We start from the raw sequence: 72,089 nt of genomic DNA, 5'->3' as shown, positions 1-72,089 counted from the left end.
CAATAAAACTTTCTTTTTCTTTTTTCTTTTTTTATATAGTTATTTTTTTTGTTTTTCATATAGTTTAACAATAAAAATAATGTTCTTGTTATATATATCTCTCGATGTAGGATGTCCAGCTTCAGTCTACTAGAGTAGAAATGGGTGAGGTAAGAGAAGAAAATCAAAGACTAAAGAAGTCTTTAGATCGGATAATGAAGGATTATCAGAACCTTCAAATGAAATTCTTTGACATTGTTCAAAAAGACAGGATAAAAACTACAAATAATACAAACAACCATCAAGAAATTGAAGAATCAGATCAGTTTGTTTCGCTTTGCCTTGGAAGAGTTACACATGATACAAAAGAGGACAAAAAAACTGTAGTCTCTAGCAAATTAAAAGAGGATGACCAAGCTAAAGAAACCAGCTTGACTCTTGGACTAGATCGCAGATTCGAATTGTCTGATCAATCGAAAGTAAATGCTAAAAGTTTTGAAGAACTGAAGAAAGAAGCTAGGGAGACTTGTTGGCAACACAGTAAAGTTTTGAAGACAAAACGGAGTGGAGATGATGAGGTTCAACAACAAAATCCCGTAAAGAAAGCTAGGGTATCTGTGCGGGCTAGATGTGATACCCCAACAGTAAGTATATATATATAATATATATATACACAAGATGGAAATTTTGTTTTAAAGTTTTTGCCTCCTCGGTAGTACTTTAATCTACTATTTTATGAATGGTATATTAATCCAATAAAGCTAAATTAATTATACTACGAGAAAAACGAGCATTTGTAACATATTATTTGCGATGAGAATGACTATTTATGATGAAAACAGACTCAATTTAGCAGAAAATATATATTTTCGTAGGAAATAGCTGACCACAAATAAGTAGTAATTTTCTTGTAGTGAAATCTATATTATTTATTTAAATTAAAATTACTTTCATATAGATGAATGATGGATGCCAATGGCGGAAATATGGACAAAAGATTTCGAAGAGTCACCCATGCCCTCGAGCATACTATCGTTGCACTGTTTCACCTTCATGCCCAGTAAGAAAACAGGTACGTAGTACTTATAATTATATTATAAGTAGTAATTGATCATCATCTCACATACATTAAATTAGTATTGCAATTAAATTTTTAACCATTATGACAAATGAACAATTTTAAAGTAATTTGTATCGGGAGAGCCCAGCTTATCATGATCATTAGTATAGTTATAAAATCTTATCATAATTTGAAGTTTAATTCTTGAAAATACTTCATCAAGGCATGTGAAATTAAAAATGTCTTTGCTTCCAAACTATTTCATTCTTGTATTTAGTAATCTCTTGTGTAAAGTGACCAATAATATTTGATTTATAAGATAATTAAAATTAATTTACAAACTAATGTGGCTTGAGGTCATATGCTAGAGCGAGTTATATTGCGTAGCATATCAAACTACGTTAGTTTATAAGCTTTCTTTTTTTAATTCTTTTTATAAACCAAGTACTTAACTAAGGCAACACACTTTCAACACTAAGAAAAAAAACATCGGCAACCAGCATGTGGGAGCAATTATATGACTAATTTAATCCCTTTCAATATATTTTATAGTACTTATTGATTAGGTTTTGATCTTGTTTGGCACATACAATAAAAAGTCACTATTAAGTTAATAAATTGTCTAAGAAAAAAAGGTGGAGAATTCAATATCATGTGATCAAGTAGTAGTACTACTAATCCAAGATAAAAGGTCTAAAATTGGATTAAAATGAAGTTTTTTAACAAATATCAAAAATCAAAAATCAAAATGATTTCTTAAGAACAAAATAGATAAATTTAGCCATGATTTTATCTCATTGTAAAAGTGTGATACCCCATATGATATAGATAAGGGTAGGTAGTGTATGGGATCCCACATTACTTGGGAATGAGAAATTCTTGCTCTTTATAAGATTCCAATGGGGCTTCAATTGTATTATTGACTAGTCATTTTGGAGTATAGGCCATGTGGTTTGGATCTTCTATTGAGGCGTTACAAAATTGTGATAGTCCATATGATATGGATAAGGGTAGGTGATGTATGGGATCTCACATTGCTTAGGAATGAGAAGTTCTTGCTCTTTATAAGGTTTCAATGGGGCTTCAATTGTATCATTGACTAGTCTTTTTGGAGTATAGGCCATATGGCTTACAAATGGTATCAGAACCTATATCAACTAGAAATGTGGGACTTGAGCCATGCCACCTACAATGGGCAGGCCCGACGAGGACGTCGAAAATTTAAGGGGGGTAGATTGTGATACCCCATATGATATGGATAAGGGTAAGTAGTGTATGGGAGATCTCACATTGCTTGTGAAGGTGAAGTTATTGCTCTTTATAAGGTTCTAATGGGACTCCAATTATATCATTGACTAGTCCTTTTGAAATATAGGTCATATTGTTTGGGTCTTCTATTGGGACGTTACAAAAAGTCCTCAAAATTTTCTATATTCAAAAGTTTTTTAGTACTGGTTCTAACAATGGTGAGAATTGTTTGCAATTTCAGGTACAAAGGTGTGCGGAGGACATATCCATATTGATCACCACCTATGAAGGAACACACAACCACCCACTTCCCATGTTAGCTACTACTATGGCTTCCACCACTTCAGCAGCTGCTTCCATGCTTTTGTCTGAATCGTCAAGCTCCCAATTACCTGCAGGCCACAGCTCATCAGTCACCACTGCTAATAGTACTGCTACAGCTAATCTTCATGGCCCGGACTTTTTTAAGTTGGATAGTTTAAAATCAAAGCATTTCTACTTATCCAAATCTTCTTTCTCATCTTCAGTACCTTCACATCCAACAATTACTCTTGACCTCACATCAAGCCCATCCTCTTCCTTACCTCGTTTTAATATAGTTTCTTCTGAATATCGTCCAAAGTATTCTTCCGCAACTCTCAACTTCAATTCTTCTGATCCCAATGCAATGTCTTGGGTTAATGGGTTCCTTAACTATGGACGTCAACCCTACAACAAGAACCAAATTGGAAACCTAAGTATGGGAAGACAACCAGTAGAAGACAATTATCAGTCATATATGCACAAGAAAGATCTTACTCCTCAACACTCTTTACTAGAGACCATTGATACTGCAACAAAGGCAATCACTGTTGACCAAAGATTCCAATCTGCTTTAGCAATTGCACTCACCTCAATCATTGACGCTGGGGATATTGCTGCTGGAGGTGCCCAAAGAAATTAGAGTACAGATACTGCTGTTCGAAAGTAGACCTTGGGTGAGCAATTTGCAACGTACGTTTTCTTAATTCCTTCCTTCCAGCTCTCAATGAGAGTGGACGTGCATCAAGCTTCTTAAACGAAAAACATTCCACCAATTCACAATTGGGAAGTTTGATATTTCTACCACCTTCCTTGTCTTTTTATTCTTCCAAGAGTCTAGTGGATTTGCCTCCTTCAACCGGAAATAATAAAGATTATACCCAGTTGATGGCTTTGGATATCCTTTAGAATGTTAATGTTTTTTGTGTTTTGACTATTATAAGAAGAAATTTGCGGTTGAAGATGATGATCATGACCGCAAGCATTAATAATTAATGGAACTTGAATAATATTTTTTTTTTCTTATATATCTGTATTTATATTGATGAAAATATCCTAATGATTTAGCATGTCATGCATATTTGTTAATATATCCGAATTGAAGACCTACATGCCTACAAAAATAATTCTGTATTTGACTTAACATGATGATACATATGCATGAACGTCATATTTTCTCTCATTTCAGTTACATTATTTTTTTCGATAACAGTTTATATTAATGGAATAAAAGTTAGAACAATACAAACATATTGTTTGCTCAAGTCAAATAAAAAGAACGGTCCAATGAAAGTATTTCTCGTACTAAATGAGAGCGATAACTGTAAGACTAGGCAACAATTTAGCAAAGCATAAGGACCGCTCAAGGCAATACGTTGAGCTGCTATCCATATCATTCGAGAGTTTTGCTTAAGAGAAATGTAACACCCCACTTAAAAGCACCTTAGGATTTAACCCTAGTAGCCATGATCCTAGCTTAGTAGAAGTTGTGATCCTTGAGAAAAAAGAAATTTTTGAAGCTTGAGTTAGCAAAAGAGCTTACACCTTTGGTTTAGTTAGAATTATTAGAAAGTTCTAGTGCTTTATTAATTTTGAGAAAAAGTACCAAGAGGCGAATGGATCGAAGAATGACTCATGGGCGCATATTGGACACTTGCCACATTGGTGGACTCAATGATTTGGTAAAAATATTAGATAGATTTGGAGAAGGCCCAAGAGGGGTTTAATAAGGACCCTAGCTTACTAAGATGAGATAATTTAAGGATAGATACTAAGACCTTAGGCCCAACTTAATAGACATAAGATTTTAGGCCCAACTTGATGGACATAAGATATTAGGCCCAACTTAGTGGATATAAGACTATGGGCTCAAAAGACTTTATACTATTGGCCCAATTTAGGAAAGACCCAAAGTTAGGACCAACTTAGTAAACTATTGACATGGGGCCAAGTAAAGGTCCACTCCTAGGCCTACACAAAAGGTTTGTTCATATGGCCCAATAAGAACCCAACACTTGAAGCCAAAGCCTTGTATTTCATATCACTCTTCCGTGTAGGACCCACATACACCATACCATTAGTTTTCATTCTACCCAAACCCATCCCACACGCCCCAATGGTTTCCTTTCAACCATGGTAAGGCTTCTAACTTGAATAAGGTTACTCATCACACCCAGGAATAGTAACTCAATATCATGACTTACATAGTTTTCTTCAAGCTCTTTTCTTCATAATTTTAGATCTGAAATTCTTATATTTTGCATCACTCTTAGACAACCCTTAAAGGTTAGAATTAACTCAACCCATGTCTCTTGAGGCAAAGGAATGTCAATGCTACAACAACCCTCCAATCAGCACCTAGGTGCTAAACCAAGCAACCAATAAGCCCCAACACCACGCCTCTTCCACAAGTTTTTCAAGAGGTTTTTTGCACCACTCAACTCTCATTATATCACCTAAAGTTAGACATAAAACGAGGCCAAAAACAATTGCAAAGACCAAGCCAAAATCACAACTATTCACCTAGGAAATGAAGTTTTGTCCAAACCGAGTACCTTTGTTCCTTCAAGGATTTTCTGCACCTAAATTACCCACCTCCACACTCCACCACCTTTGCCATTTCACTCTAAGAAAGTGCTTCAAAGCACTCCATTACAAGTGTTAACGTCGTGTTTCGTACGTCTTTGGGTCGAGTTCTAGAAACTCGGGTCAAAGCCTTTATACCTACGCCCTAAAAAATTAGATAAAGGGTGTGGCCCTTGGGGTGGCACCATTAATATGGCGTGGAGTCCGGAAAGTCATGCCATTAATACGACGTCGCTCCCTGACTAGACTTTAGCTTGCGAGTGATCATTGTTGAGTCTCTTCATGCATTCTATCAGGAGATCAAGGGTCCTCTGCATCTCTTGCCCACCTGCATGTACATGTCCTCAAGAGCTAGGTGTCTCTCGGGTGTGTCAGGGTGGCGAGTCTCGTCTGTCCCTATCGTTTGTCTTTCTCGCATGAGGGTTGTTTCACGGGTTGGTTTTACTTAGGGTCGAGTACTCTATGGAGGCCAAGCGATTTCTTTTAGAAGAGGGTCGTTGGGCCAAGTGCTTCCCCTCCCGAGGTCCCTCATGGGCTTGTTACTCTGTCCCATAGGAGGGAAATTTCTCTTACAACAAGTTTGGTCGATCCCCTTCCATGAGCATCAAATCCGATTGGCAATTGGGATGGTGAAGTAGATCATGTTGACCAAAACCCATGCGCATCCAAACTTCTTCTTCATTTTCTGCTCAAACCAAATCAATTGACCACCACTCATACTTCATTACAAACCTGGGAAGGCCACACAATGGTGGTAATTATGCCAACAAATCAGACCAAGAAGGTGGGACAAGTGAGGGATCAGAACTAGTCCACCAAAACCATCGGCCATGACTTGCTTTCCTTGTGATGTTTGTTCAAATTTTTGAAACCATGCAGCCCCTACACCTATGGACATCCTTTTTCACTTGACCATAAGGTAATCATGCATCTTTAGGCCACTATTCAATTGACCACACATTGGCACAATTGAAAATTACACTCAACACTCCACCGCCCCCATCCACCACTCACAACCCTCACCCTTCAGCCAAGTCATGCCCTTCATCACCCCTCACCCCTCCATTGAGTTCTATAAATACTCTCATTCACCTCTCACTTTCTCACACAACTTCCACGAGCATTCTCTTAGCGTTCTTGAGAGCAAAATACTCCTAATGTGAGAAAAGGGTGAAACCGAGTGGCTGAGAGTAAGTTCTTAGAGTGAGTTGATTTTAGAGCATCAACAGCCATAGTTTCGTAACCAACCCTACCCTAACCTTTTGTTGGGTGTTATATTTACATGTTAGGCTTTGAATCATGGCATGAGAATGAATATTTGATTGATTTATATGAAGTTTAACTTGAAGAAATGCATTTCACTTCAGATTTGGAGTTTTGCTTGAATAAATTGTTTTAGGATGAATTTTAGCCATGAAATGTCATGATATGATCTTATACGTTTTACTAATGTCTTGAATGATTGAGTGAAGGTTTAAATTTGAGGAAATAGCATGTCATGATAGGTTTATAAATCAATATCTTGTGTTGATCAACTAGCATGTTTCAGTTTCCACTTGGTTGAAGTTTATCTTGTGAAATCTTGGCCAAGTTTCCAAAGAATGAGTGTTAAACATATAGAAATGCTTTGTTATCAAGATGAGAGTAAGAATGCATGATTCATTTAGGTTTTAAGCCTCACATTGACAAAGAGAAACTAAAAACATCATGCATACACTCGGTTTGAAGATATTATGATGATTTGGTGTTAACCAATGCATAAGTGTTAAGATAAACTTGTGTGACCTGAACCTAAGTTATGAACTTGTCCTTAATATCAGATTTAGGTTTGCTACTTGATGAAACTTCATCACATATGCATCCAAAGAGGTTATAGGCTTGAAATCACAAAAAAAAAAAAAAAAAGGAAAGGCCCACATATGCATGCCACAGGTTGGATGGATTTGGCATGGTAGTTGATTTATTCTTGCAATTCTAAAGTCATATATGGATTTAGAACATGAAAAATATGAGATTTGTGCAATTTTATGAAATTTGGGACCAAAATACAAATAGTGAAAGTTTAGGGCCTAAGTGGCAATTTTGGAAAATTGTGGGGGCAGTTTTTTAAATATCATTTTTTTATCCTTTTTTATTATGAACATCTTCCTTAGTTTACAATTTTTAACTTATAATAACTCTTATTACAACCCCACCAAATTCCTAAGTATCCGAGAAGTTTGTAAGTTAACTTCTAACTTACTTTTAGATAATTTATTTATGATGTATAAACACCACATTCATATTAAATTCCATTTTGAACATGAAACATCATATGATACATCATTAAGCATTTGATTACTTGCTTACATGACATGTGAAATTCTCACCATTTTAGCATATTGGATATAAATGTCATTTTCACATGAAACTTGTTACATATGTACATGTCATAAAATATATTTTTCAAGCATAGCATGAAAATAAATATTTTCACGACCCCAAAGGCTAGGATGGAGAATTATACTAGTGGAACTCCTCTGTCCACTTTGGAGTGAGTAAAAATTGAGTGGTAACCCATTTTGCTCAATGTGTCCGTGGTAGTGATCGGTAAGAAGTGAGCACTCCTCAATCAGTCCACTACTGCCCATATCACATCTGTACTCGTAGAAGTTTGGGATAACCCAACAACAAAATCCATAGCGATGTCTTCCCATTTCCATTTGGGAATGGGTAAGGGTTGCAAGTTTCTCGTGGTTGTTGATGCTCCGCCTTTACCCTCCTACACGTATCACATTTTTCAATGAAGTGGTCAATGTCCCTCTTCATCCCTTCCCACCAATATTCCTTTTCTGATATCTTGATACATTCTCGTTCCTCTCGAATGCATGGCATATGGTGAGGAATGGGTTTCTCCCAGAATTCCTTGTATAACTTCTAGGTTGGTTGAGATCACCTTCTGCCTTTTGAACATCAAGATTACGCCCTCACCCAAGCTACAATGGGCAAGTCCTTCACCTCTATCAATCTTCCTTCAAATTTCCTATAACTTCCGATCCTTTTCTTCTTGCTCTCGTAATTCATCTAAACCGTTTATCCTTAACTGCAGTAGGGCGGTGAGAACCTCTCTTGGTGACTTGTCCTTCACTAGTAGTTGTCTCATTTCTTCCAACAACGAATCTACATCCAAATTTTTCCCTTCGTCCCTCATCTTTAACTTGTGACTCAGGGCATCGACAACCAAGTTAGTCTTGCCTGGGTAGTACTTAATCTTGTACTAGTAATCACATATGGTCTCCAACCATCTTCGTTGTCTTATGTTAAAGTTCTTCTACTTAAATAAATGTTTCAAACTCTCAAGGTCTGTGCAAACCTCGCGCTTTTCCCCATATCGATAGTGCTGCCATATCTTCAATGCAAACACTACTACATCTAATTCCATGTTGTGGGTAGGGTGATTCTTCTCATGATCCTTCAATTGTCTAGATGCATAGGCTACCACCTTACCTTATTGCATTAGAAAACAACCTAAGCCATACTTCGACATGTCATTGAATACCACAAATGGCTTATTAAGTTTGGGTAGAGATAAAAAAAGGGTTCGTGGTTAGCCTTCTCTTCAATTCTTCAAAGCTTCATTCACATCGGTTGGTCTAGACAAAGTTAACGTCTTTCCTAGCAGTGTTGTGTGAGGACTCGATAATTTAGAAAATCCATCCACAAACCTATGATAATAACCGGCTAATGCCAAGAAACTCCTAATTTCTTGTATCAAGATGGGTCGTCTCTAATCCATCACTGCTTCCACCTTGGTTGGGTCAACCATTACGAGAACTTTGATGGTTGCCGCAATAGCCCTCCATCACGTAGACTCCTCTCGGTGCTAGAATTCTATGCATGCACGAGCTTCATCCGTTTTCCTCCACATTCACGTTTCTCTTCCTAGGGTTTTTCTCTTGGCTCTCATTTGGCTAGGTTTATAAATAGGTTAGGCCCTCCTCTGCATGAAGGAGATAGCCGCTGCCACCAACGTCTAGAGACACTCACGCACACAGAGCACTTTCTGCAATCCTCCTCCCCTCAAAACCGCAACACACGTCCGAGAAGACAAGCTCCACCACCTCCCTCAAGTTCGTCCAGCAGACCACCTCTCCCTCCACCGTAAATCCCAGAAAAATAACTTCACTGCCGTGTTGGTCCACGTTTTTCCTCCACGCACAGAACCACTGCACGCCACCGGGAAACCGCAGCACCACCTTGCCGAAGCCAAGCAAACCACGTCTCAGCTCCTCCCTCTGGCCACCCCGTAGCCAGCTAGTAGAACTACTGCACGGCCTGCCCTCGAAAAAGCCATAAACCCACTGCCATCCTCCCCTATTTTAGCCCTCAAAAACAGAGCACTGAGCTCTTCGACCGTAAGCCACAGCCCGGCCACCCTCAGCCACAGAACTCGCCGACCAGCACAACCCTGAGGCACCCACTCCATCCCGGTAAGCCCACGACCGTCGTCGTCCCCCTCTTTCTCTCGGTTTGTTTGCGGCTTGACTGAACTCCCGCCCTCCTCCTCTCGGCGTCAACTCCCGCTCTCCTCCTCTCGGCATCTTACCACCACTGCCCAGAGAACCCAGTCGCGTCTCCGGTCCTTCCCCAGCCACCCAGAGCCGCCGCGCATCAGCTTCCTCTCTCGGTGAGCATCGCACCCCAACCCGATTGCATGCATTTCCTTTCCCGCGTAATGCCAAACTGAATCCATGCAACCCGTAAATCAATATTTGTTTTTGGTTAGTTAAATTACAAAAATGCCCCTCTATTTTATTTTCCCAAAATGCCCATGTACAGTATGTTATTTTCCAAAAATCTCCTTGCTTATTTAAGACTAACGGGTAAGGCTATTTTAGTGTCAGGAAGTGTTTAGGTTTAGAAAATATAGACTATTTTAGTAGTTAGGTTTTTAAATAGAATCACTTGTTTAATTAGAAATTTATGCAAAATACGTGTTTATTTTTTTAGGCGACCGATTTCGTGCCGAAAATAGTGGATTAGCATTGCAAGGTAAGTAGCATGATCATATCCTTACGCGTATGTACAGTGAGCTGTTTGTCTTTTTATAAAAGATATTATGCATGTATGCCCTTTATTGGAAATCCCTTTTTACGTATCCAAAACATGATAAAATTATGAAAAAGTCATGATTTTATGTGAAAGATTATTCATGAAATTATTTATGAAATGCATGATTTTATGTGAAGATTATTCATAAAATTATTTATAAAATGCATGATTTTATGTGAAAGATTATTCATAAAATTATTTAAGAAATGCATGATTTTATGAGAGAGTTATTTCGTAAAATATTTATGAAAAATCATGATTTTATGTGATGAAACATGTATCACGACATTTATGAAAGAATGCGATTTCGTTTGAAATCTATGATACGATATGACAAGTATGTATGTGATTTCTTTTGAAATCTATGATATGATATGATATGTATGTGATTTCTTTTGAAATCTATGAAATGACAAGTATGCAAGTATGATTTGATAAAATATGTAACGGCCTATGTTATGATATGAAAACGGTACCTATGTTATGGGCATATTGCATTGCCAGGTCGTGCATGCTGGTAGTGCACCCAGTATTGTCTTCCTTATGTATGGATTCCACAACCCGCGGCCACGGGCGGAATCGGAATCTTTTTAGATTCGCTAACCCTAACTCACGGGGGTCAACAGTGGGTAACGGCCTATGATAAGTGAAAGATAAGTTAATGTTCATGCTCATGTTATTTATGCATGTATTTATGAATATGCACGCTTTTCAAGACACCTTATGTTTATTATGTTTACTGTATGATGTGTTGCTTATTGAGTATTCGACTCATTTTAGTTTGTTTTCATGTTTTTAAACCCCCCAGGTGATGACATTTATGAAGATGAGACTGCAGGACAGGACTTGACCCAGGGAGGCGAGGCAGAGGCCTAGACAGATTATGCTATAATTACTTTTATGGTTTAAAGTTTAAATAAATTATTTTGATAAGCACTCGAGACTTCCGTATTTTTTAATAAGTGCTTCCACAGATTTATTTTGGATTTTCAGTATTTATTGAAGTTTGTTATTTTATGGAATTCTTTCGTATCTGGCGCGTCATTAAAAAGGAAAAGCTTTTATATTTAAGTTTAGTAGTAGCACACTGGCTCCTTGAAAATTCTAAAATGTCTTTTCGGGAACGGGGTGTTACAAAAGGGATTGGTGCACTACAACCAAATTCCATAGAAAGTTTTGAAGAACTGGGTCGATAGTTCTTGACCCAGTTAGGCACAGAAGATCAATTGCGTACTTGCTAACAATTAAACAGAGAGAGGATGAAAGTTTGAAAGCATATTTAACACGCTTCAATAAAGAAAAGATGACAGACGATTAAGACGAAAAAATCATGCTAGCAGCATTGCTGTGAGGTATTTGGCCTAGGAGCCCCTTTATGGCCAAACTGGTCAGGAAAACCTTTTCCACTTTACAAGAGTTCATGGACAGGACCAACGACTTTGCCAACTCTGAAGACACCCTTATCGCCTTGACCACCCAACCGGAAAGAAGGAATGAACGGGAACTTAAAAGAGGAAAGACCGAGATGGGGGCCAAAAGGCTAAGAAAGACCAACAAAAGGTGATGAGAGAGAGTAATTTAAGAAGACACAATGGAGGTTATGTGCACTACTCCAGTACACAAAACTAGGACAAAACAAAGGAAGAAGAACCAACCAATGAGCAATAGATCAAGAAGTACCGTGCTTATCACAAAACAAGAGGGCACAAACTGAGGATTGTTACAACTTGAAACGAAAAGTAGAAGAAATAATGGGTAGTGGCGAGTTGAAACGCTTGATCACCCAGAACATTACCCCCCCATGACGCACAAACGATCGAAAGCTTGAGTATAAGAGAAGGAGTGAAAGCCTTAAGTGGTGGGAATCACTAGGAAGAGGGAGGAGGTCACATGAACCTCGTGACCAGAAATCAAGAGCAGATGATGCCCGCAAAAATCCACCCCTGGGCAAAATACATACGATCGCCGGTAGGTATACGGGAGGTGGCCCAACTTCTTTAGAAAAAAAGGCGTATGCTAGGTGTGTGAAATATGAAGAAGATTTTAATGTGGAGAGACCCATCAAGCAACCTCGAGTGCATATATCCCCCACAATATCCTTTGGTGACAAGGATTGCCGAAGGGTCATGTATCCACATGATGATGTCTTGGTGGTAACAATGTTGTAGCAAATTTTACCACAATGAGGATATTAATTGACAACGGAAGTTCGGTGGACATCCTATTCAGGGATGCTTTCAAAAGGATGTGAATAGACGAAGATCAATTGAAACCAGCACCAACTACGTTGAAAGAGTTCACTGGAGATGCGGTACAACCAATGGAGTCCATTACATTGCCAATATCTGTAGGCACAGACCCTTATGTCGTCACGGATTTGATTGTGTTTTTAGCAGTGAGAACTCAGTCAGCATATAATGCGATTATTGTGAGACCCACATTGAATGCTTTAAAGGCTATCACCTCGACCTATCATCTAAAGATGAAGTTCCCAACGAGGGCTGGGAACTGAAGAACTCAGACAGGGGTAAGGAGAGGTCAGTATTATGGATACTGAAGAACACGCGGTCCTGCCGCTAGGACCCCGGGTAATGATGATGAAGCTAGAGACTGGAGATGAAGATGCTATGAAGCATGGGGAGACAGATGAGCTCCTGGAGTTGGTCACTCTTGAGCAAAATCATCCCGAAAGCCATGTGAAGATCGAGACTAAATTGGCATAGGAAAGAGACAACAAGTAGATTTCCTTCTAGACCATAAAGATGTATTCGCATAGAGTCATAAAGACATGCCTGGAATAGGCGAGGAGGTCATCGAACACATGTTGAACGTAGACCCAAATGTGAGTCCAGTAAAGCAAAAGAAGAGAAACTTCAGCATCAAGAAGTACGAAGCAATCGCGGAGGAGGTGGATCGGTTATTAGTAGTTGGATTCATCAAAGAAGCATAGTATCCAGAGTGGCTGTCCAATGTGGTATTGGTGAAAAAGTCCAACGAGAAGTGGCAAATGTGCTTAGATTTCACCGATCTCAACAAGTCTTGCCCAAAAGACAGTTTTCCATTACTGAGGATAGATAGGATAGTAGACGCAACAGCAGGACATAAAATGTTAAGTTTTATGGATACCTATTCAGGATACAACAAAATCAAGATAAATGAGGTTGATCAAGAGAAAATCGCTTTTATAACTGACTGAGGATTATACTGCTATAAGGTGATGCCCTTCGGCTTGAAGAACACTGGGGCAACTTACTAGAGGTTGGTGAACAAAATGTTTAAAGACCAAATCGAAATAAACATGGAAGCGTATGTCGATGATCTACTAGTAAAAAGCATGGAGTTTGACCAACATGTGGAAGACTTTAGGGAGGCTTTTTAGGTTTTACGTCGGTACCAAATGAAGCTAACCCAACGAAGTGTGCATTCGGAGTGCAATCGGGAAAATTCCTTGATTTAGAAAGAGGAATCGAAGCAAATCCCGAGAAACTCAAAGCAATAATAGAAATGAAGTCACACACAAACTTGAACAAGGTACAGAAGCTGGCAGGCAAGATAGCAGCTCTTAACAGGTTTGTATCCCAATCAACAGATAAACGTCTTCCCTTCTTTCAGGTGCTTAAGAAGCACGAGATTGGGATGTCAAGTGCAAGGAAGCATTTATCCAGTTAAAGGAATATTTGGTTAAGCCGTCATTGCTCAGTCACACCAAGCCAGGGGAGCCATTATTGTTATACCTAGCAGTGACTCCGAAAGCAGTGTCAGCTGCATTGGTACGAGAGGAGAGGAATGAACAAAAATCGGTGTATTATGTAAGCAGGGCCCTAAGAGGAGCCGAGGCCAAATATCCAAAGGTTGAGTTAGTCGCCTTTACCTTGGTGGTAGCAGCAAGGCGATTACGGCCTTATTTCAAGCCCATCTGATAAAGGTGATCACCTAATCGCCTCTACAGAAAGTGTTGTAGAAACCAGACACCTCGGGACAGTTGGTCAAATGATCAATTGAGCCAAGTGAGTATGACATCAGTTACATACCAAAAAGTGCCATAAAGGGACATATCTTGGCCAATTTTGTAGCAAAATTTTTAAATTTCAGAGACGAAGTCCATTAACCACCTGAGAAGAATCCATGGCAAGTATATGTGAATGTATCAGCCTGCCAAGCAGGGGGAGGAGTTGGTGTGTACGTAGTAACAAGTGAAGGGGAAGAGTCGTACCATGCAGTACGATTGGAGTTCAAAGTAACAAACAACAAAGCTGAATATGAAGCAGTACTCGCTGGTGTAGCAATAATGAGGGTATTAGGAGGCGAGGAAGTCGAGATGAAAGCCGATTCACAGGTAGTAGTCGGGCAAATCATCGGGAAGTATTTGGCGAGGGGAACCAAGGTAATAAAATACCTTCACCAAGTCCAGGAGCAATGCAAAGGCCTCAAATACTTTCAAGTCGAGAAGATACTTCGGGGAGACAATTTCAAAGCTAACCGATTGGCGCGTGCGACCCTCAACAAAGCAAGAAAAAGCGCTGCCATGGAAGATTTAAGAACGATGCCTAGTCCAACAGTAGGAGAGGAAAGTTTGCAGATCGGGGAAAAATATGCCAAGATGGGCTAATGATATAAAAAAGTATTTGTAGACGGGTGATTTTCCCCCATCTCGAGAAGAGGCAAGAAAGTTAAAAAGTAGGGCGACCAAGTTTACTATAGTTGACGGAGTGCTTTACAGGCGGGATTTTTCAAACCCATTATTGCGATGTATAATAAAGGAGGAAGCAGAGTACGTGATGAAGGAAGTACACGAAGGGATTTGCGGGAGTCATTCAGGAGGACGATCACTCATCGCAAAGATTGTAAGGGTATGGCACTATTGGCCAAATGCACTCAAAAATGCGAAGGAGTTCGCGAAAAAGTGTGTCCAGTGTCAGATTCATGCACCAGTCCTAGGTGCACCTCCTGAAGAGGAGCAGTCCATAACGTCCCCACGGCCATTTGCCCAATGGGGAATAGACTTGGTAGGCCCTATGCCCCCAGCAAAGGAGGAACCAAGTTTATCATCGTAGTCGTCGACTACTTTATAAAGTGGGTAGAGGTTGAGGCGATGGCTATAATAACTGCCTAAAGTATGACAAAGTTCCTATGGAAGGCAGTAATGTGTAGGTTCAGGATACCTCAATGTATCATTTTTTATAATGGAAGACAGTTAGATTCCGAACATTATTGCCAATGGTGTGCGGATCTAGGAATCAAGGTCAAGTACTCTTTCCCAGCCAGGCAAACAGACAAGTTGAAGCAATTAATAAAATCATCATGGGGATACAGAAAAAGAAGATAGGCGAAAGAAATGGGCTATGGGCCGATGAGCTCTCAGAAATTTTGTGGGCTTATAGAACAACACCAAAAGCCTCAACAGGCCAAACACCTTTCGCCCTAGCATATGGAAGTGAGGCAATGGCACCAGTGGAGGTCAGGTTACTAAGCTACAGGATGAAAAACTTTGATCCAAAAGCAAACATAGCAGGATTAGAAGAAAACCTAGACCTATTGGAAGAGATAAGGGAGGATGCAGAAGTCAGAGTTGCAACTTCTAAGAAGAAGGCAGAACAATATTTCAACAAGTGAGTGAGGCCGAGATCTTTCAAAGCCGGCAACTTAGTGCTTAATGAAACTGGCTTCACCATGGGAGAAGAAGAGAAACTAGACCCTCGATGGGAAGGCCCTTACGTTGTAGTAGCAAGCCATAGACTTGGAGCTTACCACCTCAAGGATGCCGCAGGGCGTCAGCTACCTCACCCATGGAATGCAGAGCATTTACGAAAGTACTACGTTTAAGGGAAAGATATGTAGTTTTTTCTTTCATTTGCCAATTTGCTTATCTATATCATTTTTTTTTTAATAATAAATGCCTGCACATTTTTTCCACCTTTTCTTTGGTTCTTTTTTTTTACAAATGCAAAAATATGACCAAGACTAAAGAAAAAAAAGGTGACGTGGTCAAGGGATCTCCCACTAGCCTAATAACTTAAAGGCTAAAATGGTCGAGGGATCTTCCGTTAACACCTTCTCGCCAAAAGGTGACGTGGTCGAGGGATCTCCCACTAGCCTAAAAACTTAAAGGTTAAAACGGTCAAGAGATCTCCCATTAACACCTTCTCGCCAAAAGGGGACGTGGTCGAACGATCTCCCACTAACCTAATAATACTTAAAGGTTAAAACGGTCGAGGGATCTCCTGTTAACACCTTCTTGCCAAAAGGTGACATGGTTGAGAAATCTCCCACTAGCCTAATAACTTAAAGGTTAAAACGGTCGAGAGATCTCCCGTTAACACCTTCTCGCCAAAAGGTGACGTAGTCAATGGATCTCTTACTAGCCTAATAACTTAAAGGTTAAAACGGTCGAGAGATCTCTCGTTAACACCTTCTCGCCAAAAGGTGACGTGGTAGATGGATCTCCCACCAGCCTAAAAACTTAAAGGTTAAAACGGGCGAGGGATCTCCCGTTAAACACCTCGCCAGAAGGTGACGTCGTTGAGAGATCTCCCACTAGCCTAATAATTCAAGGTTAAAACGGTTCGCTGTTAACACCTGCACTCACCCGCTAGCCTAACACTTAAGGTATGAACAACTTCGCCTGGTACTTAAAGTATGAACAACATCGTGCCTATATATATGTGTAGATTACCAAGAAACAACAAAGAGTGCTTATTATCCGATAAACAAAGTTCAAAAGAGAACAAAGCATCAATAAAGATGGTCGCAAAGTATCATTAATAAAAGCAAGAAGTCTCATCACATACAAAACTTCACAAAAGTCAAACAATCCCTCATGGGGTACAAAACATTCGAAATAGACAAGTCTTATGAGGGGCAAGAAAAAGCGTTTGGATTTCAGCCCGGCCTAAGGAGCCACAAAGATGCAAAGCAACCTCGCTGGCACGAATAAACTTCTAGTCCAGAGTTTGCAGGTTCATCTCTGGTTTGGCAAGAAGAAGCTCTTGGAGTTGTTTCACACCAAATTTGAAACCAATACCCCAGGCTCGCGCCCGAACTTTGGGAGAGGCGGCTAGTTGGGGAAGAACCCGGTTGAGGTCTTGTTGCAATTCCTCCAAGGCGAGAGTCAGCTCGAATATTTTTTTCTCAAAAATAGAGATTTTCTTTTTTGCAGAATTAACAACCGAGCTGAATTGAAGATACTCGTTATCGCTTTTTTTTAGATTTTTCTTCACCTCAGTCAAAGCTTTTTCAGCCTCTGCATTCACGCCCTCCACCACACCTATGTTTATAAGTAGCTCTCGTCGTTTATCCTCTAGGGAAGCCAGGTGAGAGGCGTAGTCAGACTTGGCCACCGTCACCTTTTCAATCTCTGCCTTTATTCGGTCATGGCTCGTAACTAGATCATCTTGTTCCTTCGAAGCAAGCTCCGCCCGAGTGGCCAACTCATCCATCTCTTTGTTGAAGGCTTCCACTTGGGCAGCCAAATCATCCATCTCCCACACGGCCACTTCTGCTTGACAAAAGCGACTCATCCCTGTCTTGTGCAGCCATCTCAGACTAGCAGAGACGAGTAGCAAGATCATCTTGCTCCTGCTCAATGTTCTTCGTTTGGTTTAGGCGGGTAGCAAGATCATCTTGCTCTTTCCCGAGTACAACCACTTCTTGGCGGTAGTAGTCAGCGTCCACAGCAGAACTCGCCAACTCTCCCTGGATACAGAGAGCAACCAATTTGTCATTAGTCGTGTGGGAACAAACTTCCAGCAGGGCCAACTCATGAGCCATGCGATCTTTTTCCTCTTCCAGACGTAATCATTCTTCCACCAACTCAGCAGCAAGTAGGGCAGTACAAGAAACCGGAGAACCGATCGGAACCGACTCAGACTAGCCGTCGGAGCTTGGAACAGGCCAAAACCGCCATAGAACCTGTCGGTGAGCGATTGGATTTGCCAAAAACCGATGTCCAGCGGTTCGGTCCCGGCTTGATCCTGAGCCGGACCACTAAACCGACCGAACTGATAAAATGTTTTTTTTTTTAATTATACATATATGAAACGACGCCATTTCACTTAAGTAGTGTAAGTGAAACGGCGTCGTTTTAGGACTCAGTGTTTTAAAAAAAATATAAAGCAAACGGTGTCGTTTGGCTTAAAAGGCGTCGTTTCCCTCTAGGGTTTTAAATCCCACAACGTTTCTTTCTTCTTCCTCGTTTCTCTTTCTTCTTCATTTCTCACGCCGCCCCCTCCTCTCTCTCTCTCTCTGCACATCGCTCTCTCTCTTTGTGTGCATCGCTCTCTCTCTCTCACGGCGCACCGCGGCGTCATCACTCTCCCACTTCACGCACCTCGCGGCGTCTTCTCTCTCTCTCTCTCTCTCTCTCTCTCTCTCTCTCACTCACATCGAGGCTTCGCAGTTTGCACTCAGCGGCAGGGTCACCTCTGTCGCAACCGAAGAAGCCGACGAAGCAACCGCAGTTACGCTGAGACCGATATTGACGGTTTTCTCCCCCTTCACCAGCCTGTTTCGGTTGAGATTTTCTTCATTTTAAGGGATCGGTGCAGTTTCGGTTTTGGACCGAGACCGCACCGATACCTTCGATTTTCACCCCTAGTAGCAAGGCAATCGACCCCCTAAAATCATGAAAAAAAAAAAGACAGAATGTGTTGAATGTTATTATCTTTTCAAAAAACAACGAGGAAAACACATAGAAAATGGGAAGTGGATACAAAAAGATTACCAATGCAAAAATACTTCGAAGATGTTGAACGACGGCGTTGAAAGCCTCTTCACGACGAGCATGTAAGGAAGGCGAGGAACCCGACAAATGAGGGCTAGGAGATCCCCTCGGATTAGAGGCCTGAATAGGAGTAGTAGCAAAAAGCCCCCGAGGAGAAGCTCTGTTAGCCTGACCAGGTGGGAGACTAGTAGGTGCATCAACGTATGGGCCCGAACACACTTCAGCCTCATCCCGGTGAGATGGTCTCTGAGTAACTTGAAAATATTCCTCAGGAATAACCAGGGGTGGCTTGCCCTCTCCCCTAGGAGAAACACTATAGGGGGAGAAGGGATCGAAACCTTGCTCCCACTGGCGAGAGAAAGGGCTGGGAAAACAAAAGGTAAATCAGGAGTAGCCTCACCAGATATCGTCGAAGCAAGTGGAAGTCGGGGACAAAGGCAATGTAGGCAGAGGAGCCTCAAAAGATTGGAACTCCCGTTTGAGTAGATGGAGGCACCAGCAAGTCAGGATTTAGAAGGATCATATCATCCTCTCTCGGAGGATTATCATCGCCCTTCTTTGCAAAAACATCTGCAGATGTTTTTAAGGGCTGAACAGCGACCGTAGCAGAAGCTTCTGCCATAATAATGGCCTCAAAATCCTCGCCGGCTAGAGACATCACATCATCCAAGGAAATAGTTGATGGCGCCACAAAAGTAGATAGTTTTCTCAATTTCTCCTGAGGTGCCACCTCCATGCTCCCACTCGCCCGGGAAGTCTTTCCACTCAGTTCAAACTGAGAGGGGACCAATTTTATGTCACCTCCACTCACCTTTGTCGTCAATTCGCTCGATTGCTCCCGAAGAGGAGCTAACTTACTGCCTCCACTCGGCGCAAGGGGGAGCAAGGAGTCACGCTTCGAAGAGATGGACTCGTTTGAACGAGGCAAGACACGAGCCCTTTTTAGTTTTCTCTTCTTTGATCCATCTGCACCAGGGCATTTCTTTTTCCTCAAGTCACCTGCCGGTAGGGAGCACCCAAAAACTCACATCCTAATATATGGGCCCGACTGGGAACCATTAGGAACTTCTCAATATTGCCAGGGGTCAAAAGCACATTCGAACATCATAAGTTGGGGTGAGCCTGAGCCCAGGAATCAACCAACCTCACACGAGCCTCCTCACGAGGGGAAAGAATAACCTTAAAGTCATCCCCATTGGGAATAGGAGACCAGCACGCCCTAATAGGAAGCTCCCGAATAAGAACTGCGTCAGCGGGAAATTCCCAACCCTCGCCAGTAAGCATAAAAAATTTATTTGTCCAATCGTTTACATGCGAATACTTACGCTCCAATTCAACCAATTCCTCTTGGCCCTAAAACTGCAAAGATTCCCATCCAAACACGTAAACCCGTGGAGGGACAAAAACTCACAGGTTGTTAAATCTGGGTATTGATCGCCCACAAGTTCCAATACCCTTCGCCACAAAACACAGTAAGCCATCAAAATTCTCTAGGCGTTGGGCACCAACTAAGCCTAGGTGAGCCCTAGGACGTCTAACACATTGCAGACTGGTCGCACGAAGGGCAATCGAAGCCCCATGGTTAACATAGCAAAGTAAAGGGCAACAAAACGGCCATACCTTTAGCGTTGATAGCTTTCTGGTTTGGAGTAAGGGCCCTCAAATTAACAGAGTCAGAAATATTGAAGTTGTTTCGAGCATTCTCCAGTTCGCGGGAAGTAATGGTTGAAGACCAGCGAGAGCTCGCAAATATGGAAGCCGGAGGAGCAACGACAACCCAGGGAGAGGAGTTGCGGGGTGGTGAAGGTTCAGATGCAGAAACCACGCCCTTACCTTTGGAAGACGAAGAAGCCATGGAGAAAGAAAAGAGAATAAGAACTCGGAAAGAGAGCAAGAACTCTAAAGGAAAGCAAGAACTCAGAAAGAAACCAAGAAAAGCAAAAGAGGCTGAAGTTCAAAAGAGGAGGGAAAATGAATAGCAAATGGGCATTAAATAGGAATGTACGTGAGGTGACGGTTGACGCGCCCGAGGAATGAAGATGAAACAGCGCCCTAGCACGCCTCGAAAACTAAAACGGCGCTTAGATTCAAGTCCCATCACACCAAATGTAATGAGACTTCATGGGGTAACTGATGAGGACATTCCTCTCGCCTATATAGTACTGGTTTAGGCCTTCACCTATTCATGATTTGAGTCTCAATACCAAAGGGACCCATTAAAGCCAAGAAGGGTCCAACCCACTTCCCATTGCCAACTAAATAACCACCCAGCGGCGATAAAGGAATGACAGTTATTATAACAATTCATTAAAGCAAGAACCCTCATCCCCAAGTTTGAATTTAAATAATAGATATATCTATTATCACTTAAGCAATAGAATGGTTTAAATGCTCTATATAAGAGGAGAACTCAGGTACGTAAAAGTGATCGAATTCATTGGTATTATTATTATTATTTTCAGTCACTGACTTAGGCATCGGAAGCGTTTCCTTGAATCCTCAAACCTTATACTCTGTGGTTGCAGGTGACTATGAAGTAGTAGCAATGAAACACGTCCATAACATTAATATTAGAGCATTGGTAGTAGCTTCTCCATCTTCATCTTCATCTTTAAATTTAAAGAATGTGTCTTTAAATTCATCTACATTGACTTATACATCTCTAAATTTTTGCATAGCTATAAATAGTGCTTCTTCAAATTTAAAGAAGCACTATTAATTCTTCAAACATTATTTTACTATTTTTTTCTCTTTCCTATCTATTAAAATCAACTTTATAGAATTTATATTAAGATGATTTTGATACATAAAATTTGTATTAAGTTGATAATACAAAGTGAATATTAATTGTAAAACATATAAAAAATAATAATTTTAGGAAATAAATAAAAAATAAAATAATAATAATATTTTTTTATTATTTAGTTTAAAAATGTATAAACTAATATGAGAGTTTTTTTTCATTTACAAAATTATTTTTTTACATATGAAGATGCATAAACTACTCTTTTCTCTTTTGTTGCTCAGCCTCTGTTTGCATTATGAAAATGAGATACCGAAAAATAAAGAAATAGACGTTGGAAAGAGAGAGATGAGACGTCGGAAAGAGAGACACCATTCGCAAGATACAGTGAATGGTATAGTGAATGGTATTGGATAGGGGTGATTAACAGTCCGGTCGGACCGAATGGACCGACCGGACCGGACCGAGACTTAGACCGGTCCGGTCCGGTCCATATTTTAGAGGACCGAAATCATTCGGTCCGGTCCACGGTCCACAATTTTTTCGGACCGGACCGGACCGGACCGAATGAAAAATTAAAAAATATATATATATTTTATATATAATAATTGTACAATTAACAATATAAATTTTTAAATATATTATTAATACTTGTTAATATTCTATAAATTAACAATATTTTATATATATCTTCATTTAACCTATCACTATTAACAATATAAAATTTTAAATATACTATTAGCACTTGTTAATATTCTATGAATTAATAAATATATAATATCAATTAGTTAATTATATAGTAATTATATAAATTAATAATATAATTTTCATCTAATTTATTATCATTAACCATATAAAATATTTTTTTATTGAGTTTGTTACATAATCCACATTAATAAGTCACTTAATTTAATTTAGTATTTTAAATAAATTTTTTTATTAATTATTAAAAAAAAAAAAAAGGGCGGACCGACTGGACCGGACCGGACCGATAGCTATCGGTCCGGTCCGGTCCCTTTGGGTGTTCGGTCCGGTCCGGAAAAATAATGGACCGAAAATTTTCGGTCCATCGCCGGACCGGACCGGACCGGACCGGCCCGTTTGCAGACCTAGTATTGGAGTTCGAGAGAATTTTTTTTTTTTTTTTTTAGGCGAGTTCGAGAGTTAAAACGAGGAAGAGTGGGAGATATGCGGAGAGAGTCGTGTGAGGAGTCCGAAGCGTTTAGACATTTAGTAATGTCAGAGAAAAGTTATTATAGTAATATATATTTTGTATTATTATGTGATTATTTTTAGTTAATTATTTCTAATATTTATTTAAAAAGATGTATGATCTACATGATGTCATATCATATATGTAAAATAGATATTCTTAATAGTAATTTCTATTTATATTTATTCTTAGACATTATTTAAAAAAATAAATTGATGCCAACTTTCAGTGAAGTTGCTTTCGTAAAAATTGGACGCAGATGTAACAAAAATGAGTTTTATAAAAATTTACTATATATTGGTTGTGTGATTTGAAAGAACTATTATCATAAAAATAGTTTTATAACGTAACGTAAATATCAAATTGAACAATGTTACGTATAATCTTCATTTTATTTATTTATTTATTTTGAGTAAACAAGTGTCAACCTTCATTAAGAGAGGACTTACAAAGTTGATTTGAAAAAACAAATCAATTACAATCGTTAATAACTCCCCAGTACACTTTCTTGACTGACATGGTCTAGTCCAGACAGTAAATCTCTAAAGACCTAAATCTTCAGAGAAAATACCTTCTCTGTCCACGACAGAGAATACATAGCCCCATACCCTGACTAAGCAGGATAGGGTATCCCAAACCCCAACAACTCCGTCAACGCGGAGGGGGGACTAATACTCCATTCGGACCACAGTCCGAAGGTACTAATTTTCCGGATTTTTATTTATCCTAGAGACTACATTACACAAAGAAAACTATAAAGAAAAAACACTGCAACAAAACAGAACACAGGGGGCTCCTGTGGCGCGTGCAGTACAGGCGCCACTCTGGGGAGGGAACCGCCAGTCGACCTTGGAGGTCCCGGACTCACAGACTCCAGAAACGCCGCACGTGGTGTTGGCAGAGGGCTCCCGGGTGGTGCGTGGAGGCCACGCGCCGAACGACGCCGAAACTTCGAGCTGCGCGTGCGGGCTACTCGCCGCTCCGTTCGGTGCCGTATTCGATGGTCCTTAAGATCGGCGGCAGGGCATCACCATGGCGGGGCGCGTGCTGGCTTGTGGCGGCGGGAAGACCCAGATCGGCGATTCACACTTATTTTTCCTGAAAAAACACAAAAACACAAAACAAAAACTACGTAGAAGAGAAAGGAAGGAGGAGGAGGAAGAAGAAGGGAGGGGGAGGGAGCCGAAGCTCCCACCCCTCACGCGGGATCTATGACCGAGTTCTTTGTTTCGGCAAAAAGAGAGGGCGCCGAGGGAGAAGAGAAGAGAAAATCGTATAATCTTCATTTTAGATACTATAATATAAGTTTAGATAATTTTATCTTTAAAATTTTTTAAAATTATAAAAATATCTCTCTTAAAATATTTTTTTTTTCATTTAATAAATGACCTGCATATATAATCTCTAAGTAGAGATTACAAATTAAATTTCTCTATCAAATTATATTATTCTATAAATTTATTTTTATATAATTATTTATAATTAAAGTATTTATCTTTGAGAAAAAAAAAACATTACATTTGTGACTAATGTTGGCCACCACTTTGACCCAGATTGAGTTAAACACAGGTCTATCAAAGGGCTACAGCATGGTGGTCAACGGCGGCCAACTCCTCTTTTCTTTTTCTTTTTTTTTATAGATTTTTTTTTTTTATGTTTTTTAGTTTCTTAATTTAATTTTTAATTTTGATCACTTTTCTATTTTTAGTTTATTATTTTTTATATTAACTTTATCTTTTTAATTCTTATTTTTGTAACTTATATTATTTTCAAATTTTCTTTTAATAAATTATGCTCACATGGCATGTGCCGACTTCACACTAAGATTATATTTGAATGTTGAATTGAGTTAAGTTGAGTTGAATTGAATTGAGATGATAAAATATTGTTAAAATATTATTTTTTAATATTATTATTATTTTAAGATTTTAAAAAAATTGAATTGTTTATTACATTTTATATTGAGATTTAAAAAAATTATAATAATAAATTGAGATGAATTTACTTAACAAACAAAGTCTAAATTCTTTATAGAAAGATTCTATTCAATTCCTACGTCATATGTGATTTTTTCTTTTTCTTTTTATTTATATTTTCTTAACAAATATGTGATGTAAAGATAATAATTTTCTCTTTGCTGTTATAAAAAGAGATTTGTTACTCATCATCTCATACATCATATTTATTCTTTTATTTATCATTCATACACAATATATTTAGTAGAGGAATTTTATTCATCAGTTATTATTTACTCCTACATTCATATCTATAATTTTTTTCATAGGATATGAGGATATTTTTTATAAAGTGTGAGATTTGGGCCAGTGAATAGTGGTTAATAAAAATAATTTTTCTATTTAATAAGAAAAAAAATTAAAAATTAAAAAAATTATATGTAATGTAAGCACTCTCATTGAATTAGTTAAAAACTAAATCCAATGAGTATTTAGCTATTAAAGAGTAAAATATGATCACATTAGATTAGTCAAATCCAAATATAGCTACAGTGACTTTCAAAAGTTTTTCTAAATTTAAAAGTTACTGTATATACATCAAATATATTTTATTAATTATTTATCTCTCTTTCTTTCTATCACATATTTTATCACAATTCATATATTAATTTGACTTAGTGATATATTAATTTAATAAAAAAATGATTATTAATTAACATATAATATGTAGAATAGTAAAATATGATAAAATTAAACAAATTAATAATTAAAAAAATTAAATATTTTTAAAATTAGTAGTTATTCATTACCATATAATGAATAAATATATAATCTAATGTGGAGATTTAATGTGAATAACTAAAACTAAATTCATCTTATATTATTTTATTATTATATAATAAAAAAATAATTATTTTAATGTAAAGATTTATATGAATGGAATAGTCAAAAATTAAATTTCTTTTATATTTATCAAGATTATCCTTTAATTTTAATTAATCCAATAAAAGTGCTCCATATGTAATATAAAATGACGCAGTCAATTTTTCTTTTATAATACTCATACCACACCGTAAAGGCAGGTAGTTTCAACGGCAAACTCCGCCTGATTCGAAATTTCGAAATTCAAAACACACTTTTTTTTTTTTTTTTCTATCAGAGGAGCCTCTTCAACCGGACCCGCGTGGGTCCCATCTCCATTCCCAGGGAACAAGACAACCAACGCTCTGCAGCATTTCAAATTCAAATGCTTCCCTCTCTCGCTTGTGTTTTGAGGTTGTGGGACCCTGCGGTTGGCTTGTGGTTTCTTGACTTTCCCGCCCTAAAGGACATTGATTGGGTAATACATAAGTGTAATTCGGTAACCGATACAGAATCAAAGAAAAAGGTAGTTTTACGTTATAAATTCCACTCTATTGGGTTCCATTAACATCACACACCAACACAAACGTTAGATCAAGAGATATTCAGAGAGAAAGTGAGAGAAGCAGAGCCATGGAGGATTTATCCAATGACCAGACCAACACTCCGCTCCCAGGTACTCTCTACGTTTGATTCCATTCCTTTCTCTGTTTCAATCCTTGTCTTTCAAGATTTCTTTTAATTATGGCTAATGTTTGGTTTGGGATCTCTTCATGGAACGCAGCAGGATCAGCAAAACAGAAGCTTCAGCGGTACGCGCTGCGGTCGGGGAATAAATCCAAGGACGAAACATCTCCGGTAGCCGAATTGCCGAACCCTTCTGCATCTAAGCGGTTCGTTTTCTTCTTTTTATCTTCACTCTTTTTTCTTTTCCCTAATATCTATCATTTTTGTAGTTCACAATGTTTCTTGGTAATGGGTTTTTGATGATTTGATTATCTGAGCACTCTTAATTTTCCTAGGCAATATACAAATTTGATTTTAAATCCTTTTCTTTCTCTGGGTAATTTTAGATCTTTTTAGGTGATGTATATGATGTGTTTCACTAAACTATGTTCATTGTACTAAGCACATAATGCGTTTTCACATCCTAATTTTTCCGATATTTATTTTCGTGCCATTGTTAAATTTTATGAGCAGTAAGTGCTGTCTAAACCAAAAGCTTTGAGTCAAAACGGACTGATTTTTGTATTTAAATTTTTCAGAGGGATTTCTACAGCAAGTGTGAGTAAAAGTGTTGGCGTTCTTGATCTCTCTATTAAGGACAAGTCTGTTAAGCCACCTAGAAGGCTCTCCATTCCTGCCAAGTCGACTGTCCGTCCTGCACCAAAGCTGGCTGGAAACATCACTCCAATTTCAGAGGCTAGGGTGAGAAGCTCTGCTACTGGTCAGGGGAAAAGTGATACGCCTGTTTCCAATGTTTCCAGAACAACAAGCCGGAAGAAGTTCAGTGTTTTGTCATCAGCATCGTATTGGATATCTCAGATTAAGCTCTCTGAATCTGCCGCTAAGCACTCAATTTCACTTGGCTTTTTTAAACTTGCCTTGGAGGCAGGATGCGAGGTATACCAATTTGCCTACTTTCCCACTCTTCCTTGCTTCTGAAATTGCACAATTAGATGCAGGTTTTAGTATAATTGTTGCAGAATCTACGTACAAAAATCAGTCTCCCATTTTAGTCGAAACAAAGTAGCCTTCTAGTTTTTAGTTCTTAGGATCTTACGATTGGAGGAATATTGACAAAATGAACATAAAGATTGCTGTCTCAGCCTTGGGAATTGCAAATTTGCTTGTTTTATCTCTGTTTGATGCTTCTATGATTCTTATTTTGCTGAGAGTTCTATGCTGACTTCTTACTGTTTTTCTTATGTTAAGTGCTTTGTTTTTTGGAACATTGTGATGGTTAGCAGTTTAATTTTATGTTTAGAAACCTGGATCGACTATACAAACATTTGTACTAACAAAATGAATGAATGCTATATTATTCTCCGAGTTGTTTTTTATGGATGCCAAGGAGTTTAGGTATTTGCTTATTTCATAAATTTGGCACTTAATAAAATTCTATAGGTTTGGAACGATTTTATTATTTTTAATAACAAATGGACCTTTGATTCTTTCAACCTTCTCTCTTTTTTCCCAAAGCCACCTCCTTCAACCACTTGAAGAGAAAAATACTCATCGGTTCTCTCAATTCAGGGTGGATATTGGACAAACACAGCTGACAGCACCTTAATTCACCTTGTATTCTTTAAAGTTTATGCAAGATTTGATTTTAAGCTGTTTCTTGTTTTTTTTTTCCTCGCAAATGACTTTGAACTCAGCCTCTTCAGCGAATGCGGGATGAGCTCAAGTTGTATGCTCAACGATATAATAATCTCAGTGAATATGGGGAGCCTTTGAAGGAATTATTTGAAAGGTATAATATCTCAGAAAGCACAGAGCAGTTGCAGGTCTCTGAAACCTATTCTCAGGTGCCTGAAGAGGGAACTCGATCATCTGATGATGATGTCCATAGCTCTTCTTCTACTGCGGGAAATAGGAGACTGAAGCCCAGGTCTTTGAACACTGATGCTACTCAAGCTTCGGAAGTAAGCAAATCAGCCAAGCAGGATACTATTCAGAAGAAGAGTCGCACAATCGGGACTAGGGGATCTTTGAATAAGAATTCTGCCAATTCAAAGTCTGTTTCAGAGCCTGGGGATCGTAAATTGCCAAAGAAACCCGAGAAGCCAACTAAGCTGGAATCCAATAAAGAAAAGGACAAAATGAAACAGGGAAAGAAATCTTCTGCTAAAGCAGGCAAGCATGCATAGTTGTGTTGTGTTTTTTTACCGTTTCTTTTCATTCTATGAAGACATACTTACATGCTGATTGTGATTTGCTGCCTTTTACAGTTCGAGTCAGCACTTTGCCAGCTGAGAATATGCCCCAGGAGAACAAAGAAAATATGGTATTATTATTCACCATGCTTTTTCTTAGTTTGAACTTTTTCATCATTGCTGAAAACTATATCTGTTTATTCGAAATGAGTGAGTTATGATTCCTAGGTTTTGAGTGTTCTTTGGATTTCTTCCAATCTGTACACTATTAATTGTATGAGTGGTGCTATTCTGCCGCCTGCAGGTGCCCGCTCTTTGTGCCGTTCGGTGCAAATTGCACCTTTTTTTATTCAAACATTTTTAAAAAATAAAAAAAATACAAATATACTAATAGTTATTTTCTTAATCATTAAGAAAAAAATTAAATGCATGAGCGGTCTTTTACTGCTGGTGAATGTTCAATATGTTGAGATGCATTTCATTGACGTTGTTAGGTCCTGTTGTGAATGTTTTTAATAATTCTTCCCATCCTCTTCTGTTGTAGGATGCTGCTCTCCCAATAGAAGAGATCGGCTTGACCGGAGTCAGTTAGACATTCTGCGACAAAGTTGCTGAATTTATCATTCTTATTCTCTTGGGTTTTGTCTTCAGTGTTTTTTAAGTGAGGGCTTTTCATTTGTATAAAAAAGTGATAAAAGTGAAAGTGTTTCAGTCTGGTGTGGACGATGTTTTCTTATTTATTTTTGTTTTATTGGGAGATTTAATCTTTGATTATCTGTCTAGTATTACACAGTTACTGCTGAAACCGAAGTGTATTTGAATCATTAAACCTATCTACTACTAGTTTAATATTTTGTAATCTGTTCATCCATAAACTCTTATTGACATTCTTCGTTTAAAACAATGTGGAAATGCATTCATCTGGGATGGTTTTGCGATTCCGGTCAATCAACCGCAGATCAAGATAATGTAAAAATCCTGCACATGGTGCATTGATTCAAGAAAAAAATCAATGAAATCTTCTTTAAACCAAACAGATAACGATTCCTTCTTTAGCATTCAAAAATAAATTACAAGCCGAGCTATCTTCAAGTTAGGGTGAGAATACTTTAGCTACAAATGGATTATACAAAAGTAATCTTATAAACTAACGTATATTCATCAGATTGAAAAGTTACTTTTATCATAAAATAGATCTATTAAATCACATGAAACTACGTCAGTTTGTAGAATTTTTTTTGTAGCTATAACAGTTCTCATTTAAAAGTTTGTAAAAATTATAATACCTAACGCTTCGATTCCGTCTCCCATCCCTACATCCCCTCCTATACATAACGCCTTGGCCATTGGTACATTATGGCTGGCATTTAAGCTCATAGGCACTACTCCCTCTTAACATTTTCTGCTCCTATAGCCATTCTAGTTTGAAAAATCTCAGTTACCAAAACAAAATTCAAAACTCTGATTTAAAGGCAAGGAATTGTAGATGTTGTATGAATTAGACTAGATGATTGCCAAATTTTAACAGGGAATTATATAATCTTCACAGCAATTAGGCCGAATTAAGGCCATAAATAAAAAATAAAGAATACATAAAATTGTAATATGGGATGAGTTCAAGCCAAAACCTGTAGAAGTTTTTTAAGGTATTCAAAATACAAGATATATCTAACTGAATAGTAATGCTCACTAACTGTAAAATACAAGATATATCTAACTGAATGGTAATGCTCACTAACTGTAAAAAAATGCACAAAAACATTATAAATAGTTAAATACAACAACTCAAGTATATTAATTTGTAATACCAATTAGATCGGGATTGATCACAACTCCACGGACTGTTCCTGCCCGGCCTAAGAAATTTCTTTCAGAAGTGGTTGCTGAAGGCATTGTTGGAACATTAGGAGGGACTGGAATCTCGGCTGAGTGGTCAGAAATGCAGAGGGCACCAGAATCATCTTGCTCCCAGTACACTTCCACCATTATTCCTCTTGGATTCTCTTCAGATTCTGTTCCTGGAATCCCCACAAACCTGGCTCCTACAGGTATCTGTGCAATCATAGTACAAGGATAAGATATCAGTGCACTTCTACACTCATAAAAAACTGTTTCTCCTGAGGTAACCTGGTTTTTAACAATATAAACAATAAAAGAATATATCCTACCTGAACTGGGGCTCCGGATGTTAAAGTAAGAGTTTCCAACCTCCCTTCAATTGCAGCACTCTCTAGCTCTGCCTGCCTTGCTATATTCAAGAAAACTTCTTCCAGAGTTGTAAGACCCAGTTGGATGTCAGATATACCAAATTCTTCTTTTCTATCTTCGAGCTCCTCGAAAAATTTCTGTTCAGGATTAGCAGGACCAAGGAAAAAAGGTAATAAGCAAAAGTTGGAAAAAAATGCAAAGGAAAAAATAAAGACATTATATTTATAGATGAAATTGATTTGTACAATCATCTCATATACAATCATCTCATAATCTACAAAATCATTTCTAGCTATAAGTAGTCACATGTTAAGAGGGTAATCCAATGAATATAAAAACATGGGGGATTGTTACTTCTTGACCTATACATTTCACTTTGTAACAGATCTAACCATGTCATAATCTTCATCAGTTTTGAGATTGATGAAGATATTGTGGCAGCAAAATTAGCAATGAGAGCTTTACAGAATTATTTTATCAATCGACATCACACCATGCAATTAAATCTGTTGCAATCTTTCTCCAATTGGACTTTGTGATATGTATCATTTCAAATAATACAATCAAACATCAAATAATGCCTTAGGAAAAAGAATTAATAATACGCTGGCTTAAGGTTCAAACTTCTGATACTGCATTAATGAAAAATGCAACATGGTTCCTACAAAGGACAGCTTTAATACCAGATACAGGGTAAAAAAAAACAAACAAAAGAAATATTTACCGTTAAAAGCCTCTCTCTATCATGAGGAATCACAAAAGTCAAAAAGGCTTTATTCTCCTCTTTTGGTACTACATCCAATTGCTGCCAAAACATTCCCCTTGTTAGCAACCAAACTTATTGCATGTTAAAGAAAAGTTTTGATCAATCAATTTACTTATTTAACTTACATCTTTAAAGAATTCCTTCACAGCCTCGTGATGAATTGTAGAAACTGCAGCCCCATTGGAAAGAGCATGAATCGGGGTAGTTTGTCCATTTGTTCTTCCCAAGAAGCTAACATTAGCAATGAAGCCAGTGCCAAACCGTGACTTTAACCTGATTGAGGTTCCAATGCAGCGAAGCCTACCCTTGGCCATGATTCCTATGCGGTCACTCAAAATGTCGGCTTCTTCCATTGAATGTGTTGTTAGGACAATGGCACGCCCTTTCTTTGCATCATTTATTATGTCCCAAACATGCCTCCTTGTTATTGGATCCATACCAGTTGTCTGCCAATTAGGATAAAAATTGAAATTTTTCACATAAACAGATTGTGTAAATGAATAGCTGAGCATGTTTATTCATTTCTGTATTACCGGTTCATCCAAAATGACTAACTTTGGATCACCAATGAGAGCTATTGCAACACTGAGGCGACGTTTCATTCCTCCACTGTAACTCCCTGCTCTAATTTTGGCTGCCTCAGTGAGTCTCACCTCTTCCAATGACTTCTGAGTAATCTGCATTTGAGCAGAATTGTTTATCTTAAGGAATGGACATGGGAATCAACAATAGATTATCATCTTCACATTATCACATATGAATGCCATTGCATACTCTGTTGGGGATTGTGAAGTTTGTTTTGAATCTTTAATTAATGACAAGTACGAAAGCAGATGGAACACCCTTTTGCATGCATAATACTTACCGATCTTATAGAAGCTGGGGGTAGGCCTTTAATACAAGAAAAGAGGTGGAGGTGCTCTTGGCCAGACAATGCATCCCAAAGGATATCAAACTATAAAAAGATACAAAATTCAAGAAAAGGTTAGCATACAACTTCTCTTCTGAGTCATTGCTATAGCCCATAAAAAGAACTATGCTATATGTTGCTGAAACAATTCAGCAAACATCACACCTTTAGGGATGCACATAGCCACACCCACAGAATTAGAGATTACCTGGGGACAAACACCTATAATTCTTCGAATGTCTGACATGCCAACTGAGCTTCGGACTGAACTTCCATATATCAATGCTGTTAACAAGGCAGATATAGATGATATATTCTTCTTGACAGTAATTCCATAAAATAAACACAGAGAGAGAGAGAGAGAGTCACCATCTCCTCCTGTCACTGGCGTAATGCCAGTTAAACAGTTAATTGTTGTAGTTTTCCCTGCCCCATTAGGTCCAAGAAGACAAAATAACTGATTCCTTGCAAAGTTCACCCATAAGCCCTGAAGGCAAGTTGCAAATCAGTGTCAAATCTACCAAAACATATATATGAACCATAAATAGAATCATAATTGTCACCTCATGCTTTATAATGATGGTTGATGGCAACCAAGAAATTGGTCAAACAAAATTTAATGATAGTGATATAAAGGAGCATCAGTCTAGATGAGGATAAAGGCTCTCAACACACCAATGTATAACAACCAGCGTGATGGATAGCAGGAGCCACCACTCAGTAGATTTTGCCACGAAACTCCATTGGCCGACAATCAAGCATAGTGATTGATTCTAATAATCTAGGTATGAATGCTACACATAATCACCACATGAACAAAGAGCTTCCATTCATTGCTTCAACTCAACCGGAAAAAAAGTTGGAAGAGGTCCTTGCACTAGTCTTCTTACATTTAGGCAAAGATACAAATAAAATGCTCATAACTCATAACAGCTACACAATTGTGTATGCATTAACAAAAAGCTTACTTTTAGCCCTCAGCTTGGCCAGAACTAAAGTTGGAAAGGGTCCTTACCCTAACAGCATGGTATGATGGAGTCTTCTGACATTTACAACAACCAAACTGCCTAGTCCCAGGATATGACTTTACAAGACCACGGATCTGAACAGCAACGTCTGGATCAACCACACCTTCCTGTGTTTGATGTTTTACTCTGTTTTCCTCTTCAAGGACATCTCCGTCATCTGGAGTAATATGCTCCTGCTGTGGAACTGAACCAATGCAACTACAAATCCTACCCTCTATGATGGGAGGGGGAAAAAGAATCAGTCATAATTATAGGCAATGAGGAGAACCCATGAGCACAGAGTGGAGAGCAAACTGAATTACCTCTCACTTTGCTTCCACCTCTCCCTGTCCAATACCCAGGGTTTAGAAAGTAAAACACAGATTTTCTCACACCAGATGCATTTGGGATTATGTTATCGAAGTAGATGGCCAATACAAACCATAGTAAGAATGTAGCAACCAGCCATTTGTAAATATCATCCTGTCATGAGAATGAGAGATACAAAATAACTGTGATGGAAATGATCCAGAATAGATTAAAGTAGAGTGACAAAAATGAATGTGCAATATAAAGAACGGAATTGCTTTTTTCCCACTAGAATGTATAGAGTGATGTATTAATTGTCACAATTGGGAGCTTGAGGTTTTCACGTACAATCGTTATTACGCATTCTGTATCGTTTGGTGCACACTTGGCACGTCTACTCCAAGTAATCCCAACATCTTGAGGGGTTGAAGTTGCTTCAGCAAGCAGATTTAGAGCTGCAGCAAGAAGATTAGGAGGGAATAACGACCAGATAGCTCTTAAGGTGGTAGAGAAGCTGTCAGTGTATGGAAATCCAAATACTGTAACAAGCTGCAACGACATAAATGGAAACAAATTATACAAGTGAACGGTTAATTAACTCCTATCACAGATTTGGCAATGGAATCTTGCCTGAGTCATGAAGCCAACAATAAATATGGAGAAACCCACTGTTGTGGATGAAGAGGATTTGCTAATGAAGGCTGACAACATGAAGGCAAAGCCAATCTAGCATCAAAAGTTGGAAAAACGTATCAAGGGTTACTCTTAATTAAAAACCAAATCACAATTAACAAGCAAAACATAAAACAGTGACAGATGGGACTTGCTCTTTACCATATTAAGTTGGAAAAGAAAGAACACAAGTAACACTACTTCAAAACTGTTGTTCAAGAAAAAATCAAACTGAAAGAGCATCCCAAAGAGAACTAAGAATACTGAGGAGAGAAGCGTAAGAATTCCCTCCCACGTGAGCCACGAGAGCCAGTAAGCAGAATCATAAAGACCCATCATACTCATTGCCTGTCGGTGTAAAAATAAAGAAAAAAATGAATAATTGAATAATTCTGCAAAGTGAAGAGAGAAGGAAATGATAATCCTATTTTGAGTTCAGACCACAGAATGTCAATACCTGCCGAAGTTTAAGCTCTTTCTCTGTGATCAAAGAACTGATATTAAAAACAAAAGCGAACATGGCGGCTGCAAGGAAAAAGGTTGGTCCTACTGTAGCCACTGCAGAAAAAATTTCCACTGCAGGGTGCGCGAATTCCTTGAACCCGACAACCCAGCTTAAGTTTGGATCTGAAAATGCAGAGAAGATTTAACAGCATTAAATCCTGTGACCAGAGAATTCCAGACCGGGACCAGAATTTAATACCTCCAATCAGCAATCTCGCAATCTCACGCTCTGCCGCAATTTGAAGTGGTATTTGAAATTTAAATGTGGGATCTTCATAATTCCCTCGCACTGCAGCTGGAGTTGAATTAGTCTGTATGCCGTAGCTAATTATTGTAGCATTTCTTTGCACAAAATGCAAAGCTCCTGGACACCTCATAGGATTATTAACAAGCCATGCGTCTACGTCATTTGGCGTTCGAAATGATTGAACCTGTATTAACAAAGGACGCCATTTAAGAATGGATTTAATTAAGATGTTCCTCGTTCTGAATCGTCCATCATATTTTTCGTCGACCTCCTCAACAAACCCAAAAGCAAGATTTCAATCTATTACATTTAGGAGCAAACATAGAGAAGAATTCCAAGATTTTCAAACTAGAACTCAAATTTCAATCCAACTGAAGCAAAAGGATAGAATTAAATAATTCCACTTTCCGTTCGCTTTGTCCTTTCTTGTAGTTGTAGATTCTCAGCAACCAAACAAAGATAAAAATCTCCACAATTTTGGAAGTATCTATTTGAAACTAGCTGGTCAACTGGCTTGAAATTCTTTCATTTCCAATTTTCTTTTTATGGACCAGGCAACTGGCTCGTCAATGCGAAATTTCTTATTTGCGTTGAATTCAATAGAGAGAAGAAAACAAATAAAATTTTCACATTCACCAAGTATGAAAAAGAAACAACCAGAGCACCCTATTTCCATTTTTCGCTCGCTTTCTTTGCGTCCAAACAGCGAATAGATATAAATAAAGTCCAAAGGACCTCAATATTAAGACTCTGGAATACGTAATTCTCTTCGAGTATCCATTTTCCATTTTGTTCTCCCAGAAGTGAAAAAGACACCTACCTTAGTCGAAGGAATCGGCCTCCCAGGGTTATTCGCCATGATGCGATCCACAATGGTCCGAGCCGCGGCGGTCTCGTTTCCGCTCCACAGAAAGTCAAAGCAAGGGAGCCTGGTATAGAACTTGTCCTCACAGGGCGGAATCGGAGGCGAGAACAGGGGTTTGGGATCGGGGACACTCTTATAGGAGGTGGAGGTGGAGTAGCGAGCCTGGATGGCCTCCTGGATGCAGAAGATGAGAAAGACGAAGAAGAAGGAGGAAAAAAGCTGAAGAAAGGTCGCCCTCTTGTTCCGCCATGAGAGCAGGAGGTTCTTCTTCAGAAGCGCGGTGTATTGCTGAAACAGCAACGGAAAACCGCGCCGTAAGCTCATGGCTTTTAGAGTGCTCTTTCTTCCCGTGTTTGCAGTGAAGAAGAAGAAGAAAAGGACTTCGATTTATATACGTCGGAACCAAATCATTCGAAATGCAGTTTTGTGCGTTATGGAAGGTGGGAAGTTGGAAATATTACTAGGTTTGGTCTTAAATATAATTACAATACATGCCACTGGTATACAATTCTTGTCTGAAAGCTGGTGTCGTCGTATACAATATGAGATCTGTTACTGTCGGACAAGAGGATATAAAAATAAATTTATAAATTAATATAATTTTATGTAATTTATTAGATTTATTTTATAATAAAAATAATTTTCTAATATGATATATCGCATAAAATTACGTTAATTTATAAATTTATTTTTATATAATTTATTTATAGTTAAAATATTTTTCATACAATTTGCCTAATTTTAGATTTAAAAAAAATTAAATTTATCACTTAAATTGATAGATAGAAAATGCAAAAGCATTCAGAGACTTTCATTTTGTATTAGGAAAGGGATTGTGTCCAAATCTATCATGATATCATCTATTATTATCATAATCTCAAAAGAAATCAATTAATAAAAAAAATATTTATCTGAATTTTAAGATCAAAAGCGACGAAGATTACAGTGTGATATAATATTTATTGAGCATTTGACTAAGCAGTAAGCACTCTCTACAAATCAAATTAGTGTGAAATCTAATCTCCATCTCTCTCTCTCTCTAAAGAGTCAAAGTCAATGTAATATTTTATGCTAAAATTCAACAAAAAAAAAAAAAACAATTGTTATTTTTGGCACCACCTATACTTTTATCAGTGAAAGGGTACTCTAGTAAATTTGGTTGTAGAGGGAGAAGGGCAAATTAGTCATATAGATTGTAGTGACAGTGACGTGGACGTGGCTTAGTCAAAGATCTGTGCATAGAAAAGTATTAGGTTGTCACCATCAATTTTATAGTTACTTAGTGAACAAGCAATCCACTGCCCCACTCTACTTCACCCAGTCTTTATTATTCATTTATTTTTATTACCCATTTGAAATTGCTCAAAGTTGACTTGTGTACGTTGGGAGATGTATTATACTACTAGCCGCGTGATCGGATTGAATTGTGCGGATAAAATATTATTAAAATATTTTTTAATATTAATATTATTTTATAATTTAAAAAAATTAAATTATTTATTTTATTTTATTTTAAAATTAAAAAAAATTATAATGCGGAGTTGAAGATCAAACATACCAATTAATCATTACTCCTGAGACTTTAATATTCTATTTGAAAATACAATTATTTTTGAGATTTTTATATATATATATATTTAAATATAAAATATTTTTAAATTTTAAATATTTAATTTTTTTTATTTAATCATTATTTAATTATTATAATTTTCTTAAATTTTTAAACAAAACACAAAATATAAAAAATAATACTAATTTTTCAATTTTTTTTAAAATAATTATATTCAAATAATTTTTTAATTTAATTTTTTTTTCTTATTTTTCAAAATCTAATAAAATATTATAAATATCCAAACAGATCTTATATAAGAGGAAAATATATAAAAATGAGACAAGATAAATATGATGATCATTATAAAAATCAAATCACCTGATAAGATAAAATCTTTTAAAATTATGAAAATTAAAACTCTTGATTTAGATAATAATGAATTTGATTTGATATTATCTCTAAAGTTAATACGCAGTATTATTAACAAATTAAATAGCCATGGTAGAGTTATAATGGGTATTTTGCCTAAGAAAATGAAAATGAAAACTCGTGATTTTGGAAAGATGATAAGGAAATATTACCTTGTAGTGTATAATTAATATAATAAAAACATTTATAATCGTCTTTTCAACGATACATCTATTATCTATAACTCATTAAACAACCAATCAATGCAAACATATCACCCTATTAAAAATGAGATTTAATTTTATAAAACTGTCATGCATTTAATATAAAGTTGTAAAATAAATATAAGAGAATTCTAAGTTAATCATTTTCCACTACTTAGTTTTGATAGTACATTATTATTAAAATAATAATAATAACTAAATTAAGAAATAACAATAATCAAATAAATAAAATGAAATAAATAAAACACTTCCCATTGAACTTGAAATACTTTTCCAAACTACAAGACAGAGAAATAATGTGATCCCCCGATTGTCACTAAGTTTGATCTTAAGGGCTTATTTTATTAAGAGAATTGATCCGAGTTTTGTGTAATGCATGTAAACATGATAATTTTATTTGAGTTAGTCTATATACAATTTTCATTTGGGGACTGTTCATGAAACCTCATATAGTTATATTTTTTAAAAAAATTAAAATTATAATAATATCCTTTTTAAAATGATATTTTTTTTTCTTTTTATCTCATTCATTAATGAGACTGCACACGCAGCCCCTCACTCTGGAATATAAATAGAATTTTTCTTTTTTTTTTATGTGATTTTTTTAACCTACTTAATGCTTTTGAAAGAATCGCCATATATATATATATATTGTTGTTTTTTTAGTTTTTGGTTGTTTGAATAGTAAGAAGTTGTGTAGAATTTTTCATCTCTATTGTCCACGTTATAGCGTTCAACTTGCAAGCAATGGTAGATCAGTTCCTTCGCTACAAGTTTCAGACGACGTTTGAAACTGACTACATATGTCATTTTCTTTACTCGCTAGATCGAAGATAGATTTCACGCATTTTTCAATTATCTTTTCGTCATGAATCTATTAAAAACAAGGAGTCTTCTATCTCTATTTCTTATCTTTCATTTAAATAATAACATGACTTGGTCATGATAGACTCGCGAGTATATATTGATTTGTCTAATTTCCACGAAAATTACAAGACAGAGAAATAAACCTAATACCTAAACCATGCAATATTTAATAAATTTTTATTAACATTAGAAAATATATAATAATAAAATAAAAAAGTGGTACGACCCACACACCATCGATCCCTTTCTTCGTTTCTAAGTCTTAGAATAGCTATGATTTTGATGTTTTTAACATACGTCAATTTAAAATTTTAAACAAAGCTGTCGTACGTCGTTCAAAAATAATAAATTCCTCGACCAATAAATAATGTACATATATTAATGTATATATCTCTTTCTTCAAACTTAAGCTCTAGAATTTGAACGTGAATCTTTTTAATGGATCATATGATAACTGCTAATTAAAATAGTATAAGTACATTGAATTGATTGTTTGTGACCAATCCCATGTTTTTTAAAATGTATTATCAAATATTCATTTTGTAATTTTTAACAGGAACAATTTTATTTACAAGTTAGTATAGAGAACAAATCATTTATATCATCGCCGTGACATAATTTATTTTATAAGATTTAAATTTATAAAATTTTCTTACAAATTAAATACTATCATATCAGTAGTATACAATATACTTTACACCAACTTATGGATAGAGTTTTTTTTTTTTTTTTAAACAAACTTTATATTTGAACGAAGATGCCGACTTCAAAAAATAAACCACAAAACAAAGAGAGAAAATTCTCGATCAATAAATAATGTACGTACAAGTAATCTCGTTTATTTTTACAAATGAGATGATATGAGATAAAAATTAAAAATTAAATAAAATATTATTAGAATATATTTTTTTAATATTATTTTTATTTTAAGATTTGAAAAAGTTGAATTGTCTATTTTATTTTATGTGAAAATTTTAAAAAATTATAATAATTATATGAGATTAAATAAATTAAAAAAATTTATGAAAAGAAACGAGGCGTGTAACACTACTCAACTACAAAATCAATTGAATTGAATAAGTGCATTTAGAACTTGAATGCGAAATTTTTTAAGGGTACGAGAAACTACAATCTCAATTGAATAAGTGCATTAAGTTGACTGTTTGGTGGCCTATCTCATGATGTTCTTGGAAATATCTCATTGAATTTGAACGAAGTTGTCGTGTTTAAAAAATAATAAGTGGGCAACAAACTAGAGAAACTTCCATTGATAAATAATACTATACAATCCACACATGATGCACTATCTCTCAATGTTTTGAATACCGTACCGGATGGCGTACCGGTCAAGACACTAGAATGAAATATTTCGGTACCGGTATCGTTTCGTGTACCGTTTCGGGATAGTCGATATATGAATAAATTATATATATAAATATATATAACAATTATATTCTAAAATAATAGTTTATATATGAATAAATTATATATAAATACATACATACATATAAATTATAAATAGTCTAATCTAAATTGGGGGTCAAAAAATAAATTTGTAGTTTGAAAAAATGAAAAAAAAAAAAAAACATAGGCCGATACGGCCGGTATTTTGGCCGGTACAGTATATATCTAGTACCTGTACCGGCCGAACGGCCGAAACGAAAAATTTCGACCGTACCGGCCGGTACGGTACGAAATTAAAAACATTGCTATCTCTTTCTTCAATTCTAAGTTTTAGAGTTTGAAGATTAATATTTTTTAAGAGTGCGACAAATTATAAATAAAAATATTATTTGTATTTATAATTTTTACTTGCATAATAATATGTACGTGTTGATGTATCAACTATTGATATAATGAACATTATGAAATTCAAAATTTAAAATTTAAATTTAAAAATAAAACTGATAAAATAGATCTTCTGCGTACGTAAAATTGTAAATATATATAATACTATTCAACTACAGAATAAAATAATATATATTAAGTTGATTGCTTGTGAGCAATCCCACCTTCTTGGAAATATCTTAGAATTTGAACAATACTTCTTGTCGTCAAGGGCTTTGGCTTTCCTCCTGTAATGGACATCTCGTTATTAAAACTATAGGTTTACACGTCACTAAAAAAAAAAATAAAAAAAAATAAAGCATGCGAGATCAAGTTTGACCAAATAAAAATGATATACATACGTTACTTTGTATTTTCTTTGAAATTGATCGTTTTGGCATCTTGCACAAAATAGGAAGTCTAATATATAGTTTTTATAAATAAAAGAGATAAAAGAACAAAAGAACAAAAGCTGGGGGAGAAAATTTGTACCAAGATGACGCGTTGGGATGACTCTCTGATCTGTCAATTAATTGCGTTTTTTTAAATAAGAATGATATTAATATGCTTTCTCATTTTATCTCCTTATTTTAATTATTTATATATATATTTATTTTTAATTTTTTTTTTACTGATTAAAAAAATAACTATTATGATATGAATAATATTAGATACAGATATAAATGGTGTAATTACTGTACATTTATTTTAAAAAAATAAAATCTATTATTAAGAAATTAATTTTTTTATATAGATTTTATATTTACTCAATTTTTTTTAAAAGAGTGCGTAGCGCTTACATATTTTATGATTGTAAATATTATTATTTTTATTATATTAATATTTTTATTATATTTTTTAAAAATATATATTTTTTAAATTAAATAAAAGTATACAATTTACACCACCAGAGATAGACGAAGTTGACAAATTGAGAGAGTACATAATTGCACTATCCTTTTTGATATTTCGTCGAAAATATCAAGTACTTTGGGGATCATTTCGGCAGCGAGCAGCGGCCTTGGGCAACCTTGAGGACAGGTCACCATCAAGACTCAAAACCGAGTGAAGGGGCAACATAGTCATTAAAGAAGGGCAGTTTCGGTAGAGAACGGTTATCTACCAATTCATAACCATTTCCGAAAATTAATAAGAACAGCAGGGACAGTCTAGTCATTTAGGTCATGGAACTCTTCCTCTCTCACAGTGCTACCATTACGAAACGCTAGTGTGTGCGCGCATATATATAGACGTTGAATAAAATTTGAAAGTTGAGAGAAGCGAAACAAGTGAACAAAGAGGGCTTTTGGTTGGGAGAAATTCTTTTATTTGTCGGAGTTTCATATTTCCGACATCCACCGGGAAGTTTGCAACAGTCATATTTCCCCGTGGAGGGAAAGTCCGGTGGCTCCGGCTTCCATGGCGGACCCATCCCTTCGTCCTGCCAGCTTCTGGACCCAGGCCAACGCTCTCCTCAGAAAGAACGTCACCTACCAGGTCCCTTTTCATTCTCTCTCTCTCTCTCTCTCTCTCTCTGAGAGTACCACTACTTTCGAAATTATAAGAATTCGGAAAGAAATAAAAAGGTGAACGATAATTTTACGCTTGTTTTTCTTTGGTTAATTGTCGTTTGGAATGTCTATGTTCTTTTAAATTTCCTGGCCTTTTGATCCAAGAGTGGCTTCATTTTCCTTTTACCTTTTGGAAATATCTATCTTTTGGTTGTTTGACTTTGTGGGTTCTCTTTGATTAGCTTAATGGGTGGATATGTTGATCGCGTTGATGGTAGTTTTTCACATGGATATAAACCGACTTTGCTTATTATTCTTAAAATACACGGGCTTCAATCTGTCTACCTTATTTATTTGGATTATATTTATTAATAGAAAGCAACAAGATTACTAAAAAAACAAAACAATGTGTGTGCGTGCGCTTCTTTGTGGGCTTTACACTAAACAGCTGCAGCGTGCATATTCTGACCATTTTCTTGCTGAGTTTTGAAATCGTATCACTGTGAATTATATCTGTTGATATTGTTATCGTCCTTTGTTTTTCTTCAGAAACGAAATATCAAGACAAATATCCGGCTCATCTCTTTCCCTTTCATCCTCTGTATATTGCTTGTTTCCCTTCAAGCATTTATCAATAGTCAATTGGATAAACCTTCAAATAATTGTGGCTGTGCGTGTGTTGGTACAACGGGGGATGGACAATGTGAGAAAGTTTGTGGGTTGGAATATTCAGATTTGGATCAAGCTGCCACTTGTCCCATTCCTAACGCTCCTGAATGGCCTCCTCTATTACAAGTGCCATCTCCTGAATATCGTGCAGTGAGGACTGATTTTCTTCCATTTACAGACTTGCCAAACGAGTCATGCAGGAGTTCAGGGTCCTGTCCAGCAACTTTCCTTTTCACTGGGAATAATCAGTCTCTTGGAGAAAGTATATATATCTCTCTCACTCATGCCATCATTTTAATTTTGATTATTTGATCCAGTGAGAATATGAATGTTTTGTCTTTACTGACCCAAATCTTCACACATGATAGTTTTGGTTAAGAATATGGCTGTGACATCTCTCAATATCAACACCTCTGATGCTGTTGATAGCTTAGCTACTGGTGTTGCGGTAAGCTATTTCTATTTTTCTTTAATAACAAGTATTCCCTCTACTTGCTTATGAGCAATATAGTCACTATTATTATCTTGCTTCACCTCTCTTGAAATTTGTGTCAGTTATGCTGCTAGTTTGAATTTTTCAAAAATTTGTCAGGGCTCAGATACATATCCCCAGACAAACAATTTTCTTGATCCTGCTTTCTTTTCCGGTGTTCCCATTTATAATGTGCAAAGTCAGTGCTCTCCAAATTCTACAGTTTCTGTTTCCTTTCTGGAGTCGTCCATTCCGGTGCAAGCAGGTATACACCAATTGCATTTTTTGCTTTTCATAGATTCTTGTTTCTCTCCAATAAAATATGGGGTGCACATTCTGTATTGATTGACCTGGGTATAGGTATATTGTTGGAGATGCAAGTTCATGCTGCCACATTAAATTCTTGAGCATATTAGTTCATGAACAGATGGAGAATCAATACAGAAACATTTGTGTTCTTATGATTTTACGTTTAAGTAATCATGGTGAGTCTTATATTATTTATTTCTGTCCATGTAAGATTAATACACTAAGGCCTCATTTGGTTACACAGATTAGATGAGATGAAATGAAAGTTGAATAAAATATTGTTAGAACATAATTTTTTAATATTATTTTTGTTTTGGGATTTGAAAAAGTTGAATTGTTTATTGTATTTTATGTGGGATTTTAGGAAATTTGTAATGATGAGATGAGATGAGATGATTTGTGTAACCAAACGAGGCTAATTCTCATGACTTCTACAATAAAAAATATTTTCACATTGATTGTTACTAGAGCCATCCTTTCCCAAATTTGGCAGTTTTAGTGTTTACTGAACTGCATGTCCACCATGTTGGCATTGGTATAGCTAGTACCATATTGTCACTTGACTTTTCCCCTTTATTATATGCATGACTTAAAAATCTTTTGCATGGAATACTCTAAATTTTTGTTTTAGGATTTAATCCTTATTGTTAGTGTTTTTTTCCCTTTCCCTTCCCTTCCCTTCCTTCAGCTTTGGGCTAACCTATCTATATACTTTCTGTGTTCAAAATCCTGGTCCTTTGTACTCTTTAGAGCTTTAATGATATTTTCAACAAAAAAAAGTTTTATTTATTTGTTTTGCCTTCAATATAGAGGTACGTTGTGCCCAAGGTTTGCATTTGTGGCGCAATAGTTCTTCTGAGATTAACGATGAGCTATACAAAGGTTACCGAAAAGGGAATCCAGAGAGGAAGATTAATGAAATTGTTGCAGGTTGGTCTATTAGTAATATTGAACTGAATGGTATTGCGTTTGTAGTATAACATAGAGGACAATACTAATGGCTTTATTTTTTTCACAGCTTATGACTTCTTAAACTCAAATGGGAATAGTTTTAATGTAAGCATATGGTTCAATTCAACCTATAAGAATGACTCAGGCCAAACATCCATTGCATTGATGCGGGTTCCTCGTTCGGTGAATTTGGTAAATATATAGAACTTGTAAACTTCTCTGGTTTTCCTCCTTTCATGTTTTTTTTTTTGCATGTTTGGCTCGACTTTTTTGGATGTTTGGAAATGGCATTGGGCATTTGAAGATTGTATGAATGGTTGTTGGACAATAATCTCTTGGCAAGTACTAAGGAATGCCTCCGTGTTACTTCAGGCTGTGTTTATGTTTGTTTATATAGTTTAAATTCTCAATACGTTACAAATCTAGGCTTACAAGGAAAGATTGACTTGTTAGTGGAAGACCTTCTTAGAATGGGAATCTGCTCTCCAAACCCAGCTTCCCACTTAATTTCTAGATTTTATTGTCCAACTTTCAAGCATGATGGTGTTGTTTGTTCCTCTTCCAGAAATTAACCTCCAATATTTTTCTGCACCTTTTGGTTAGGTTGTTATCCAAGGGGGATTGCGTAGTTTTCATCAATGAGTAGCAGCTCCTATATCCTTAGCTATTGAGACTAAAACACTGAGGAAGTAGGCCTTGCTTACAAATTATAAATATAGGAACATGCATCCAAATATACACCTATCTTGGAACTATCTTTTTTCTCTTTTATAGTTGTTCTTGAGCTGTTTCTGGCCAACTATAACTGAGCTCGTATTATTTACTTGGTTCATGACATAATATGCCACATATTGTCCACCGATTGTCTTGCAAAGCCTTCTTGGATTTTTTATGTTCTTGAATAATTTGAGTTCATTAAAAAGGCTCCTTTCAGGAGATCATTTGCATATCATATGAGGATTGACCCCAAAGGTACATCTGCCATTACAATCAGGCTTTAAAATGACGTAAAATAACATGATTGTTTAACGTCTTAATTAGGGATTTTCTGTTCCATTATTCCAGTCTTAAAATGTCTAGCACCTGAAGTTTCCTAGATCTTGGGTTATGTATCCCATAAAATTATTCTATTCTGATGATATATAGCTTCAGTATACTTTTTTTTTTCTTCCTGTCCAAATACATTAATTCGCTTTTCAGGATTTTGTATATTCTGCACTTATGTACTTTTTTTTCTTAGTATGACTTTTTTGGTAAGTTAGCTGCATCAAATTAAAATATGATAAATGCTTACATATACAATCCTTACATTCACAGGCATCAAATGCCTACATCCAGTTTTTGCGAGGGCCTGGTACAAAAATAATATTTGAGTTTGTTAAAGAAATGCCCAAACCTGGAACAAAACTCAGGCTGGATTTGTCCTCTCTTCTGGGTACACTCTTCTTTACATGGGTCATTCTACAACTATTCCCCGTAAGTCAAATTTTCTTTATTTATGTTATGACTTGTTTGAATGTTTATTTAGTACTTTTTTTTTTCTTTTTTTTTTTTTCTGCTTTCATTTTTGTAAGTACTCAAGGCTTTAGGTTGTTGCAAGTTTTGTAAATTTCATCTGATTGCTATTACCCAGTTGATCACCGTTTTGATTTGAAGGTGCAAATAAAATTAATAAACATCTATATATCTCCAAACCTTTGCAACTTACATGCCTATTCAAATGTTTAATAACATTTTTTATAACCTATGTGAATATTATGTCTTTTTGTTGAGTAATTAGATCATCATTCAGGCTTTCTTTATGGAATGAAGGACACCTTACTATTTTTAGCACTACATAGCTCAGAAGAGGCAAAATGGAAGTAGAATTTGTCTTTAATTTGCATAAAGAAAAAACTTGATGTTCCCATGTTCCTAACAAAACAATGTTTTAAAAATGAGGCATATCTTTGATGGATGCAACAGTAGTTTTGTTAAGCACCTAGTTTGTTGGGAACAATAAGATAAATTCAAAATCTAGTGTCTTGAACATTTCCCGATTTCCTGTTATATCAGCTTCTTTGTATTGTTGACCTATTTCTACCATGGTTTATTGTATGATTTCCTAGTAACTCGAGGACCAGATGTGAGTAATGGCTGCAACCTTGGTAACTATTTTTGGGGAAAATGGTTGCTAGCTAGATCGTTATGTGTTTTGAGGGCCTAGCTCTATGATCACATATAATGTCAGATTTTTGTCGAATACTAATGTTGTACATTTTTATATATTTTTTTAATATTAAAATGTGAGTTATCTGCTCAATAATCACACTGCTTTTTGATGTAGGTCATCTTGACATCATTGGTATATGAGAAACAACAGAAATTGAGAATCATGATGAAGATGCATGGGCTGGGTGATGGGCCTTATTGGATGATTTCTTATGCTTATTTTCTTCTCATATCTTTTATCTACATGCTATGTTTTGTGATATTTGGCTCAGTCATTGGTAATCCATCTAATGCATCCAGTTAAGTGCTATTCATTTTGACCTTGGTTCAAGTTCTTTAATGCAGTTCACTTTGTTTCAGGTTTAAAATTCTTCACAATGAATGACTACAGCCTCCAATTTGTGTTTTATTTCCTCTATATAAACTTGCAAATTGCACTGGCCTTTCTTGCAGCTGCAATGTTTTCAAATATTAAGACTGCTGCAGGTTTGGTGTTAGCTATTTGATTTGATTTTTAATTTTGGATGAAATTTTCCTTTCTGTAAGCAATAGTTAGCTAACATACATGTCATGATCGAATACTATGATTACAGTTGTTGGGTACATTTGTGTCTTTGGAACTGGGCTTTTAGGAGGCTTTCTATTCCAATTCTTCATTCAGGATACATCATTCCCAAGTAAGTGGTAGCTTTGTGAACAGAGTATGTATCATGTTGTTTATGAGGCTTTACAGATAAATATTTTTTTCAATGAGAACTATGTTTGGATGGAAACAATATCTCTTCTGGGTGGAATTTCAAGGAAGATAAACTCAATTTTATGCCAAAAAAAAAAAAATGCTTAGATCTCCTCAGTAATGCCATTTTTGCTTCGTCCTTAAGAAAATGTATGGTGAGAAATAATTCAACAAGGTGCTGTGCTCACCCTCGTCCTCTCTAAGCTTAGGAATGCTAGCAGGATGATACTGAAGAACCTGTATTTAGAGAACCGGTGCATGAGGAACTTTTACATGGATGGTTGCCCCTTTAATGGCTATGTGTATGCATCTATGTTAGCAAATGGAGCCAGTTTTTTTCCTCCCTAAAATGAGCAAGTAATAAAGAGAAGCTTGCCATGCATGGGAACAGATTCATTCCATAGCTTATGCTGTCACATTTAAGATTTCAATAGAAATCTTTTAGATTTATGTAAGAGTGAAGATATATGATCGTCCACTCAAATTAGCAATCTGGTTTTATTAGAGTTGATATACCGGTGGTTATAATTTCTCTGTTAACTTGTTCTAACCCTAAAAGTCAGAATTTGGTCTTCTGCATTTGCTTTCCTTTGTTTTTCAATTTATTATACTCTTTGCAAAACCAATTTTTATTGTAGGAGGTGGGATCATTGCGATGGAGTTGTATCCTGGCTTCGCTCTGTTTCGTGGGTTGTATGAGTTTTCACAAGCTTCCTTCACAGGAGACTTTTTGGGAACTAATGGGATGCGGTGGGGAGATTTGAGTGATAGCGTGAATGGGATGGCAGAGGTCATGATTATCATGGTTGTTGAGTGGTTTGTTGTGATTTTCCTTGCCTTTTATGTAGATCAAGTTGTATCATCAGGAAGTGGAAAAAGTCGTCTATTTTTCTTGCAAATCTTCCGAAAGAAGACTTCATCTTTTAGGAAGCCTAGTTTGCGAAGGCAGGATTCTAAAGTCTTTGTTCAGATGGAGAAACCGGATGTCATTCAAGAGGTAGATTTTTTTGTCTCTAGTTTAGATACTTTAGTCTTCATTTATTGGTGTAGCTTGTATACGTCCCATGTACTTGGGCTCTGCCTATTCTCAATAATAAGTTTCTTTTTTACTGATAAAATAAAATGTATTGGTGTAGCTTAGGTGGTATTTATTGGCACTTGGTCAGTAGTCCAAAATGCTGGTTTATCTGGTGTATCTCTATCTCTAAGAGTTGTTGCAAAATGTTCTAATAACTTTGGAAATCCTTTAGGTGGAATCTCAATACAGTTGGAATTATTCATAGTGTCTCTTAAAGTACTCATACAATTTCACTTATAAAAAAAAATGTACTCGTACAATTTCATTTTCTTTCTTGTTTTCTTTTTTACGTTCCTTTTCTTCCTAATAAACTGTCTTGGATGCATGTCTTCACTTCATGTCTACTAAGTTGTTATAAGTTTAATGTTACACAATTTGATGTGTGCTTCCACACAATATTGATAATTTCCATGTTCCCTTTTTCTTCCCTTCCTCCAGACTGAGAGGGTCGAGCAGCTGCTACTAGAACCAAATTCAAATCATGCCATTGTCGTTGACAACATAAAAAAAGTGTATCCAGGAAGGGATGGAAACCCAGCAAAATTTGCAGTGAGAGGCTTATCTCTTGCCTTGCCTCGAGGGGAGTGCTTTGGTATGCTTGGACCCAATGGTGCTGGCAAGACTTCTTTTATTAGTATGGTCAGTATCAACTGCTTTTTTGGTCTTCAATTTATATACTCAATTCTGAAAAAAGTTTCTTTATGTTTTTCTTATATGTGGGATCATCAAGGCTCCGTATTTGTTCTCTGAAATAACTGTTTTATTTTTTATTTTTTTTTGGGGGGGGGGGGGGGGTTGGGACAATGGAAAATGCTTTGAAAATCTCATATTATGATTCTTTTTCTGCTGCTCATGAAATGTTAAATGCTTAGGGATGATTTTGTTGCTTCTGTTAATAAAACTGTGAAGTCATGCTAAATGGGGTTAAACTTTCCATGCTCACGCTTTCAGTCCTCTTCTGCTTTCTGAATTATTTGAAAGTTTATGTCCATGTGTCCATTAACAGATGATTGGTCTGACAAAGCCAACCTCTGGCTCAGCATATGTCAATGGTCTGGACATTCGGACTCAGATGGACGGAATATATACCAGTATGGGTGTATGCCCACAGCATGAGTAATCTTGATTCCTTCACTTCAGAAAAGCAATTCTTTTCTTCCTTCCCTGTCCACATTTAATGCAGCATTCCTAATATATTATTTCCTTCGACAAATCTAGTTTGCTATGGGAATCTCTTACTGGAAGGGAGCATCTTCTATTTTATGGAAGACTGAAGAACCTCAAAGGTTCTGCCTTAACACAAGTAAGTCTGTGTTGTTTGATTTGATAGTCATGGGGAGTTTCATGAGCGTGGCCTTGTAGTAGTTTTTCCCCCTCAGAAAATCAAGAAATAAATGCTGGCTTTGGACAAATAATCACTGATATAAAGGTGTATTTTGTGTTATTATAATTAAAAGGTTCATTAACCATCCATTGGTATTTAAGTTTGTGAATGGAATGTAAAGGGCTATAAGCTGAAGGTCAATCCACAGACCATGGATATGTATTGCAATTGTTGGCTCCCTTTCACTAGGTTTGATAGTTGTGAAGCTTTAGAAGGAGCAAACCTTTAGTTTTCTGCCTATTTCTTCAGCATAACTCTTGAATTCCTATTTTCTTATCCCATTTGGCTTCTGCAGGCAGTGGAAGAATCACTAAAAGGTGTCAATCTTTTTAATGGGGGGGTTGCTGACAAACAAGCTGGGAAATATAGTGGTGGCATGAAGAGAAGGCTTAGTGTTGCGATTTCTTTGATTGGTGATCCCAAAGTATGTCTACATCTCAGTTCAATATACTTTAATTTTGTTCTTTGTATTCAATAAGTATTACATGACCGAATAATTCAAGGAGGGACTTTAATGAGAAGGTCTTTGTATGTGGAAACTCCTGCCTTTCTTCTTATGGTCTAATTCTTGGAAATTTCACAAGGTTGTTTATATGGATGAGCCCAGTACTGGGTTAGATCCAGCTTCAAGAAACAATTTATGGAATGTTGTGAAGCGTGCAAAGCAAGACCGAGCAATCATTCTCACCAGTAAGCTTTCTCTCTCTCTCTCTTCTCGCTGCCTCTCTCCCCAACATAATTGTAGAACTTCAATCTCTAGAAACTGATTACTGTGATTTATATATCAAATGAACCTATTTTCCTCCTGGTTTTATAAAGTCCCATCCTTCTGGATTAGTTCTGCACGATGACACTTTGTTTTCGCGGTTAATCTACTGATAGAGCTTGTGTTTGCATTGCAGCACATTCCATGGAAGAGGCAGAAGTTTTGTGTGATCGATTAGGAATTTTTGTAGATGGCAGCTTGCAGTGCATAGGGAATCCTAAAGAGGTAACTCTACTTTGATATTATATTATTTGTATTATGTGGGTTCGATTTCAAGTAATCTCCACCTTAGTTTTATCCTGACACATTTGGACATATGGAGATACCATAAAAAACAGACCTTGGACAAAATAGTTATAGAGTTAAACTGCATCACCACTCCCTCGCTTGCTGCTGTGAATTCTTTTTGCATAATTGATATTTGATATCTTTTAAACTTTTAGCATGCCAATATCTATGATCTATTAGTACTTTGAGAAACATGCTAGGTACTTGGATGTTGCTGGAAGGCTATAACTGCAGAATCATGGTTCAGATGTTCTTTCATGTATCCTAGAGCACTAGATTTTCTTTTGAAACCCTTGTCGTTAGGTAAAAAAAGAAAAAGAATAAGAAAAATATTTCTGAAAGCAATACATGTAAATTTGTAATGAACATTAAGTTTTAAATATCAGTATGTTCGAACAAAGATACTGTATCAAACTGGATAGCTCCACCATGAGTCAGCTCCTTTTTTAGAAGTGGGCGAGAGAGGGGATTAACTATGAACACTACATATGGCTTCTTTATGTCAATGTTGATTTGGTTTGTATGTGAAATACTCTCAGTATTCAGTAACACTAGCTATTACAATGGTGTTGTGTTTGACAGCTTAAAGCTAGATATGGGGGCTCTTATGTGTTCACAATGACGACATCTTCGGATCATGAGCAAGATGTCGAGAGCATGGTGCGACATCTCTCCCCAAATGCTAACAGGATATACCACATATCCGGAACTCAGAAGTTTGAGCTGCCAAAACAAGATATCAGGATTGCAGATGTATTCAAAGCAGTTGAGAATGCAAAAAGCAGGTTCACAGTTTTTGCCTGGGGTCTAGCTGACACCACATTGGAGGATGTTTTCATCAAGGTTGCTCGTGGGGCGCAGGCATTCAACGTGTTGTCTTGATCAATATTCGATTTCTTCATTATGATTGCGTATTATTACACCCTTATTTCTGAGATTTATCGTTAATTATAGACTCCTGTATGCTTGGTTTAGCATGCAGCTGATCATGGTGTTGTTTACCATAGTGTTGAAAGTCAAATACTATTTTTTAAAAAAGAAAAAAGAAAATACCATATAATATATTATAACTACGATATGATTCTACTTGATCTATTTCACAATGTTGGTGCAGCATTGTTTATCAACTTTTGAGTCTATCATTTTGAAGAATAATGGCTGATCTAATATGATAGTTGATCTAATAGTGCCACATCAATATAGTGGATAAGACTGAGATGGGGTGTAGTGTACAACATTATTTGTATTTGATGATTCACTCTCGATTACTTTGTTTGACTTTATTGTAAATTCTAACGTTACAAGTGTTGAATAATAATTCTATATTAGTTGTGGATAAGGTCTTGGATATGTTTATAAGTAATGAACAATCCTCTATTGTATAATCGGTTTTATGAGATGAGTTAGGCCCATTAATTTCTTCATGGTATCAGAGCCTGCCACAGGACGAATGGGGGCTCACATTACTTATCCCGTGACAATGATCAGAAAAAATACTGACCTGCACGTGAGAGAGTGTTGAGGAATAATTTCATATTGGCTGTGGATAAAGTCTTGGACATGTTTATAAGTAATAAACAATCATCTCTTGTAGAATTGGTTTTATGAGATGAGTTAGACCCATTAATTTCTTCAGCAAGTGGCCCTATGTGGCATAGGCTCAAATACATCTGATAAAATTTGTTAGTTTGAGCTTTCTTGATGGATTCTTTATACTATCTTTTAAAATGCATCATCAAAAGTCACTTTTTCTATTTTATATATTGACTTTTATAATATATCATCTATCAGTTTATCTATTTTGTCTCTATATTATTTAAATATTCTTTTTTTATTCTTTTTAAATATTTCATTTCTACCAATAAATTTATAATATCCATATATTCTTTTATATTTGCAATTTGTTTTTATGTACAATGTAAAATAATTCAGTCCTATACACTCAAACAAAAATATATAAGCCAAATAAAATCAAAATATGAAAAAATGAGTTTAAAAATATTTCCAAGATAATTTTTAGAAGAAAATGAAATATGTGTTTTAAATGATGAACAATAAAAAGAATTTACTGACATGATAAAAATAAAAATAAAAGAAAATGAGAGAGTAAATGAAATATTAATAATAATAAAATTTTTATAGGATGAACAGTATCTTCTATAGATAGCGGGTTATTGTAACTAATTATTTTTTACAATTTCTTTTACATAATCGGATGAAACTCTATTTTAAAACAATTCTTAAATTAATTTACATTTTTTTGTATAATATAAAAGTCATTGAGAGTGTTATTACATCTTTCCTCCGCATGCTTGACTGAAAAATGCTGAAGCTCCGGGGCTTGAAAAATGAAAATAAAACGAGAGAGTGAGAAGTCAAAAAGCTGATGTCTTATTTTGATATTTGTACATGTCAGTATGTTAATCGGTTGGAAAATAGTGCTGCTCATAAGTTAGCTAGAATGGCTTGGAACATTGATGATTTGGTTGTACGGGGGATTCTGTACTGAGTCTATTGTCCATGTCATTTGGGTGGAAAAGATCTCTTGTAATCCTCCAATATATGACTTATCAAAAAAAAAAAAAGAAGAAGAAGAAGAAGAAGAAGAGAGAAAGACATCTAGTTCTCATTTGATTGTATAAATTATTTCAACTCATTTTATTTTATTTGATTTTAATCATTAAAATATTTTTAAATTTTTATATAAAATATAAGAAATAATTCATTTTTTTTTTAAATTTTAAAATAAAAATAATATTATAAAGATATTTTATTTAATTTTCATTTCATCTCATATCTATATTTGTAACCAAATGAAGGCATTAGATCCATGACTCGCTCCCTCCTCCTTTGTCCTCAAGCCAGTGGCTCTTTATCTTCTTCCTCTTGTTCTTGACTTTTCCTTCACAAAACCCATCTTCATTAGACAAGTTCAGGAGTTCGTCCACAAAAAAACCGACACAACCCATGCCATTTTGCCCATAACCAGGCGACTAATCCTTGAAAACCACTTGTGGGGTTTGATTTCACCGTCACTTTGTAACACTCCCAAACATAAATAAGCACACACACAGGGAAAAGAGCTCACTTCGAGGGTGAGCACCTCCAGAAAAGGGGCGAGAAACAGATAAAGAATTAAGGAACTAGGTTTTCATTCAGAATATCGATGACAGCATACGTAGCTACAGTAATTTAAATACTAGGGTTTTCAATAAAAGGCCTCAGCCTTAATACAGACCCAACGTAAATGACTAGAATCAAATAAAGGCCCAATTAACTTAGGGCTCCCAACAGCAAGTAACTAAATAATAGAAGTAATAACATTCGGCCCAAACCCGGCCCATGATCTTCACTTAAGCATTTCAAAAGGCAAGTACACGACTACACGGAACTGAAGTGAAACACTTCTCTTCCTCAGCAGTTCCTTATCCTCCGTAGACTTGCACGTGGGTTAGGGTTTCATCCCTAACCCTTCCCACCGTCTCCTTCCTCTAATCTCTCGGCACCACCACTTACGGATGCTCCACGCCGGACTCGTTACATATCCCCTTCCTTAGAACACCTTACCCGCAGGGTGAGGAAAGTCCTCTTTCAGCCGTGCGTACGTCTCCCAAGTAGCGTCGGAAGCTTCCTGGCCGTGCCAACGGGTAAGCAGTTCGACTCTTGCTTTGTTTCCTACTTTTTGCATCCTTCGAGTGAGGATTTCTTCTGGTTCGGGGTAAATGACTCCATTGTAATCAAGTGGGGGTAATGATTGAACTGCTATGATTTTTGACCCAAGTTTCTTTTTGATCTGAGATACATGCATGGTGGGGTGAATCCGTGAAGATGGTGGTAGATCCAGTGTGTATGCGACACTCCCAACGCGCTGCAAAATTTTGAACGGTCCATAGAATCTTGGAGCGAGTTTGAGATTCCATCGTTGGGCTACACTAGTCTGACGGTAAGGCTGTAGTCTGAGGTATACTGAATCCCCCACTTGAAAATTTTGTTCCTTTCTCTTTAGATCTGCATACTTCTTCATTCGATTTTGAGCTTGCTGAATGTTTTGTTTGAGGAGGTTAGTGACTTGATCCCTATTGCGTGAGTATGATCTACTGTGTCCACTCTAGCTGTCCCTGGGATGTAGTCTAGGATTCGGGGTGGGGTATAACCGTAGAGCGCTTCGAAGGGAGTCAGTTTCGTAGATATGTGTTGAGTGGAGTTATACCACCACTCAGCAAGATGAATCCAGAGTACCCAATCCTTGGGTCTGTCCGAAGTGAAACACCTTAGATAATTCTCCACGGTCTTGTTGACAACCTCAGTCTGGCCATCCGTTTGTGGGTGGTAGGCTGTACTTAAGTGCATTTGAACACCTTGGAGTGAAAAAAGTTCCTGCCAAAATTTACTTGTAAAAGTGGTATCCCTGTCCGACACAATTGATGTTGGTAGTCCATGTAACTTGAAAATGTGCTTGAGGAACAATTCAGCTACTGTTTTGGCAGTGTATGGGTGTTTCAATGGAACAAAGTGGCTGTATTTTGTGAAGCGGTCTACTACAATCCAAAGGCTATTGTAGCCTTGAGAGTTTGGGAGGCCATCTATAAAGTCCATTGTTATGTTTGTCCATGGCTGGGAAGGGATGGGTAAGGGCTGTGGTAATCCGCTGGGCAGCGTGTTATCTGGTTTTACCCTTTGGCACATGTCACAAGCTCTAATGAATTTCTTTAAATCATTCTTCATGCCGGGCCAAAAGAAATCCCTTCGCATTTGATGGGCTGATTTGTCGTACCCCGAGTGCCCTCCCCAGGGGCTGCTGTGCGAGAGTTCCATTAACTTTTGCTTGAATTCCTCATTGTTAGGAATGTACAACCTGTTTTTATATAGAAGAAGTCCCTCTCTCATGGTGTATCTAGGATTCAAGTTGCCCTTGTTGTAGCTTTCTAAAAGGGCTTGCAAGTGTGCATCCGAACCATAGGCTAGTTTCAACTCGTCCACCCATTCCACACTAGGGAAAGTAATCAACATAAGTGTCCCTTCCTCAGCCTTTTCCATTCTGGATAGAGCATCAACAGCTCTGTTTTCAGACCCCCGCTTATACTCCACTACAAAATCATATTCGAGGAGCTTAGTAATCCATCTTTGCTGCATTGGTGTCCCAATTTTCTGATCGAGCAAGTGTTTAAGACTTTGCTGATTTGTTCTCACTATAAATTTCCTTCCTAGCAAGTAGGGTCTCCATTTTAATACCGCGGATACAAGTGCAAAAAATTCCTTCTCATATGTCAAAAGTGAGAGTGCCCTGCCCTTTAAGGCATAGCTGTAAAACTCTAGCGGTCTGCCTTACTGCATTAAGACAACCTCTACAGCAGTGCCGGATGCATCGCATTCAATCATGAATGGGATGGTGAAATCGGGTAAGGCCAAAACCGGGGGTTGGGTTACCGCTTCCTTCAACTTATGGAATGCCATTTTGCCATCTTCACTCCAAGAAAAACCATCTTTCTTTAGCATTCTTGTAAGAGGAGCTGCAATCGCCCCATACCCTCTAATGAACCGTCGATAATAACCTGTTAATCCCAAGAATCCCCGTAGTGCCTTTAGGGATTTTGGTAGGGGCCATTCGATCATAGCTTTGAGTTTTTCGGGGTCCGCCTTCACACCTTCCGCTGAAATCAAGTGGCCTAAGTAGGCGATTTCCTTACAACCAAAGTTGCACTTGGAGTGTTTTGCAAACAATGAGTGCTGTCTAAGTATCTCAAGAGTGAGCCTTAGGTGTGAAACATGCTCCATTTCAGATCTGCTATACACAAGAATATCGTCAAAAAACACAAGTATAAATTTCCTTAGAAAGGGGCGGAATACCTCATTCATTAAGTTTTGAAATGTGGAAGGAGCGTTAGTAAGCCCAAAGGGCATTACTAGGAACTCGTAGTGCCCTTCATGAGTTCTAAACGCTATTTTTGGAACATCATTGGGCTTAACTCTGATATTTGGTGGTAGCCGGACCTCAAATCCAACTTTGAAAATATCATTGACCCTTGTAGCTCATCCATTAATTCTTCTACCACTGGAAGAGGGAACTTATCCTTGATGGTAACACTGTTCAGCCCACGGTAATCCACACATAAACGCCAAGTTCCATCGGCTTTTCGAACCAGCAGGACGGGGGAAGAGTAAGGATTTTGGCTTGGTTGAATTACCCCCGTCTTTAAGAGTTCCTGGACAATCTTTTCAATCTCATCTTTTTGATAGTAAGGGTAACGGTAGGGTCTTATGGAGATGGGTTTTGTGTTTGGTATGGTGTTTATGGCGTGGTCATGGGTTCGTGGGGGTGGTAGTCCTTTTGGTTCGGCAAATATATCTTTGAAGTGATTCAACAGGTTCTGAATTGTGGCTGGAATGGATGTTTTTGCTTGCTGGTCAGATTCAATTTGCCCCTCTAAAAGCTGTAAAATAACTCATTCATTTTGGAACTTGTCATTGCTGTAGAATGAACCTTCTTCTATCATGTGTGCTACTGTAAGGCCCTGCAAAATTACTTGTTTTCCATTATAACATAATTTCATTGACAGCTTTTTAAAATCCCATAAAATTGAGTCCAAGTCCCTTAACCATTTGATACCTAGCACCATGTCACAACCTGCTAATACCAGAATCTGGACTTCCAACATAAAAACAGTTCCCTGAATTAAAAGTCTCACATCTTGGCATTTTCCCTCACTTGGAATGAGATCCCCATTAGCAACTCTTACCTTGACTTTTTCAGTGTCATCAATAGCTAAGTGGGATTTCTTAATGATAGCCGGGTCCACAAAGTTATGGGTGGATCCGCTGTCAATTAAGATAGTGAGCCACTGGTTTCCCACTCTCCCTTTTACTCTCATAGTCCGTGGGTTATGAGATCCTATGATAGAATGTAATGATATTTCTGGATTAGGTGGGGTAATGGTGGTTTCAAAGGTAGCTTGGGTTGTATCATTTTGGTCACACAGCTCCTCCCCAATGGTATCATTGTACTCACTGTCCAGCAGTACCTCCTCTAGTAAATAGAGCTTAGGATTTTTACATTTATGGCTTTACATTTATGGCCTGGCACCCACTTGGCGTCGCAATTGTAACACAATCCTTTGTCCCTGCGTTCTTTCATCTGAGTTTGGGAGATTTTGTGGATGGGAAATTGTGGCTTGCTGTGGTTGGTTTTGGAGTAATCTGTTGGGTGGGTGGGAGGATTTTTTAAAATGCCGGGATCGGGTGAGTATGGTGAGCTGAATCTGGTATATCGTTTGGGTAGGTTAACCTTTTCCTCTTGAAGTTTAGCTAGGCTATATGCTGTGGTAAGGCTAGTGGGATTGAACATTCGAACGGTTAACCGGATCTCATCTTTTAAACCACTTAAAAAACAACTCAACTTGTAAGTGTCCGACAAGCCCTTTAATCTGTTAGATAAGGTCTCAAACCTTTCTTGATAGTCTTCGACAGATCCCACTTGTCTTAGTCTAGTGAGGGCTTCCATTGGATTGTCATAAGCATTAGGCCCGAATCTAATCAACAAGGCCCTAGTGAATGTGTCCCAATCCCGAAACTGGGCAGTATCCTCCATTTCTTGAAACCAAATAAGGGCTTTTCCCACCATGTGGAACGATGTAAGCCTAAGTTTTTGATGTGGTATTGTATTGTGAAAATGGAAAAATTGATTAACTCTATAAAGCCAACTTGCAGGGTCTTCCCCATTAAAAATGGAGAAATCTAACCTTACTGTGCGAGCTTGCACATCTCCCATATTTTGATATTGAAATTGCTGGTTGTGAGGGATTTGTTGCTGCTGGTATTGTTGTTGTTGTTGTTGCTGGAACGGGGGAGGCAGATTTTGTTGCAGCTGCATTTGCTCAAAGTCATTCCCAGGTTCCTCACTAGAGGATGAGTCCCTATAGCTGACATGGGGCTGCTTTTGCTTCATTCCAGCTGTTAACATTGCAAGTTGTTGTACGATGATCTCATTTTGTTGTTTGAGAGTAGCCATTTCATTCTCTAAGTGTGAAAACTTAGCATCAGATGTTTTTTTATTTCAGTGTATTGACTTTCGGAAGTTGTTTTTAGGGCAGTGAGCCCCTCTTGTAGTTGATTGATTCTTGTTCCTTTAGCCATTGTAAAACAATGCCAGAATTCGATGGCTCTTAATACCACTTGTAACACTCCCAAACGGAAATAAGCACACACACAGGGAAAAGAGCTCACTTCGAGGGTGAGCACCTCCAGAAAAGGGGTGAGAAACAGATAAAGAATTAAGGAACTAGGTTTTCATTCAGAATATCGATGACTGCATACGTAGCTACAGTAATTCAAATACTAGGGTTTTCAATAAAAGGCCTCAGCCTTAATACAGACCCGACGTAAATGACTAGAATCAAATAAAGGCCCAATTAACTTAGGGCTCCCAACAACAAGTAACTAAATAACAGAAGCAATAACATTCGGCCCAAACTCGGCCCATGATCTTCACTTAAGCACTTCAGAAGGCAAGTACACGACTACACGGAACTGAAGTGAAACACTTCTCTTCCTCAGCAGTTCCTTATCCTCCGTAGACTTGCACGTGGGTTAGGGTTTCATCCCTAACCCTTCCCATCGTCTCCTTCCTCTAATCTCTCTGCACCACCACTTACGGATGCTCCACGCTGGACTCGTTACACACTTCCTTCCTAAAACTAGTCTTTAACTCTGTTTCCACGCATCATTTCTCCGCTTTTGCCTAAAAAATGAGAGATAGAGAACCCAAATCTATAATGATACGTTGAGAAAGAAATCGGAGTACTAATGGTACAGAAGATATCTGCATGGTGCGGGCAGAAGGATGGAGCTACGTCAATCAATTTAATTTAATCTAATTTTAAATTAAATTTATATTTAAATATTCAATTTTTAAATTATTAAATTCATCTTAATTTAAAATCTTCTTATACGTAATACTTACAATTTTTTTTAACTCAATATATGTTTATATTTAAGATCCATAATTTTTTTAATTTTTTATAAATAATATTAAACTTATCTTAATATCTAAATACATTTAAATTTATTTTAAATAAATTCTATATAACTCATTCTACATATTTAATTTATTACTATTTATAAAAAATTTAAACTTTTAAACGCAACCTTAAAAGCATTGGATGAGGGCTGAAAAGCATCCGCAGACCCTACAAAAAGTGCCCATTTCAATCTCTCTCTCTCTCTCTCTCTGTTTACTGCATTTTTTTCCTCTCGTCTCTCTCCTAAGCCCGTCGCTCTTTCTCCTCGCTTCAGATGCGAGAGCACTGACATTATCTTTATAATTTGAAGAAATATAGATAAAATAATTTATATTAATTTTTTTAAAAAATAAAAAATTTGAACTATAAATTATAATAATTTTAAGTATATTTTTAAAAGTAATATTTTATTATAAAAATTATCTTTTTAATTTTTATTTTTCATGATTTTCACTTCTCTTGAATGCTCTTTTATTTTTATTAATGAAAAATATATTATTAATTAAGATATAATTTATTTTAAAATATGTGAAAAAAATATTATTATTAATTAATATATAATTAGTATAATTATAAAATATAAAAAATAAATTTAAGGGTACGATAAGAATATTAGAATGTATACGTGTCCCTATATTATTAGAGGGTGTAAAATTAAAATTGCATTTCTCACCTTATCTTTGAAGTTTTTCACCTGCAGATATGAAAGAAAAGCTTTGTTGTGCATTTTAACATTATGTTTGTCCTTTTATTTATTATTATTATTTTTTATAATGATGGAACTTGGAGTGCAAGTGTCATTAATAGTCACATCTGCTTACTAGAAAAAGACATTTTATTCGAATTTTGGTCAGTAATAAGCAGTGACAAAACTAAAAATTTATTATAAGAGATCGAGTAAAGTTAAAATTATAATAAAATATTTTTTTATTATATTTTTAGATCAAAATAATCTGTAAGATTAAAATAATTTTGTAGAGAGGACCAAGCTAATTTTTTAGAGAAGGGGCCAACACAAAATGATATTAATATAATATTATTAAATCATAAAAAATTAATACATATTTTTTTTTTTCAAACCATGCCTCCCGACCCCCCCTCCTCATAGGTCCGCCCCCGGTGGTAAGAGCCAGGACAACTAACAATGTCAATTGGTATAGTATCTATTAGAATAATGTTTCTCTTCATCCTAATTTTCTTTATTAGAGGAGATATTTGGATCCCCTTAACTGTCTAGGCCCACGACTAAAAAGTAAGCCCAAAACTTTAGCCTAGGGTTAAGAGGGTCACGCTTGAAGAGCCCACGACTATGACTACGTAGCAAATAACTCATAAAGAGTTAGAGACCTATCCACAATTGCATGTAATCATTTTAGGAAAGATAAACTCCTATAAAGCATGCGATATCCTCCCCAGTTCATAAGGGATCATGAAGGATATGCAATGTCCATGTCCGTCTATAAATAACCCATGAGAGATAACAAATATTTCATCTTCATCTTTATATGCATTTATTCTCACACTGTGTTACTGACTTAAGTATCAGAGTTTACCTAGGGCAATGAGTGCAACCCCTTTATTACTGTAGATCATCCATATGGTTGGTAGTGTGAAATGAGTCATTTACAGTTATTATTAACCATATCGTTTCACATGATATATCTTTAAGTAACTTTATAAATTAATCACTCATGAGTTAACAAATGATAAAAAATTAACAATTTGAAGTACGATGCATCACTCGAGATGATAAGATTGAGAATGAAGTACATTTTTTCTCTATTTAACTAAGTATATTGAGCAAATACCGTTAAGCATGTCCATTTACATATACTTTCGAATGATATGATCCATGAGTCTTCTTCTATGCATGGCAGTCATACAAGCAGTATATGTGCATATGTGTCTTCATGGAGGAGGGAGAGTCTGCTTCTATGGCAGTCATACAAGGCTAGAAGCAGTATGATTTTTCATAGATCAGATATGAGTGAATATTATATCAAAGTAGATTTGGTATGATATTTGATCAAATCCGTTCAGATCTGATCTTAGATCAAACCCATGTCATGGGTCTCATAGTTTTAGAGACTTGGCAATGGGTCTCTGATTCACCCATGACGTACAATTGAGTAAGGGAGAAATGCTAGCTGTTCCATGCCCCCATGCAACTGGCCACCTAGTGGACTTAGGTGTCCCAATAGATTAGCTACTGAAGCTTGGTCAAGAGTTGCAGCTTCCACTGTCCATGGTTTGTCAGAGCTAGCTGTTGGTCAACACTTGTTGTCCGAGCATCCCATTATCAAGATTTGTGGCTACTTTTCCTCTTAAAGCTCACCTATAAAAAGGGATCATTTGCAATAGAATGTGCAGTGGAGAAAAAGCACAAGAAGGGCTCCATAAAGAAAAGCTAAGGTAAAATGAGAGAGAAAGAAGGAGAGTGAGTTTTGAGTTGGGTGTGAGTGTACTCCTACTCCTCTTCTGTATCGATTTCCATTTAATATTGAAGTCTCTTTTGTGTGGATGTAGACAAGTTATCAAATCACGTTAAATTCCTTGTGTCATGTGTCTCATGCGTGTTTTGTTTAGCTTCTCGACGATTCCCAACAAGTGGTATCATAGCATTTTTATTGGGTGTTTAGGAGCGTACAGAGCAAGTTCATTTTCTGTACGCCACTCAAAATTTTAATTTAAGCATATCATAGTCTTCTTCTCATCGATCGGAGAAGAATGATGCAAACCAGAAGCTAAATCGACGCCTGACGCTCTCCCACGTGCAGCTTGAAGGATAGCGAGTAATACCACTCACTTCATTCATTTCATGCACCATCTGGAGGTTGAAGACCAGTGGGACTCGCGCCCAATGTTTTGAATACCGTACCGGAAGTCGTACCGGTCAAGGCACTGGAACGAAATATTTTGGTACCGATACCATTTCGTGTACCATTTCAGGATAGTCGATATATGAATAAATTATATATAAATACATATATATAAATTATAAATAATCTAGTTTGAATTGGGGACAAAAAATAAGCTTGTAGTTTGAAAAAATGAATGAAAAAAAAAATTGGAAGGTCGAAATATCGGCTGATATGGGCCAAAATATAGGCTGGTCTAAGTCGAAATTGAGGCCAGTATGACCGGTATTTGGGTTGGTACGAAACGTATGGGGTATCTGTACTGGCCTAGCGGCCGGTACGAAAAATTTCGGCCGTATTGGTTGGTACGGTACGAAATTGAAAACAGTGCTCGTGCCACAAGCGTCTTCACGCCCACACAATGATCTGAGTGCGTTAGGTACACACACCAATGCGTTTTTACGGAGGTCAAATGCTCGTTACGAGCATGTGCCCCACTCTCATCATGCGGTCCATGCACTACATGCGCCGTGCATTGTCAGAAACAAAATATTCTCTTTCGAAAGGAATATTCTCTGATAAAGAAAGTTTGCAAATTGGTCCCTGAAATTTTCAAAAATCTCAGAGAAGCCCCTAGAATCTTGAAAATTTTCAGTTGAGCCCATCTTAAGGTTTTCCCATGTTTCAGACGCAATTGTGCAGTCTGTTTTGCATGATTCCCCTTGAAGATCCCATACTGCCATTTTGAACTTAGAATCAGTCTACGTCCATGGAGGATTCAGCATCAGGCGCCATGATAAAGCTGACTACCTCAAACTACAGTCTCTGGAGACCCTGCATGGAGGATCTCTTGAACTATAAAGATCTATTTGATCCCCTGGAAAATGAAGGGATGAAGCTACATGACGCTAGATGAAGCTAGATGAAGTTATGGATCAGGTATGGTGAAAAATGCACAAGAGACGGATGCATATGCCCTCTGGAAGAAGTTAGAGGATATGTATCAAGTCAAGATTACTCGAAATAAGGCCCTCTTGATGAGACGACTTGTTAACCTGAAGTTGAGGAGTGACACCTATATTGCCGAGCACACTAGTGAGTTTTAGAACCTAGTAGTCTCAGACATGTGGAAGGTCTAGCGACAGTAGGAACCAACAGAAGGGAAACTTTAAGTGTTACTTTTGTGGCAAAATAGGCCACATAAGGAAGAACTGCCGCAAATTTCAAAGAAAGAAGATGGTGTAACTTTAGTCACTCTTTCGGGAGATGTAGCAGTACTCTCCATCAGTGACGAGACATGTCTGCACGTTGCAAGCCACGATGTTGAGGGGGTGGTAGACACAACATCATCATACCACGCCAGTTCCCATAGTGAGGTCTTCATTACGTACAAAGTGACTTTGGTATGGTAAAGATGGGGAATGCCAATTTCTCGAAGATTGTGGGAGCTGGCGATGTGCAGATCAAAACCAACATTGGTTGTACTATGGTGTTGAAGGATGTTTGACATGTTCCTGACCTTAGGCTCAATTTGATTTTTAGGACAAGCCTTGATCGACAAGGCTATGACTGTTACTTCAGCAATGACACTTGTAAGCTGTCATAAGGTGCCATTGTTGTCGACCAAGGACACATTTGTGGTACGTTGTACAAAACCCATGTGAAGATTGATTCTGGTAGCCTTAACGCAATGAAAGCCGAGGCATCATCGAATCTGTGGCATAAGAGACTCGAACACATGGGTGAGAAAGAGTTGGATTCGCTTGCGAAAATGCACTAATTAAAGTTGCCAAAGGCACTGAGTTGAACCCTTGTGATTATTGTTTGTTTGGAAAACAACATAGAGTCTTGTTTAATTCTTCTGCCAAGAGAAGATCATAGTTGTTGAGTTTGGTACACTCTGATGTATGTAGTCCCATGGAGAATAGTAATTGGGAGGTAACAGATATTTTATGACATTCATTGATGATGCTTCATGGAAGGTCTGTGTGTATGTTTTCAAAACAAAGGATTAGGTCTTCGAGCATTTCAAGAGTTTCCATGCCCTGATGGAAAGAGAGACGAGAAAGAAGTTGAAGTGTCTGCGAACAGACAATTGAGGAGAGTACATTTCCAAAGAGTTGGCTGCATACTACACTGATTGCATAATCCGACATGAGAAGACGGTCCCACGTACCCCACAACATAATGGTTTAGCCAAGAGGATGAATAGGACCATCATGGAAAGACAAGGTGCATGCTCAGTATGGCCAAGTTACCAAAGCCATTCTGGGGTGAAGCTGTTCGTGCTGCCTATTACCTAATTAATAGATCACTTTCAACACAATTGGAATTGGAAGTTCCTGAGAAGATCTGGTCTGGAAAAAATATATGTTACTCTCACATGAAAGTGTTTGGGTACAAAGTCTTTGCACACATATCCAATGAGTTGAGACAGAAGCTCAACATCAAGTCAACTCCACATATCTTTGTCGGATATGGAGATGAAGAGTTCAGATACAAGCTATGGGATCTAGTGACAAATAGAATTGCCAGAAGCATGGATGTTGTTTTCCTTAAAAACCAGCTATATATGGACTTTGAAAAATCCAGTGCTGTAGATCCTTCACCATCTCAGTTTACTACAAATGATGAGGACATGCAAGATGAAGTTCCAGAAGCAAAATAAGATGCATAGGGTGTTAAGTAGGGGAGCAAGAACCCTCTCCACCTAAAACTATAGTACCACCACAACAAATAGTAAAGAACCTCCTTTGGTTGACGAGCCTCAACCAAGAAGATCAACAAAAGGCTGCCTATTGATTCTGTCGAGGAGATATCCGAAATCAGACTATATTCTGCTTACTGATGAGGGGGAGCTAGAGATTTTCCAGGAAGTTAAAACTCATGCTGATAGAAGCCTATGGATGCAGGCTATGCAAGAAGAGATGAAATCCCTGCAGAAAAATCATACTTATGAGTTTGTGAAACTTCTTGAAGGAAAGAAAGTACTGAAGAACAAGTCGGTTTTCAAGCTGAATAAAGATGGAAAGGGAAAGCTTGTGAAGCACAAGGCTAGATTGGTTGTCAAAGGGTTCCTACAGAACAAAGGAATCGACTTTGACGAAATATTTTCACCGGTAATGAAGATGACTTGAATATGAGTCGTACTCGGATTGGTAGCCAGCTTGAATTTGAAACTCGAATAGATGGATGTGAAGACAACCTTTCTCCATGGAGATTTGGAGGATAAAATCTACATGGAACAACTAGAAGGGTTTGAAGCTCTAAGATAAAATCACTCAGTGTGCAAGCTATAGAAGAGTCTTTAGGGCCTCAAACAAGTGCTAAGGTAATGGTACAAGAAGTTCAACTCATTTATGGTGAGTCATGGTTACAAGAGACAATTTGTTGCAGATCAGTCTGTCTATGTTCGAAAGTTTCCGAATGACAAGTTTGTTATACTCCTTCTTTATGTTGATGATATGTTAATCATTGGTGAGGATATGCCCATGATTAACAAGCTAAAGAATGAACCATCCAAGTATTTTGACATGAAGGGCTTAGGCCTAGTGCAATATATTTTGGTCCTGAAGATTGTTTGTGATAGAAAATCCAAGAGGTTGTGGCTATCACAACAAAAATATGTTGAACGAGTAATCAAATGTTTTAATATGGGAGATGCCAAGCTAGTTAATACTCAGCTAGATAACCAATTCAAGTCGAGCAAGAGCTCGTGTCCCTCTTCAAAGAAAGAGAATGAGGAGATGAAAGTAGTTCCCTACTCGTCGGCTATAGGAAGTTTGATGTATGCCATAGTTTGTACAAGATCAGACATTGCTCATGTTGTAGGCATTGTGAGCAGATTCTTTTCAAATTCAAGAAAAGATCATTGGAAAGCTGTCAAGTGGATTCTTAGGTACCTAAAGGGTATGTTGAAATTATGCTTGTGTTTTGGGGGAGCTAAAGCAGTTTTGGAGGGCTATACTGATTCAGATATGGCAGGGGACTTGGATAGTAGGAAATCTACCTTAGGATTTCTCTTCACTTTTGCCGAAAGAGCTGTCTCTTGGCAGTCAAAATTACAGAAGTGTGTTGCTTTATCTACAACAGACGCAGAATACATTGCCGCAGCAGAAGCTAGGAAAGAAATGTTGTGGATGAAGTGGTTTCTCCACGAACTGGGGGTTAGTCAAGAAGACTACAAGGTACATTGTGACAGTCAAAGTGCTCTAGACTTGAGCAAGAATTTAATATACCATTCTCGCACCAAGCATATTGATATCCGCTATCATTGGATACGTGAAGTGATAGAACAATAGCTATTGGAGCTTGTGAAGATCCATATGAAAGAGAATCCAGCAGACATGCTGACGAAGGTGGTTACAAGTGAGAAGCTCGAGATGGACGCCAAGACATAGCCGGGATGGACGCCAACTAGAGGAAATTAGATTGCATTCTTCTCTGATGGGCATGGAAGGGGAGAATTGCTAGGTGTTCCATACCCATGCAGCTAGCCACCTAGTAGACTTAGGTGTCCCAATAGAGTAGCTGCTGAAGCCTGGTCAAGAGTTGCATCTTCCACCATCCATGGTCTGTTAGAGCTAGTTGTTGGTCAACACTTGTTGCCAGAGCATCCTACTGTCAAGATTTGTGGCTTCTTTTTCTCTGAAGCCTCACCTATTAAAGGAGATCATTTGCAGTGCAATGTGCAGTGTGGAAAAAGCACAAAAAGGGCATAGTGAAGAAGAGCTAAGGTAGAGCGAAAGAGAAAGAAAGAGAGTGAGTTTTGAATTGAGTGTGAGTGTGTACTCCTCCTCCTCCTCCTTTGTATCGGTTTCAACTTAATAGTGAAGTCTCTCTTGTATGGACATAGGCAAGTTACCGAATCACGTTAAATTCCTAGTGTCAAGTGTCCGTGTGTGTTTTGTATAGCTTCTAGATCACCACAATTCCCAACAAGAAGAGAGATGAGAAAAGAAAGAGGAGAAGGCTTGTTGTGGGTTGAGTTGGAGGGAGATGAGCGATGGGAGAAATAGAGAAAAAATGTGAGAAATGAAAGAGAAAGGAGAAGAATTGAGAATAATAGATGTATATTATGTGTACATATAATACATTTGCTCTTCACCCGGTATGTTAAAAGTTTAATTGGAATCCACCAGTCTCACTTGGGCTTACTTGTTGATGCAATTTTCAGTACGTTTACAACGCGCTCTAACGATCTGCAACTAGAAAGAGGAACTCGGGATACTCAATAGAGAAAGTCTTTGATACTTAAGTTAGTAATAGGTTATAATATTGTGATTACTTAAGAATCTATTAAACAAGAGTGTTTACCTAGTGTGATATTTATAAGAGAAATGATATTTATAGTCATAGAGTGCCCAAATACCATATACTTATTTTGAAAAATGTGATATGAGTAGACTTCTTCTTGATACGACACTTAGCGCCCAATTTTGGTATATATGTGAACTTTTCTGACATGATTTGGTCGTTAATGGCACTATCCGATGCTGATATCTAGCTTAGATTTATCTTCACAAATACGCATCTCATTTTGATGTGGTTTGTTAAGTTTCTATGTTTAAAACTCCCTGCATGGATCCTTGTATTACATACAACAGTTGACCTTTTATCTTTGTTCCTATACCGTGTGCTTAGCGCAATTATATGTCCTTTTATCGCCATCTGTCACGTGGGCCTCACATGATCATGTTTTTTAGTGGCCCGTGACTACAGTATACTACCTCACGGCCGATAATATAACAAAAAATCTACTCAATCTCTTACTATTCATACAACCTCCATACTCCACATTATTTTTAATTTTTATTATTTTTTTCTTTTATTAAATATTTAATATATAAATAATAAATAAAAAAATTAAATTATTTTAAAAAAAATAAATTTTAAAAAAATATTAAAAAATATTAAAATTTAAAAAAATATAATATACGAAGGTCAGAGAGATTGTATAGCATTGCTCTAATATAATTGGACCCAACAATAGCAGTAGAGAACAACGTAAAAGGTGTTTTTTATATATATAAAAAAAAGTCAGACATTAAAAATGTTTAATATATCATCATGAAAGATGGTATTTATATAGCGATGAAATGATTTCAAAATGAAAAAAAAATGAAGAAAAAACAATGTCCGTATAGATTGAATGAGAGCTTTGTCCGTCTTGACTTTTTTTTTTTTTTGAACAAATGTCGGTCATGACTTTAAGCGGAGTACTGGAGGAGCAAATGCTTTGATTGGACAACAGCATATTTCTATTATTTTTCAAAGGAAAAATATTTCGTCCGAATTTATTTTTTTATTTTCACTGTTCATGTATTTAATTTTTTTTTAAATTTTTTTTACTTAATAATTAAGGAAATGACTTTTAATTTATTGATGTATTTTTTTTATTTTTTAAAAATATTTAAACATGTTAAAAAAAATATAAAAAGAAGAAAAAAAAAATATAAATTTATGCTAGCTGCCCGCCAGCGGTCATTGCTGGCCATGACTCTTGTACAAGTTGGGTTCCAAGTCTAAAGTCATGAAGTCAATCCGAAGACTTTCAATTTTTGACCAATTCAAAGCTCGATCGAGTTGTTCTACCGTCTACGGCCTCATTAACCCATCAAATTGTATATAATTAACTGATTAAGGGTACTGCATGATGATCATGATCTTCTCCCCAATATCTTAAAATGGCTAATTGCAAGGCTTCTAATACTACGACTACTTTAGTTTTCTTGATTGCATTATTTCTGGTCCTTGCAAAGGATGTTTCTCCTCGTGAAATATCGGCCAACTGCACCAATAATCATGTTGTTGCCCCGCGAGAAATAATCCTCGGAGTTCTTCATGATCACCACATGATCAGTATGTGCTTAGTTTTCGCAAAATAATTAACTTGCATGTTCGATCAATCTTATATATATTATATAACTTTCAATGAACTAATTGAATACCTTCACTCATTATAGTTAATTCCATAGATCGATCGTCTGGATTTCTTCATCATGAGCAGCTTAATTCTTTCTCGCTTTTTTATTGTTTATTTTGTGAGCAATTTCAGTATATTAACGTACGTACGTACGTACGTAGGTGTTGATCAGTTTTCATTTTTCTCTACATGATCATGATGATATATATCAAGTTGATTAACTAATGATCGTGAGCTTTCCTCATCGCAGAAGAAGAGAATAATTTAAAGCATGGAAGTGATGTGCGGAGGAGGAGTTTAAGATCAGGTCCTGTTCCAGGGCATGGCTCCCCTGACGATGGAGTTGGACACCGCAAATAGAAGGAGCATGCATGCATGCATGGTTTCGTCACAGATCAGCTTGTTCTATATATTTTCTGTATAACCCTAAAATATATATATACTATATATATATATATATATATATATATATATATATATATATAATCTTTAAATTCATGTGCAATTTTGTTAAAGAAAATACAAAATAATGATCATTATTACATTATATAAAACTTGTATAAAGTTTTATTGTAATATGTTATTTTTATTTTGTTCTTGTAATTACGTACACTCTTTTTCACTTTACCCTTTGTAGTATAAATACCTTGTATTATTTTACAATATTGATATTCGGAATATACACAGAAATATTTTTACATGTGTTTTACATTTAATATTGTATCAGTTTTATAGAAGTCTTCTTCTGCACGCCTCTTTCACGATTTTTTCCCCTTTCTCCTTCTTCTTCTCATGGCTCTGCAATCCTCCTCACTGGAAGAAACATCCAGTCATTTCTTCCTTCATCCAAGAGACAATCCAGATACTGTTTTTGTTACGCAATCTCTGAATGGTGATAACTATCACTCATGGTGTCGATCGATGCACGTACATGGTGCTCTTTGCGAAGAACAAGTTATGGTTCGTCGATGGATCCATTCTCAAACCTTCAGATCCTGCCAATACAATGCTTCCTTCTTGGCTACGCTGTAATAATGTGGTAATCTCATGGATTCTTAACTCTGTTTTTTCTAAGATTTCTGCTAGTATTCTCTACATTAATACTGCACATGAGATCTAGAATGATCTCAAGGAGTGATTCTCTCAAAAGAATGGCCCCATATTTTTCAATTACAAAACTCGATTTCGACTCTTTCTTAAGGCCAGTTGGCTGTTAGTGCCTATTTTGCTAAGCTAAAAGGTCTTTGGGATGAATTAATCAATTATAAACCAATTTCGGTTTGTTCTTGTGGAGCTGTTCACAGACTTAATTCCTATGTTCAACAAGAGCGCATACTTCAGTTTCTTGTTAGTTTGAATGAGTCCTATACCTCTGTTAGGGCTCAGATCCTCTTAATGGGTCCTCTACCTCCTCTTAACAAGTTTTCAGCCTTGTTTTACAAGAGGAACATCAACGTGCAATTTCTATATCTCCTACATCTTCACATGACAATCATGCTTTTACTGTTAAGTATGATACTAATCAATCTGTGAAGCTTGTGTTCAAGAAAGAGCATCCTGTGTGCAAGCATTGTGGCCTTGTTGGTCATGTTATTGAGAAGTGCTTCAAGCTTCACGGTTTTCCTCCTGGATACAAATTCAAGCCAAGGCCGCAGTCCATGGTCAATCAAGTTGTCTCTAATAACACTTCTTTGGCTGCATCTCCATTTTCATTAACTGAGTCTCAATATAAGCAATTATTGGCTATGCTTCAGCCATCAGATCCTGTTACCTCCTCTGTCAATCCACCACACACTGCTAATGCAATTTCTTCTATTTCAATTGCTGGTATAGACTCTTCTTATGTTCCATCTATTTTTTCTTCCAATTGTATTTTACCTACTAATCTTGGTTTATCTTCTTGGATTCTTGATTCGG

The 72,089-nt window shown here is 36.9% G+C and overlaps 3 protein-coding genes and 1 pseudogene across 4 annotated transcripts; 3 read left to right on the top strand and 1 right to left on the bottom strand.

The window, feature by feature from the left end:
• The window catches only part of LOC108987276, a 5,604-nt pseudogene extending 2,108 nt beyond the window's left edge, over positions 1 to 3,496 (top strand).
• A 22,769-nt stretch (positions 3,497 to 26,265) lies between these two features.
• Positions 26,266 to 29,493, top strand: LOC108983804. 2 transcript variants are annotated; one of them, XM_018955571.2, is made up of 6 exons: positions 26,266 to 26,431; positions 26,543 to 26,648; positions 27,021 to 27,378; positions 28,137 to 28,614; positions 28,710 to 28,765; positions 29,179 to 29,493. In XM_018955571.2, exons 1-6 carry the CDS (start codon positions 26,389 to 26,391, stop codon positions 29,224 to 29,226), a joined length of 1,089 nt encoding a protein of 362 aa, XP_018811116.1. In that variant the 5' UTR covers positions 26,266 to 26,388; the 3' UTR covers positions 29,227 to 29,493. The 2 variants fall into 2 exon arrangements, with proteins under 2 accessions (XP_018811116.1, XP_018811115.1); XM_018955570.2 differs by having other exon boundaries at positions 26,267 to 26,431; positions 26,540 to 26,648.
• A 728-nt stretch (positions 29,494 to 30,221) lies between these two features.
• LOC108983805 (ABC transporter A family member 2-like) lies at positions 30,222 to 36,515 on the bottom strand. The gene is made up of 16 exons (XM_018955573.1): positions 36,078 to 36,515; positions 35,210 to 35,441; positions 34,964 to 35,133; positions 34,669 to 34,854; positions 34,465 to 34,560; positions 34,183 to 34,383; positions 33,849 to 34,008; positions 33,534 to 33,760; positions 32,888 to 33,005; positions 32,727 to 32,803; positions 32,474 to 32,563; positions 32,142 to 32,285; positions 31,734 to 32,054; positions 31,567 to 31,647; positions 30,803 to 30,979; positions 30,222 to 30,686 (listed from the first exon to the last, which is right to left on the bottom strand). Exons 1-16 carry the CDS (start codon positions 36,444 to 36,446, stop codon positions 30,429 to 30,431), a joined length of 2,907 nt encoding a protein of 968 aa, XP_018811118.1. The 5' UTR covers positions 36,447 to 36,515; the 3' UTR covers positions 30,222 to 30,428.
• A 5,750-nt stretch (positions 36,516 to 42,265) lies between these two features.
• Positions 42,266 to 52,608, top strand: LOC109004357 (ABC transporter A family member 7-like). The gene is made up of 18 exons (XM_018982890.2): positions 42,266 to 42,497; positions 43,061 to 43,442; positions 43,549 to 43,628; positions 43,773 to 43,917; positions 44,772 to 44,891; positions 44,980 to 45,104; positions 46,230 to 46,388; positions 47,239 to 47,401; positions 47,484 to 47,609; positions 47,717 to 47,800; positions 48,498 to 48,856; positions 49,376 to 49,576; positions 49,944 to 50,053; positions 50,156 to 50,240; positions 50,617 to 50,745; positions 50,906 to 51,011; positions 51,224 to 51,312; positions 51,958 to 52,608. The coding sequence occupies exons 1-18, from the start codon at positions 42,420 to 42,422 to the stop codon at positions 52,255 to 52,257; spliced, it is 2,841 nt and encodes a 946-aa protein (XP_018838435.2). The 5' UTR covers positions 42,266 to 42,419; the 3' UTR covers positions 52,258 to 52,608.
• The last annotated feature ends 19,481 nt before the right edge of the window (positions 52,609 to 72,089 follow it).

The sequence above is a fragment of the Juglans regia genome, chromosome 9 (genome assembly GCF_001411555.2).
Source record: "Juglans regia cultivar Chandler chromosome 9, Walnut 2.0, whole genome shotgun sequence".
NCBI classification, from domain to species: Eukaryota; Viridiplantae; Streptophyta; class Magnoliopsida; order Fagales; family Juglandaceae; genus Juglans; species Juglans regia.
This window is presented reverse-complemented; position numbering and strand designations above follow the sequence as displayed.

Excerpts from the sequence above, each read along its gene's own strand:
- LOC108983805 (XM_018955573.1), bottom strand. The coding sequence starts at position 36,446 with ATGAGCTTACGGCGCGGTTTTCCGTTGCTGTTTCAGCAATACACCGCG. Across the intron at positions 35,134-35,209 it reads TGCGAGATTGCTGATTGGAG|ATCCAAACTTAAGCTGGGTT; the intron begins GTATTAAATTCT and ends CTGCATTTTCAG. Across the intron at positions 32,286-32,473 it reads CCCCAGCTTCTATAAGATCG|ATTACTCAGAAGTCATTGGA; the intron begins GTAAGTATTATG and ends GCTCAAATGCAG.
- LOC109004357 (XM_018982890.2), top strand. The coding sequence starts at position 42,420 with ATGGCGGACCCATCCCTTCGTCCTGCCAGCTTCTGGACCCAGGCCAAC. Across the intron at positions 42,498-43,060 it reads GAAAGAACGTCACCTACCAG|AAACGAAATATCAAGACAAA; the intron begins GTCCCTTTTCAT and ends GTTTTTCTTCAG. Across the intron at positions 43,918-44,771 it reads GTCCATTCCGGTGCAAGCAG|AGGTACGTTGTGCCCAAGGT; the intron begins GTATACACCAAT and ends CCTTCAATATAG.
- LOC108983804 (XM_018955570.2), top strand. The coding sequence starts at position 26,389 with ATGGAGGATTTATCCAATGACCAGACCAACACTCCGCTCCCAG. Across the intron at positions 26,432-26,539 it reads GACCAACACTCCGCTCCCAG|CAGGATCAGCAAAACAGAAG; the intron begins GTACTCTCTACG and ends CATGGAACGCAG. Across the intron at positions 28,766-29,178 it reads AGGAGAACAAAGAAAATATG|GATGCTGCTCTCCCAATAGA; the intron begins GTATTATTATTC and ends CTTCTGTTGTAG.